General features: G+C 43.6%; 1 protein-coding gene across 2 annotated transcripts; it reads left to right on the top strand.

Moving 5' to 3' along the window:
- Window positions 1-43,187: 43,187 nt before the first annotated feature.
- C1D (C1D nuclear receptor corepressor) lies at window positions 43,188-69,836 on the top strand. Of its 2 annotated transcripts, none has more exons than XM_063441417.1 (5): window positions 43,188-43,282; window positions 50,646-50,786; window positions 57,771-57,837; window positions 57,931-57,986; window positions 69,643-69,836. In XM_063441417.1, the coding sequence occupies exons 2-5, from the start codon at window positions 50,652-50,654 to the stop codon at window positions 69,814-69,816; spliced, it is 432 nt and encodes a 143-aa protein (XP_063297487.1). In that variant the 5' UTR covers window positions 43,188-43,282; window positions 50,646-50,651; the 3' UTR covers window positions 69,817-69,836. The 2 variants fall into 2 exon arrangements, with proteins under 2 accessions (XP_063297487.1, XP_063297488.1); XM_063441418.1 differs by lacking the exon at window positions 43,188-43,282 and adding an exon at window positions 43,292-43,437.
- The last annotated feature ends 2,253 nt before the right edge of the window (window positions 69,837-72,089 follow it).

The following is a 72,089-nucleotide window of genomic DNA, read 5'->3' as shown; positions in this document are numbered from 1 at the left end:
TCTCACGCCTCTGCCTCTCAGCTACCGTTGAACGATGAGCTTCCCGGCCAATGCACCAAATGATACCGGAGAAACTGACGGAAGCCAAGCACAGAGAGATGGACACAGGTTTCTTCAGGAAGGAAGAGATTCTTTATTGGATCACCGATCGGGACTCAGAGGGACTAGCGTCACCAAAATACAGCAAAGTCTGAGTACTGAATACATAGAGTACATTCCTTATATAGCACTGTAGCTCCTCCCACAATTAACTACACCCACACATACCCTTAACCTATTTAATGAATAGAGTCTAAACTCATCCATCCGGTCTAACCACGTGGCTCATCTGATACAAAGGAGAGGGACGCGTAATTCCAGTTCTTACATTCCTGCACCTGGTCAGTACAGTGATGACAGTATCTTAGCTACGTGTTATTAACTAACTGATACTACAAACACATATACATACATATGCCTTGTGGCAATCTTAGCCTGCTAAACTTGTATTTTACTGGAATTACATCACAGATCAGGCTATCACATGTCAGCAGACTGCTTGTTTTTCCTGAGTCTAACAGCATGCAGATTTACAGCTTCTGGCTTGAATACAGTAAGATTTTTACTATATTTATGGGGGCCCAGGGGGGCTAGATGGTCGTGTTAACACTATAGGGTCAGGAATAAATGTAGTTGCACTGGTGACTATAGTGTCCCTTTAAGTGTCAGGCTAATTTTCATGAAATAGTTTGCAAAATGGAGTTTACGTTGTTCGTTATCGTAACCGCTACGAAATTCTAGAACAGCAGAAAGGTATTATCACAGTCGGTTTTGTAGTATTTCCTGAGCTTTTAATCTATTTTTTTCAATACAATTTTTGACAAACGGGTTAAACTTCCCCCTCTGGTGGGAAGTAGTAATATTACATCCCAAGTAGATGTAAACATTTGGATTTCTAACAATGACATATGGATGCAAAGTAGTAGCATCTATCACTACTTATAACAACCATCTCTTGAAATCTAAAGTATATAATAAAATACAAATTCATTAACCCCTTAAGGACACATGACATGTGTGACATGTCATTATTCCATTTTATTCCAGAAGTTTGGTCCTTAAGGGGTTAAAAAGGCATTCCAATAGAATGTTGCAGCCTTGGAAAGGTCCTGTAAGCCAGGGTTGGTGATGGGGTGTGGAGAGGGACAGTTGAGGTCTCTAGCAAAGTGAAAGGACAGAAATAGATTGTATTTGCTGCTAAGAGATTAAAATAAATCTGAAGTACATTTGTGTCGAGCGTTGTAGTTAAAAACCAGGATTAAACCCTAAAGTCTACATGAAGTCACTTCGGACTTTCAGACCTTTTGCGATTTTGCTTAAATAAGTAGCTTGTGCATTAACTATTGTTGCTGAGCAAATTTATACAGGATCAATCACCAGAGTGAAAATCACCAGGAATTTCAAGTCAAATAAAAATTTAAGACTAAAGAATTTTAGTATGTATTTCCAATTTCAACTAGTTTGGACTTAAGTTTGAAAATCTCTTTGAAATCACTCTAAATTCTGACAATTCTGACATTCGGGAATAGCCTTGACAAACTATTTTTCTACAAATCAGTGGTGAAATATATAAGTTTACTGACTTTCTCCTCGTGTATTTATCTGATGTAAGGGTAATATAAAAGTAGGTGTATTTTGTTTTTCTTCTTATGTAGAGTTACAACCTCGAAGAAAAGTGGATTTTAATTGTATTTTACCACAGGGTTGCTGTGGGGAGGAGAAGGGAGGAGTGAGGAGATTGGGGGTTAAAGGGGAGGTGATTTGGGATCGAAGCCCCGGACCCTCTACAGGTGTCAGGAGTATATAAGTTTTTTTGTGTGCTTTTTTTTATTATTAATTTGGAGTATATAAGTGTTGTTTTTGTAATTATTTTTATTATTATTATTAATTTTACTTTACACAGCTGCTTCTACACGGCTTGAGAGAGCAGCTCTCAGCATGCTGGGACAGGAGAGGGTGGGGATATGAAACTCACAGAATGCTGAAATCGCCAATCTCAGTCTGCGAAGAGGAAAATTACGCTCCTCTATTGTGGTCTGCAAGGCCGCACTACACCGAGTTCATCTTTTTTTAGTAAGGGTCTACATCTCAGATTAGTATAATCCATCATTAACAGTACATCACTTTCATTGTTAACTTTATGTATTTAAAGTTCTTGCCTATTATTTTTTCTGCATAATTTTGAGGTTATTTTATTGTGTACTTTCTTCATTGATCTATCTTTCCCTTGTTTTAATCTTAAGCTTCTTCCCGGAATAGCTGACTTTCTGTAGAATTAATTTTTATTCTTTCAAAGCGGCTCTGTCACCCCAAACTTGTTTCTGAATCCGTTCTTTTCTGATTTTTTTTACTAGAGACTACTTTGTTTTATTTATTTTTTTCCCCCCTATTGACAAAACTTGACAAAGGTGCAAGTTCCAATTCCTTTGTCAAGTCCGATTTTCACAGAATACTTACCTCCCCATTGCGTTCCTTGACTGCAGTCTTGCATTGCTCGCTTTTGAAGTATGTATGGAACTGCACTCACTCCCATCAGTCAGAGCCAGGGTGCTTACTGTAACCAAACACCAGATTCCCAGATTAGTAGAATAGAATGAAAGAGGTCTAGGCCCTCCTTGGTTCAAGACAGGAACTTTATTAGAACCACAGCAACGTTTCGACCAAAAGGTCTTTGTCAAGGCTTGACAAAGACCTTTTGGTTGAAACGTTGCTGTGGTTCTAATAAAGTGCCTGTCTTGAACCAAGGAGTTCCTGGACCTCTTTCATTCTATGTTGCATTGCTCCCTTATCCTTCAAGAGTCATGAAGAGTGCATGTGCAGGAATTGAATAACAGGGCAGAGAAATGAAGGCTCCTGAACATGGAAGCAAATAAGAAAAAGATCCGGCACCACAATCAATGCAAAAAATAGAGGTAAACATGAGTGACAGGATTACAAATAATACATTGGGAGGGCATTGAGTACACAGAGTGTTGGGGTGGAGGATCACAAAAACTAGGGAAAGCCCATAACAGAGCTGATTTCAATTGCTTGAGATGTTAGTTATTTAAGAAGAATAGTGACACCTACTGGTTAAAATGTAATTATTCACATCAACTTGTTGCAAAAAAGTTTGTTTTTAACACAGTTTTCCCACATAGTCAATCAAATCCAGGAGTCCTACACTTTTAATGAAATTCCCCATGTGTTATCATTTATATACTTTAAGATTTTGTTCAATTCACTTTCTGCCTCATGAAATGAAAACAATATCATTTATAAGTCTTATAGAACAAGCGATTTGTACTTTAGCTATGATCATCTCAAACATAGGATTTTTTTCTAAATATCCAGAAATTCTCCTTTGTGGGTGACATAATTTTGCAATGGTATAACCTCAAAGTTGGGGTTCTGGCGCCCAGCACCTTTGCCTCCCAGCTTCCTTCCTTCATTGCAGTATCTGGAAGGTTTAGCACTGGTGAGAGGCTCTCAGCCTATCATTGGGAACCCGCTGAAATATATAGTACTTTATTTTAAACTGTCTCTGTCACTTCTGAGATATAACCTTTATGAAATACTTATATTGACTGTGCTGGAATGTCATTAGAATTCTAAGAAATCCAAAGATTGGAAATACTTTGTCTTATGGACAAGCTGTCACGGTAATATACCCCAACACGCAAGAATAGTCCAGATAGTCTAGAGGCAAGAAAACAAGATACGTCTTACCGGAACTTAGAATGGCCGGACTTGACGAGGACAAGAAAAGACAGAGTCCAGAACGAGCCGAGGTCAAGGGGACAGAGAGACAGTGTAAACTAGAACAAGCCAAGTACTGGTACACAGGAGAGCAAACCGGCGAACAAGACAAGCAAGGATAAAGAGAAAACGGAGTCAGGAACAAAGCCAAGGTGTAGCACCAAAAAACCACAACTGAACGATACAAGCACTAAAGGGAACCAGAAACCACGATAGGGCAGGGAGCTAAGGGAAAGGTGAGTATAAATACCTATTAGATTGATTTGATTGGCCCTTGTCATATCCACGCCCCCAATACATGAGAGTATGGGGAATGTGGAATGACATGGGCCAATGGGAGACCTTTTTTTATTTTTTTGCTTCCCTTTAAATGCGCGCCCGCTATGCGCGGCGTGCTCCCAGTACCAGGCACGTCACGTGGCTGCTTCTCGTGGTCCGTGCATGCCTCCCCTTCAGAAGCAGGACAGAGTGCGGCGGAGAAGGAGGACCTCGCCCGGCCCCTGGAGAGGGTAAGTACCGCTACAGTACCCCGCCCTGAAGACATGCCCACCGGGCGGGGAGGGCCTGGCCTGCCAGGAAAACGAGAATGGAAGGAGCGCAAAAGGTGAGGAGCGTGAACAGGGTCAGCGGAGATCCAACTGCGTTCCTCCGGCCCATATCCCTTCCAATGCACCAGGTACTGGAGGCGACCCCGGAGAAAACCAGAGTCAAGTACGGCAGCCACTTCAAATTCCTCATGATCCTCCACAGAAACAGGAGGAGGAAGAGGAACATATCGGGTATAACGGTTACACAGGAGTGGTTTCAACAAGCAAGTGTGAAAGACGTTAGGAATACGCAGGTTATTGGGAAGATCCAAGGCATAAGAGACAGGATTAACTTTATGCAAGACACGAAAAGGACCGATAAAACACGGAGCCAGCTTCATAGAAGGCACACAAAGGCGGATGTTACGAGTAGAAAGCCAAACCTTATCCCCCACAACATAGGAAGGAGCAGCTCTACGATGTTTGTCAGCCTGAACCTTCTGACGAGCAGCAAAATCCACCAAAGAACGCTGAACCTGCTCCCAGGTAGTACGCAAACCGACCAAATGCTCATCCAAAACTGGCATGCCCCGCAAGGTGAATGCAGATGGAAGAACCACAGGATGTCGGCCATAAACAACGTAGAAAGGGCTAATACCGGAAGATTCATGAGTAGCGTTATTACGAGCAAACTCAGCCCAAGGAAGCAGGTCAGCCCAATTGTTCTGATGGTGGGATACGAAACAGCGAAGATACTGCTCTAGTGATTGGTTGGCACGTTCAGCAGCTCCATTGGACTGGGGTTGGTAAGCTGAGGAAAACGAGAGGGTAATACCCATCTAGAAATAAATTGGCTACCCCTATCGGATACAATAGACTCAGGTATACCGTGTAACCTAAACACCTCCCCAGCATAGAGGCGAGTTCCTTAGATGAGGGTAATTTCACAAGAGAGACAAAATGAGCCATCTTACAAAATCTATCCACGATCATCAGGATGACTGTTTTACCATTCGAAGGGGGCAACTCAACAATAAAATCCATGGACAGATTAGACCAAGGCTTCTCAGGTATGGGTAACGGATGCAACAACCCACAAGGAACACTATGTGATGACTTCATACTGGCACAAGTAACACATGCCCGTATGTAATCGGTGACGTCCTTGCGCAAGGAGGCGCAGAAATATCTAGACACTGCTGTAAAGGTTTTAGCAATACCAGGGTGACCAGCGGTTCTGGTGTCATGATAGAGTGACATGATTTCCTGCCTTTCAGGAACATCGACAAACAATTTATCAGCAGGTTTCTCTCTAGGTGCAATATTTGGTTTAGCTTGTATGACTTGCAAGATGGACGAAGAAATAGAAAGGACAGTAGTAGCGATGATCCTGTCCGGGGGAATGACAGGGGTATAATCAAGCTCTTGTTTGTCGGTAGTTTCAAACTGTCTGTACAGAGCGTCCGCTTTAGTATTACAATCAACCGGTCTGTAGGTGATGATATAATTGAAACGAGACAAAAACAGAGACCACCTGGCCTGTCTAGAAGACAATCTCTTGGCTTCACTAAGGTAGGAAAGATTTTTATGATCTGTAAGTATGAGGATAGTATCCTTAGTGCCTTCCAAAATATGCCTCCATTCCTTAAGTGCTAAAATAATGGCAAGGAGTTCCCGATTGCCTATGTCATAATTCTTTTCGGCTTTAGACATCTGCTTGGAAAAGAAACCACACGGATGTAAAGGCCTTTCTGAAGATTCTCTTTGAGACAATATAGCACCCACCCCAATATCAGAAGCATCAACTTCAAGAATAAAAGGCAAAGAAGGGGCAGGATGCTGTAAAATAGGGGCAGAAGCGAATGTAGCTTTAAGGAATTCAAAGGCCTCAAGCACTTCCGGTGTCCAGACATGAGTATTACCATCCTTTTTAGTCATTCGGGTTATAGGTGCTACAATGGCAGAAAACCCTTTAATAAAGCGCCTATAATAATTCGAAAAACCAAGAAAACGCTGAATGGCTTTTAAACCCTGAGGTAGAGGCCATTCCATGATAGCAGAAAGTTTCTTGGGATCCATATGAAAACCCTTAGCAGAGATTATATAACCCAAGAATTGGACTTCTGATTGATCAAATGAACATTTTTCGAGTTTACAATATAGACCGTTAACAAGAAGAGTCCTCAAAACTAATTTAACATGCATGTGATGAGTATGTAAATCAGGTGAATATATTAATATGTCGTCCAAGTACACGATTACAAATGTGTGTATGTACTCACATAGGACATCATTAATAAATTCTTGAAATACTGCTGGGACGTTACAAAGACCAAAGGGCATCACAGTATATTCGTAATGACCACTCCTGGTATTGAATGCGGTCTTCCATTCATGATCCTTTTTGATACGTATGAGATTGTAAGCACCCCTAAGGTCCAGTTTAGTAAACACAGTGGCATGTTTAAGTCTGTCAAATAATTCCGTGATTAAGGGTATAGGGTACGCATTTTTTACGGTGATTTTATTAAGGCCCCTATAGTCGATACAAGGTCTTAAATCGCCATCTTTCTTGGATACAAAGAAGAAACCAGCCCCTGCCGGAGAAGAGGATCTTCTTATAAATCCCTTTTGCAACGATTCTTTAATATATTCCTCCATAACAAGATTTTCTTGAGGAGACAAAGGATACACTCTCCCTTTGGGAGGTTTAGCACCAGGTAGCAGATTAATAGCACAGTCGTAGGGTCTATGAGGTGGCAACTCTTCAGCCTCCCTTTTATCGAAAACAGACTTAAGAGACATGTACTGAGGAGGTATAACAGTAGACATAGGAGGAATATTAGTAGAATTCAAAGGGGTGATTTTAACAATACAAGACTCTTGGCAAGCATCACTCCAAGATACTATTTGTCCTGACTCCCAGTCAATAGTGGGATTATGAGAACGCAACCAAGGATACCCTAACACGAGGTGAGAGGAAGGAGAAGTAATGATCTGAAACCGAATGGTTTCTGAGTGTAACAACCCTGTAGACATATGCAATGGTTCAGTTTCATGTGTGATAACTAGGGAGCATAATGGTCTATCATCTATGACCTCAACGGCCAAGGGTGTCTTCTTCTCTCTAGTGGGTATGTTATTTTCCCTAACAAAGCCGGAATCTATAAAGTTTTCGGCCGCACCGGAATCAACCAAGGCTAGTATATTCCCTGCTATGCAGTTTTTTTCAAGATGCAGGGAAACAGGGAGAAGCAATTTATTAAGAGGCAAATGTGAGGACTCTGATGTCACACCCAAGGCCTGTCCCCTATACGGTCTTAGGTGCGATAGTTTTCCGGACGCACGGGACATTCTTGTCTCATATGGCCCTTCCTACCACAATAAAGGCAAAGTCCCTCCTTTCTACTATATAGTTTTTCAGCATCAGTAAGTTTAGCAACCTCTAACTGCATGGGTTCTTCCTCTGATCCTTTAGATCCCTCAGGAGTTTCAGCTCTAGGTGTATTAAAGGAAACAAAGCGTCTATTTCTAGACTTGGTATATAGCCTGTCACGAATCCTGTTATCTATATCGATGAGATAGTCAATAAGGTCCTCTAAGGGTAAAGGAAGATCCATAGCTGCTACCTCATCCAATATAGTTTCAGATAGACCTTCCATTAACGCAGTAGTAAGCCCATTGTTAGTCCAATCTACCTGTGAAGCAAGGGTACGGAACTGAATAGCATAATCAGCTACAGACTTAGATCCTTGGTTAATTCTCATTAACGCCCTGGCGGCATTCTTTGACCTTTTAGTTGTGTCAAAGGTTCTACGAAAAGCTGTAAGGAAGCTATTGAAATCATGTACCATAGGTCCATTAGCCTCCCAAATAGGATTTGCCCAATCAAGTGCTTTATCAGTAAGCTGGTGCATAAGAAAACCCACCTTAGATCTATCAGTGGGAAATGAACTTGGATACATCTCAAAGTGGAATTCCACTTGATTAAGGAATCCCCTGCAGGTCTTAGCATCCCCTCCATACCTAGGTGGAGGGGTTAGATGTGCTGAAGCATTAGGCATATTAGCTGTGTCTGGTACAGGGGTTACAGGAGGCGCTGGTACAGGTACCGGAGCTGTTCTGGATAAAAGTGTCTGGATGGCTTGAGCCATCTGATCCATACGGTGATCCTGTTCTGCAAATCTAGCCTCATGAGTGGCCATCTGTTGTCCTAAACCTGCGGGGTCCATGGCCCTATCGTAATGTCACGGTAATATACCCCAACACGCAAGAATAGTCCAGATAGCCTAGAGGCAAGAAAACAAGATACGTCTTACCGGACCTTAGAATGGCCGGACTTGACGAGGATAAGAAAAGACAGAGTCCAGAACGAGCCGAGGTCAAGGGGACAGAGAGACAGCGTAAACTTGAGCAAGCCAAGGACTGGTACACAGGAGAGCAAACCGGCGAACAAGACAAGCAAGGATAAAGAGAAAACGGAGTCAGGAACAAAGCCAAGGTGTAGCACCAAAAAACCACAACTGAACAATACAAGCACTAAAGGGAACTGAACCAGAAACCACGATAGGGCAGGGAGCTAAGGGAAAGGTGAGTATAAATACCTATCAGATTGATTTGATTGGCCCTTGTCATATCCACGCCCCCAATACGTGAGAGTATGGGGAATGTGGAATGACATGGGCCAATGGGAGACCTTTTTATTTTTTTGCTCCCGCTGTACCTTTAAATGTGCGCCTGCTATGTGTGGCGCGCTCCCAGTACCAGGCGCGTCACGTGGCTGCTTCTCGCGGTCCGTGCACGCCTCCCCTTCAGAAGCAGGACGGTGTGCGGCGGAGAAGGAGGACTTCGCCCGGCCCCTGGAGAGGGTAAGTACCGCTACACAAGCCTAAAGTTGACCAAAGGCAGAGCTTTGCTGTCAACTTATATCAAGTCCCAGAAGCTATCTCCAGTGATGGCTGTGGGAATCAGGAATCGTCTCATTTATTGCAAACCTTGATCTACGAAGGCTCCAAAAGTCTTGCTGTATCCTCCATAAACTTCAATGTTGTATATGCAAAGACCCCAAAAGTGTTTGATCCACATTAAGCAGACATACAGATAACATTTGAATCTGATTATCAGATTTACAAGACATCAAGGTAATAGGGCTGGAATGTTACTGTATTCTGTTGCATGTCAGCTTAGAATAAAATAGTTATTTTGTTTATTTTCAAGTTCTCTGAGTGAATTTCTTCATGTTGAGAAAATAGTTTTAAATTTTTGTGTTTTTTTTCTCATATATATATTTGCACATTATATTCACGCAATGCATTACAAGGCTTTTTATTTCCAGACCGGCCCCGGACCAGGATTGTACAAAAAATGGTTAATTGTGCAGAATAATATACAACAGATATTTGAGATCTGTGTTACAAAAATATTGACTAAATGAGTGTAAGAATGTCTTTCTTTACAGCAAAAGAAGCTGAGTTATTTGTATTAAGTCAGTACAGAGTGCTCTGCAAGGAAATGTTTGAGATAAATATTCACAACCATAATATGCCTGTAGATTGTCCAGGGAATGGAACATATTTTATTAACAGCTTGGCAATTTACACACACAGACACCTGTTAGAACTGGCAAAATAAAACCAAACAAAACATAAGGGCATATGGGGCTAGTCCCATTAAAGTCCTCACGAAACGTTTCATTAAACAAATAGTGTAATCCTATGTACCTTCACAAGCAGCCATAAATAGCATTGTGTGTTTTCTATTGTAGTTTGGTATCACTACTTTAAAAAATTCCAGGGACAGCTCCATAGTTCTAAAGATACAATAATAGGTTAACATTCAGGCAAAACAGGCAGTTACTTTGGGCTGACATTTTTTGGGCTTCCATTCTTTTTTTTTTTGCAACAAAAAAAGAGTATTTTGAGAACGGACAAAGAAAAAGAGAGAAAGAACTTGCTGACATTTCGGTTCTGGACTGCCCTTGAGTGGGATCAGTCTTATATGCAAATGCTATAGGTTCACTCTGTAATGGCACAAGTGAGCAAAACCATTTTGAGACCTGAGCAGGAACTAACCCATCAGTTCCCAAACCTTGTGCCATGGCGCCCACAAAGGGGTGCCGCAGAATATTTCCCCGGTGCTATGATTATAGCACCGGGAAAACATTACTGCTCAACAGGGACCCGGTCATGAGAGACAGAATAACCATTCTCATGACCTGTTTTTCTCTGGCCAATCTCATTTCATCTGAGCAGAATGGAACAGGACGTTACAGTTCGGTAGTTGTACGCGAACGGACCATTCACGGAATTGTCAGTTTGCTTCTATTGACATTCCCTTTTCCATTCGTACGTTTTTCTTTTCCGCGAACACATTTCGTGGGCTTTTTACACCATTTTAGCCCCGGTTCTCGCGAGACCCTCGGTGGCCATCTTGTTGTTGTTGGTCGTGGATTTTACTCCCATCACGAAGAGGCTCTCAATATTTTTGAGTTTTGCAGTCCAGCTGTGCTGTGCATATAGTCAGGGACCTGGTCAGGTTGGTGTAATACCCCTGGGGAGTGGGACTGCTAGTCAGGTATACCCTAGTATTCTGACAAGGGGTGAGCCCCCATTTGGGTAATTCCCAGAGTGCTGCTGAACGGAATCTGTATTTGCAGTTCCGATTTTCCTGGGTGAGCCCCAGTGATCATAACAAGATTCTGCTTATAACCACACGCCATTAGTCTGTGAGGGAGTGCAGGCCCACGGCCTGTTTACGTCCCTCCCGACGTAAACCTGTGCCTGTTAGAAGCAGTATTCGTACCCATATAAGCATCATGGAAGACACCCAGAACCCCATGGATCTCCAGGCTATGATTAACGCGGCGGTGGCCGCATCTCTGGAAAAAGCTATGGCCAAAGTATTCCCAATGGCCTCTGACCCTGTCAAGCCTGCCCCAAAATGCTACCAAGCCAGAGACGACTCAGATGAGTCGGATGACTCCTCCAGAGAGAGAGCATGCCTGGCAAAACACCATTGGAAGGGTAAGGCTCCAGGAAGGTCCCTGGTAAGGGTAAAACACCCCTCAAGCGCAATAAGCGCCCAACAATGACCACCCCTCCTCCTATTCCAGATGATTCCTCAGACGAGGAAAGAGAAGTGCCTCACTCCATCTCCGTTGTGGATGAGTGGCGGGCAGACAATTGGGGCTCCAACGCCTACGTCGGGGAGACCTTTCTGGGTGAGCCCCAGAGTAAGGAGGATGGAGACGTCCACTGAGCAGGACCAGGAGGTTTTCCTGGACACTATGGGCAGAGGATGTTTGACCCCAGGAATATCAGGCATCCCCGCTCACCAGAACACCTTCTTAAGTTTATGCACTTTTAGATTTGGAAGCCCCTGGACAAAAGCGTCCGCAAGAAGATGAGGGCTGAATGCCCTAGACCATCGTTGCCTGATAAAGTGTCATTTACGCCTGAGATTGACCAGCTCATGCTGGCATTTTTGACACGTGAAAGGGGCTTCCGGGGTGCACAGGATAAACTCCTGGACACGATGGGGCCTCCGGCCTGTGTTATGTACCTGGCGGATGACACATACGCCCGTGCAGTCTCTTTCAATGCGGATATGGTGCATGAGTTGGCGCATGGCATCAGAGAGTGGACCCAAAGAGGGTTTTGTTTAATAGGCAATACTAATGCGGCCATCTCGGCTGAGATGCGCCTTGCAGCATTCTACCGCATTGACCCCAAACTGGTGGATCTTGGGGCGAAAGAACTAGGCCCACAGGCACAGGCAAAATTTTTGGAGAGGCCTTTATGAAGGAACTAAACAAACACGTAAACGTGTTCACCTCTCTAAGTAAGGCTGTACCTCCATGCACAGGGTCTTTAGAGGAAACCCCACCAGGGGTGTTTTTTCCAGGGCTGGTCGACAAAGGGGTTATGCCACCAGCTGATTTTGGCCATCGGGCACCCGTACTGGACACCCACAACCATTGTACCCAGAAGTGGGTGCACGGCAACAATACCCCTACTACTGGGGAGCAGAAAGAGGTCGCGGAGGACGCGGATGTGCCCGCACAAGATTCCCCACAGGTAAGAGATCATCTTTTACATGTACCTTCTTTAACCGTAATCGCAGGCCGTATTTCTTTTTTTTTCCAGAATTGGGAAAAACTGTGCACAGATGCATGGGTGTTGCAGACCGTCAAAGGTTATCACATCGAACTGCAGACATACCCTACACAAAACAAGCCCAGTCGTCCCCTATGCATCTCAGCCACAGAATCTCATAGAATTGGAGCTCTGCGAATTACGCACAAAGGACACAATCCAGCCCGCGTTCGGACGAGAGGGTTTCTTCAGCAACATGTTCCTCGTTCACAAGAAAACTGGCAAATTCAGACCAGTGATCAATCTAAGGGATCTAAAAGTACACATTATATACTGTCACTTCAAGATGGAGGGAATTCCATCTCATCCGGGACCTCCTACAAGAAGGGGACTGGTTTACACGTTTGGACCTCAAAGACGCATGCCTGTCAATCCCAATTCACGAAGACAGTCGTCCTTTCCTTCGGTTCCTATGGCACGGCATCCTGTGGCAGTTCACTTGCCTCCCTTTTGGTCTCAGCTGTGCACCGTGGTGTTTTACCAAAATGCTAAAACCAGTAGTGGCCCATCTCAGAGCATGAGGGATCCGATGCATTATATACTTGGATGACATCCTCCTGTTCTGCAGGACGAACAACCTCCTATTACAACATACCGGATATACGGTAGACTTGTTGGAATCTCTGGGATTCATAGTCAACAGGGCCAAGTCTGCACTGATTCCCACTCAGACTATTCAATTCCTGGGCTTCGAAATAGAATCTCGGTCTGTAAAGAATGCTGGTATTGCAGATACCCGTTCGTCTGTTTCCTCCCGAACTGCTAGAGGCCGAGTGATTATAGCTCACAGTTCAGGTGTTGATTTGAACATTCTCCAGACGAAGTGATGATGCGAGCAAGTCAGGTAGGGGAAGGCCCTCACTATCTTCAAATGGTACATAGGCCGCTATGTCTTCCACCCGCTCAAAGTAGGGCTTGAGCATGTTCACATGAAAGGCTCTCTGTATCCTTTCATCTGAACATTTTCCTACAATGTAGGTAGTATCGCTTATCCGCTCCACTACCTGGAAAGGTACCTGCCAGGCGGCTTGAAGCTTGTCTTTCTTAGACGGCTTCAGCACCAATACATTCTGTCCTATTTCTAGATCCTATCACTGGCGCCCCTATCGCACCACCTCTGCTGTCTGCCTGCAGATTCTCCCGGACGGAGTCAGTGAGTGTCTGCAAGCGGTCCCTTAACTTCAGAAGATAGGGTACAATAGGTACTCCTCCGTCTCCTGTGTTACCCTCCCAGTGCTCCCGTATGAGGTCTAGGGTCCCCGACTTTTCTCCCATAAAGGAGTTTGAAGGGGGAGAACCCAGTGAACGCCTGGGGCACTTCACGGTAGGCAAACAGGAGATGGGAAAGAAATCTTTCCCAGTGCCGACAGGAGGCTTTGAACGTCTTAAGCATCTGCTTGAGCGTGCCGTTAAAACATTCACAGAGTCCATTCGTCTGGGGTTGGAAGGGAGAGCTGAACAGGGATTTCACTCCTCAACTCTGCCATAATTGTTGAGTCACCATTGCGGTAAATTGAGTCCCCTGATCAGACAAAATCTGCAAGCATGCAATGATCGAGCCATCTTTGGCAGCCAACTGGACTTCATACTGGAGTCAGACGCCAGCAGGTGGGGATGGGGAGCTACCGATGGGGGCGCATCCACGGGAGGCGCATGGATAACCCAGGAGCTCAAGATGCACATCAACTGCTTGGAATTATTGGCCGTATCCTTCGCCATCCGCATTCTGGCAAAGGGGCAATCCAACTGATGTATTCTGCTCCGGATGGACAATGTCTCTGCTGTACGTTACATCAACCACCTGGAAGGTACTCGCTCCCGGAGACTGACAGGTCTAACTAAGGAAATCTTTGATTACTACCTCTCTCGCAACATCATGATCAAGGCAGAATCGAACCTTACAGTGAACTGGTACTCCCGCCATTGGAGAGATGACAGTGACTGGCAATTAAACTCTCAGATATTTGCAATCCTGCACGACCGGATGGGTCCACTCCTGTTGGACCTGTTTGCCTCACACAACAACCATCAGCTACCAGAGTTTTACAGCTGGCTCCCAGACCCAGAATGCACGGCAATGGACGCCTTCCTCCAACAGTGGCCGAGACAAGGGGCTTACGCCCTTTGCCCATTCGCAATGATCCACCAAATTCGGAAATAAAGGTGACAGTTCTCTTCTTGACGCCATTATGGCTGAGCCAACCCTGGTTCCCAGATCTACTCGACATGTCTTGCGAAGACCCAATCCTCTTGCTGGAAGACCTGACGCTACTCTGGGAACCAGTAGGGAACCCTCATCCTATGCTCCTGGATGGACGCCTGTCCTTAGTAGCCTGGACTCTTTCAGGGGTGCATGGTGTACCAGCGACTTATCATCGGCTACTAGAGACCTGTTACGGGACTCATGGGCCCCTGGAACAAGGAAAAGTTACCTATTGGCCTGGCGATCTTGGACCTGTTGGTGCGTGGGATGGGACCTTGAACCCTTTACAGCACCTATTGCGCGATCATGTACTTCCTGTCTTCACTCTTCAGGAAGGTAAGTCATACCACACCATCAACGTCATCAGGTATACTATATCGGCAGCCCACGTACCTTTTTCAAGGGAGGGCAGTTGGTAAAGACCCCCTGATCTGTCGACTGCTACGAGTAGGGATGCACCGAAATTAAAATTCTGGGCCGAAACTGAAAATTCAGGATGCCCTTGGCCGAAAACCGAAACTGAAAATGACTGTTTTCCCCAAATGATTTTAAAATAGTTTTTTCACTAATATTTGTCTTTTTAATTGTCAGCAACTTACAGTGAATTTCATATTTTAGGCCATAATTACTAAACTTGAAAAAACAAAAAAAAACAAAAACAATTTTCAGTTTGGCTAATTTGGACTAAAATAAGAAAATCAGTTTAATTTCACTTTCACTTCCTCACAATTGATAGCTAAGTAATAACCCTGAATTTATTACTAGGTCACAGAGGTAGCTTTTGTAAAATTGCAACTCCCATGATGCTCTGTGAGCCTAAAGGGTGAGAAAGTATGATAGGAGTTGTAGTACTCCAGCACCTTTCCATTATCATTATGCCCACACATGTATTTTCTAGTCCTGCTTTCTCTTTGTGACAGGAAAAAGGATACAGGTTAAAAATGAGACTACAGGAGAGGCAGTGAGCTTAACAGTGGGTGAAAGGTTTACATTTATTCATAGTGAAATTAAAAAATATTTCCCAATTGAAAACAGGAACGCCGTTGGTTCACACTTACCTGACTCCTGTGGCGTATTCCGGTCTCACTCCAAGCACAGTCTTGGTCCCGGCAGGCGCTCCTCGTGCTCCTCCCTTCCAGCACCAGTCGGGTATGAAATCATTAGAGACACAGGCTGCTGCAAGTCAGAACCTTTTAAGACCCCTAAGTCCCTGACCATTGGAAAGGTGGGTGTGACATGCTCCCCTGCAGCCATTCCTAGAGTGCCTTAGGCTATTTAAACCTTTTTTGGACATTTCTCAGTGCCCTGTCATGGTTTCCATTGTGGTTATCCGAGAGCGCATTTATAGTATTGTTTCTTGTGTATTTTGACTTTGGCTTGTTACTTGACTATTCCGACTTCTGTATCCCTTGAAATTTGGCTTGTTATTTGACTATTCTGACTCCTTTATTCCTTGACCTTTGGCTTACCTACCGTTTACATACACTCTGTATTCCTGACCTTGGTTTGTCCTGTACTTTTCTATTTATACGTTAAATATGGCCGTTCTAAGATCTAGTAATATGCATTAGGGTTTCTTTATTTTTACTTAAGTTCTGCGTGTTGGGCTTTGTTACGGAGCTCCTGAACTCCGACCCGTTACCTCCACCCAGAACGCTCCATTGGGGAGGAAGCCTGGACCGCTTCAACTGACATACAATACTTTATTTTACTTGGGACTAGCCCATATGTTGTGACAAACTCAATAAAATACATATCAGAAAACATACAGGAACTTACAATATCTTTCCTGTTTGCAGCTACCTTGCTATTCAGGTAGTGCATATAGCTGTTGCTAGATACTTGCAACCAAAAAGTGGTGCAGTACAGGCACAACAGCCAAATCCACCTAGTTGATTGCAAGCATTAGCAAGACAGGAGAGCACACTAACATTTAACCCCAAACAACCACATTACACACACACCCTGCACCCACAAAGGACACAGGCTGACTTAAATATAGGAATCAACCAGAGACCTAATTGAATTGTCCATACCGTCACAGGCATATTAGTGTATCCTGACATTGCTAGCTGCACCATGTGATACCTATTTAGAGTTGATAAGAATAAATGGTAAAAAGTAACTGAGTACTGGATATACTTGGGTAATCTAGTCACTGAGTTCTGAGTGCACACCGGTGATCAGTAACAGTGCAAAATAGTCTAATAGCAATGTTACTGGCTGAATGCGCGGTGCACAAAAAACTCTGCATAGAATAGCAATTAACAATTAACTTTTATTGATAAAAATAATACATTAATAACTGAGTGCTGGATGTACTAAGGTTATCAGCATCAGTGAGAGATAGTCTGATAGCAGTATACTAGCTGGGTGCGTGGTGCACCAAAAATATATATCAGCATATATAGATGAGGTGAAAGATGTATGAGTATCAAATTCTTATCACCGCATATCTAAGACAGCACAGTGTCGCAGTCATAACACATGTGAATATCCGTGACTGTAAAAAAGGCTGTGTAATGGTATAATGCTAGGTATTTGTTCCGCTATTGATATAACACAATGCAAGTGGAACAAAAAAAATCTCTACATATAGTTTTAAAGTAAATGTAAAACTCAGAGGACCTGTTCAAAAGTTTTCAGAGTGCCTCTGGTACATATTAGTTGCAACAAAACAATGTTGCAATTTGTACTTTAGTAATATTAGCTGATAATACAGATAAATTGTGGAGCCTTGGTAGCTCAGAATAGATCACTAAATCTGTTAGAAACAGAGGGAGACGGCTAAAAGAGAAGCTAGATAACGGTAGTGAGTATATGAATAATACAGCTGCCGGTCAAAAGATCGTGACCGCCAGTCTAATGAAATAAAAAGAAGGGAATCTAGCCCTATAAGTCTGCTCCAGTACTAACAGAAATACTGCTCGGGACTCATGAAGGAGTGTGGTAATGCCGGTCAGAAGACCACACTAAAAGTTGTTACTACGAATCTCTGATGGCCCCTGACGCGCGCGTTTCGCCCACAACTCATCAGAGGGGTCCGATGTGTGGTGAGTATTTAAAGGGCATGGATCCTGCTGATAGGAGGGTTTGAAAAACCCGCTGTTTCAGATTGACCTATCACAGATACAGGTAGTAAATGACGTAAAGTATGGTTGGAATGGAAAGGGTCATTAACCCTATAAGGTGTTGTTAACAAGAATGTAAAGTCAAAGTTTGTTGTAGTTTACACAATGTCTCTTATATTAAGAGCAATAGGGATCAGAGCAGACTGGAATAATAAAGGGTCTTAATATTTCACTCAGACAGGTTTATAAGGATATTTTTATCAGTCCGGAATTCGAAACAGGATCGTAATTCTGCTGTGAATTTATGAAGCATTTAGCTTGATGTAGAGAACGCTCCACACGAGTCTCATATGTTTGTGTTATGATATATTCTAATACAAAAAAAGAGAAAAGAAAGATGATGAAAGAGACCCGGTCACATTGTGTACGAGGATTACAGTTAGTGTCGACAGATTGCTCCATCGGAGCTGATCTCCAAAACGTTAAATTTCAAACGCTGAGATTCTGCATACACTTTCTATCCACAAAGGGAAAATATTACCCAAAAGGAAGACCACGATAAAGGAGAGATTTTGGAGAACTTATAACTTAATATAGAGCAGCTCAACACAGATGATATGTGCTAGAATATGTTGAGAAGCACAGGTGAAATGAAAAAAGAGAAGTAACAGAACTAATAGTGTATAATTCGGATTAGCCTATCACAGTTGCCGGTAATGAATGATGTAATCAAATCATATCTGTATAGTTGTTAACCCAATCGGGTCTTGGTAACGGTATGTGAGAACGGTAGTTAGTTAAGTTCAAAGTGGTGTCACCTCCAATAAGGGCCTTTAGAATCCAAATAAACTAGAAGAATAAAATGATTGTAACTTTGATGTTCAACTGAATATTAACAGCCAGTCAGTTATTCAGATTGCAGAAATGGCGTGATGATACTGAAACGGTTCTGTAAAACCGTAACTTTGTATAAAGGAAGTTCTATAACAGTGACAAAGACACAGGATAAGATGTATACTTCTGTTGAGATGGGGGAAGAACAATGATCGATATGATTAAATGTGAAAGTAAATGGAAGTAAGATGGATTACTCGATCGAAACCCATATAAAAAGAGAAAAAGAAAGAAAATACATTACGTCTTAGATTACAGCATATACTCTCTAACTACTTAGGACCCAAGATAAATTATGGTACCAGAAATCTTGAAGTGTCATATAGAAAAATATCACAAGTGTGGCAAGTAATTGAACTTTAGAGTACCCCAGCGGGAATAGAATTACATGTAAGGGTACGGTGTGGTATAGTCAATGAACCGCATAGAGCCTGCTCACAAAATAAATGTATATCTATTAGGATGGTAAATTGGCAAATCCACTCGAGCATAAATTTAAGGGTTTTGACGAATAGGGTCTGGAATAAATAGATGCCGAAAAATTCTAAAATATAGATTTAGCATATGGAAGTGAAACTGAACGAGTGATGACTTGACCGTTTAGGCTCTTGGTCAACGAGGGGGTTAGAAGAATGTAATTTACTTGAAGACGGAAGGCCGGGAAACTCGCTAAAGCAAAAATCTAATGTAAGGGGGGTCTATATGAATAAGGTAGGAAGTAAAATAGTAGGGTTGGTATATAAAGAAGGCACTAAGGAAATGATAAATTACCCATTCAAGCTCTTGGTCATCATGGGGGTAGAGATGTGTAATTTGCTTAGAGATGGAGGGATATAACACTAGGAACCATCACTATACCTGACCCCACACTGGGGGAAGTCTCAGATGTTGAGAGTAAGGTAAGCCGGTAAGCCCTTCAAAAGTGTAAACAGAGTACAACTACCCTACAAGATGAGAATCTTAGAGATTGATGTTAGAGGAGGGCAAGATGGTCTGCCGATGATCAGAGGGTAAAGATAGGATGTAAGCACTGCAGGTGAACCTGCATCTCTCACTGATGCTGATAACCTTAGTACATTCAGCACTCAGTTATTGATTTATTATTTTTATCAATAAAAGTTAATTTTTAATTGCTATTCTATACAGACTTTTTTGTGCACCGCGCATTCAGCCAGTAACATTGCTATTAGACTATTTTGCACTGTTACTGATCACCGGTGTACACTCAGAACTCAGTGACTAGATTACCCAAGTATATTCAATACTCAGTTACTTTTTACCATTTATTCTTATCAATAAAAGTAAATTTTTAATGAATTCTCCTAAGGGCACTCTAAGTTTCTCTCTTTGTCTGTCACTACTTTGGTAGTTTATTGTGGGTTAACCCCACTTATGAGTGTTTCCCTTTAGCTTCCATCTTTCCTCTTTTTTTTTCTTCTATTTAGAGTTAATTCATTTGTAACATTTCTTTTTTTTTTTCAAAATTCTTTATTTTTGTAGTGCAGGTGGTTACAGAATATAAACTTGCGCCACAACAGCGTGTATCAATACGGGAACATAAATATGTCAAACAGTGGCCTTGAGAAACATGCACATTTTTAAAGAATCATTATTTTTCACTTTTGAACGTCATATCATATGAACAGTTGTACATAAGTAAGAAATACGGGGTTAGTTATGATAAAAACAATGACAACAATGGCAAGGTACGACATCGTGTTATTTGCGGACAATTCTGACATTTCAGTTTTGATATCATGTGCTATACTGTCACTTGAGGGCCGAGATTTTTATTTCGGGTCGTGAGTCCAACCTCTTTGTTCAGGCTGTCCGACTACGCATCCCAATGGGGGGTCCCGGTAGGGACGTGAGATCCCCAGCTGGGTAGCGGGCCACACAGTCGGCCTATCTACTATTGCGAGTTGTGGTATAGCTTATGAGTCGGTGATGTCAGGGGTTTTGGTGGTGGTCGTTTGTAGGGGGATTCGCTGGTGTAGGGGTTGCCTTCGTAGTAATATTTGTTGGTTGCGGTTGCGTCGGCAGAGCCAGGCAGTTGGGTATGGTGCAGTAGTCGAGGGGTAGTTGGGTAGGTGGGCGGTGGGAGGGTTGCCTGACGGATGAGGGGAGTGGTGCTGCCTCCTTGGGTCCCATCCAGGACCCCAAGTAGGGTAGGAGGGGAGGGGGGTCTAGTTGGTAGGTGTTGCGTCAGTGGTGGTGGCATAGTTGCATGAGATCATGGCAGGTTACCATGGAAGAGAGCTGTGTCCTTCTAGCCATGGGTCCCAGACTTTGTGAAATGATTTTGGGGTGTCATGTATTTGTGCTGTGAGCTTGTCCATGTCAATGTTGTCAGTTATTTTAGTGTGTATTTGGGGATGGGTGGGTATATGTTGCGTGGACCAGACTTCAGCGATTGCTCTCCGAGTGGCTAGGGCCACTCTTGCAATGAGTTTGTTTTCGTTACGGGTGAAGGTGTCCAAGGGTTTAGAGAGTAGGAGGGCCCATGGGTCTAGAGGTACAGGTTTGGTGAGTATTCTTGATAGGAGTGTTGTGATTGTTTTCCAGAGGGGGGAGAGTTTGGGGCATGTCCACCAGCAGTGGAGGAAGGTGCCGGTATCGCCGCACAGTTTCCAGCAGAGGTTAGTAGGGATTTGTTTCATTGCTTTTAAGCGGCAAGGGGTGAGGTACCATCTGAAAAGCATCTTGTAAGCCTGCTCTTTGTGAGTTACGCAGGTGGAGATAGATTTAATGGATGACCAAACATCCGTCCAGTCAGTTGAGTCGTCCGGGGGCCCTAAGTCAGTCTCCCATGCTGTGATGTATGGGAGGGCTACCTGAGTGTGGTGTGTAGTTAGTGTCGTGTATAGGGCTGATATTTGGCTTTTCCTAGCTGGTGAGCGGAGGGTGTCTCTTTCGAACTCAGTCAGGGTCGAGGTGGCTGCTATCTGGACTGTGTCTGTTGTGGCGAAGCTTCGGAGTTGGAGGTATCTAAAACAGTCGAATGTGGTTAAGGTTTCGGGGTCGGGGATTTCTGCGTATTGCAGGGTTTGCCATTGGGGTAAAGGTGGCCAAGTCTGACTATGTCCCTGTCTTCGAAATTAGTGTAGTGTTGCGGTGTGAGACCGGGCGGTAACATTTTGTTGCGGAGGATTGGGGTGAGGGGGGATAGGCCTGTGGATAAGTCGAATTTGTCGCTGAGGTGGTCCCAGAGGTCCAGGGAGTAGGTGATCGTTGGAGATGTGGGGGGTGGTAAAGGTCTATGCTGTTTCTGGAGCCACATGTATTGGGAGGGGTGGTCTTTGCCAAAAATGGAGTGTTCTAAGTCCACCCACCTTTTGTGTGCGGGGGGAAGATGCCAATGTTGGATTTGCGTCAGGTGGGCTGCATGTAGATAGTGTGTGAGGTTGGGAAGGCCTAGTCCTCCATACGGTGTTGGTACATACAAGGTGGCTCTGCGGACTCGGGGTTTCTTCCCGTTCCAAATTAATCTGTCTATAGCTGTTTGTAGGAGCTTAAGGTCGTTTTTTTACAGGGGATAGGTAATGCCTGGAAGGCGTAAAGGAACTTAGGTAGGAGATTAATTTTAATCGAGGCTATTCTCCCGAGCCAGGAGATAGCCATCGGTTTCCAGCGTTCAAGATCTGAGAATGCTTTCCGGAATAGGAGGGGGTAATTGGCTGAGTAGAGGGCGGTGGTGTCACTGGTGATTTGGACGCCTAGGTATGTGATTTTCGTTGGGCAGATGCGGAAAGGGAATTTATGTTTTAGAGTGTGGATGGTGGAGTCAGTGAGGTGGAGCGGCATGAGGTCTGATTTTGTGGCGTTTAGTTGGTATCCTGAGATTGCTGAGTAGTCTTGGAGGGTGGATAGGAGGGCAGTCAGGGTTGGGATGGGGTTGGTTAGGGTGAGAAGGATGTCGTCAGCGTATGCGGCAACTGTGAATGTTTCGTCTCTGATGTGGAGTCCTGTGATGTGTGGGTTGGTTCGTATGGTCTCTAGGAGGGGTTCGAGGGATATGGCGAATAAGAGGGGGGAGAGGGGACAGCCCTGACGGGTGCCATTCAAAATAGGAAAGTAGGGAGGGGTAATGTTGGGGATCAGGAGTTGTGCGGCCGGTGTGTGATACATTGCTTGTAGGAAGTGTGTGAGTTCTTGTGGGAATCCAAACTTGTGAAGCACTGCAAAGAGGTAAGGCCAGAGAAGGCGATCGAATGCCTTCTCGGCGTGTCGAGAGAGTATTGTTGTCGGGAGGTGTTTGTGGTTAGCGTACCAGATTAGGTCTATTGTTCTTCTCATGTTGTCTTGTGCTTGTCTTTGTGGAATAAAGCCTACCTGGTCCGGTTTAATGAGTTTTGGTAAAAGGGGGTTGAGTCTCGTCGTCATAACTTTGGTCAGGAGTTTTAAGTCAACGTTTAGGAGTGAGATGGGGCGGTAATGGCCTGGTTCGTCGTGGGCTTTACCGGGCTTGGGCAGGAGGGTGATGTTGGCTTGAGTCATGTCTGGGGGTAGTGGGTCGCCTTTGAGCATCGCGTTAAAGACTAAGGTTTTGATTGCTGCCAATAGTTCTTCTGGGGAGATGTCTGCCGAGATTAGCGTTCTGGCTGCGTCCGTGAGGGAGGGGAGGGAAAGCTTCCCGAGGAAGGCGTCAGTTAGGGTTTGGGTTAGGTCAGTACAGGGGTCAGGGGTATGGTTGTAGATTTGTAACATTTCTTAAGGATACCTTTTTCTGTCTCAGAGATTTTACATTTCAACTAAAAACGTCAAGGTGAAATTATAGCATAGGACTCACATAAGAGGTTTGTCTTTATGCACTACCACCCTTTACAAAAGTGTATTCGTAATGCTACAGTGTCCCTTTGCACTAAAATGATTGTCCTAGGCCCCACGACTAGTAAAGGGGTAAATGACCCTTTAAACACTTACCTGACTCCATCGCAAAGGTCCCTCGCAGGGTCACACTGCTCCTCCTCCAATGTCGGCTTTCCCCATAGGAAAGCATTGAATCAATGCTTTCCGATGGGGGATTTCAACACACTGGATGTGCTCATGCAAAGCGTGAGGACCTACAGCGTTGTTGCACGAGTCAAACTCTGTGGATTTTCGGGAAGTGCCTCTTCTGGCTCTCTGATAGACAGCCACTAGAGGCAGTCCCAACCCTTTAATATAAACATTGTAGTTTCTCTGAAAGAATGTGGTTTAGCAAGAGTGTGCAGGAATCATTTTTTTGGTTTAAGATAATATGTATTCAGCATGTATTTCTTAACAAATAAATGTTTGGACTATCTTGATTCTAAATTCATATTCTGGATCTTATGGTAACCAGAGATGGTTAAGTATCCAAACACATCCTGTTTTTTTATGTAACTGATATGTGGATATACCCCTGTGGTTTAACATGGCTTCTTTATCTAACCCTAAATCTCCAAAGTGTATCTGAAGCTTTCTAAACTCTGTAATGAGAACGTACAACAATGTCTGGATTATATTTTCCTGCTTTAGACACGTTTGACCTGAATCATCTGGACTGCTTTTGTGTTGGGACTTTGAATTCTTTTGTAAAATGAACAGGTTATGGAGAAGATTTTTATTTAATTTACGGTAACAAGAATAATAATTTCAAGATGAAAACAGGGTCAGTTAAAGTATTACACTTTCATGTAAAACATCTCGACATGAAGAAAAATATATACCACAACTTTTTTTTTTTGTTCCGGCTTTTTATCATAGCCCTTAAAAATAAAAAAGATCTTACCTTGCTATTGTATGTGTTGGTGTATGTTTTAAAGGGCAAAAAATATACATTGATACATTGTAGCATATTTGACTTTGCTTTTATAGAACATAAGAAGGAGGTGGTGATATCATAGTCTTACGCCAGTCAGGGCCGCCATCAGGGCATGACAACCGTGACAATTGTCACGGGCCCGGCGGCCCTGGGGGGCCCGGCCGCCCGGGCCCCACGTGTATCAGCGGAACTGCCGCCGATGCATCTGCACCGGGCCCCACACGCTGATGGGGCCCATCAGGTGGCCCAAGCATTCAGGGCCACCTGATGGGCCCTATTATCTTCAGGGGCCCGGTCAGCGCTGTAATAGCGCGACCGGGCCCCTTTAAAAAAAAAAAAATGCAGCCGGAAGCAAGTGCTGCTGGGAGGTAGTGACGTCCGGTCATTTCCTCCCAGTTTACTCCGCGCGGGAAGGAGGAGAGAGAGGCCGCGAGGAGAGGCAGCCGACTCACATCATCCCCAGCCACCCTCCTGTGACGAAATGGTAAGGAAGAGAGGAGGGTGGCTGAAAATGAGGTGTGTGTATGTCAGTGTGTGTGTATGCCAGTGTGTGTGTATGCCAGTGTGTGTGTATGCCAGTGTGTGTGTATGCCAGTGTGTGTGTATGTCAGTGTGTGTGTGTCAGTGTGTGTATGCCAGTGTGTGTGTATGCCAGTGTGTGTGTATGCCAGTGTGTGTGTATGCCAGTGTGTGTGTATGCCAGTGTGTGTGTGTGTGTGTATGCCAGTGTGTGTATGTATGCCAGTGTGTGTATGCCAGTGTGTGTATGTATGCCAGTGTGTGTATGTATGCCAGTGTGTGTGTATGCCAGTGTATGTGTATGCCAGTGTATGCCACTGTGTGTATGCATGTGTGTATGTCTGTTTCAGTATTTGTATCTGTTAGAGTGTGTGTGCATTCCTGTGGGCGGGATTTGGAGGCGGGCCCTGTGGGCGGGCTTGAAGGGGGGCCCAGACCTTGAGCTGTGTTAGGGGCCCCAAAATTTCTGATGGCGGCCCTGACGCCAGTATTGCACTTTTCTCTAATTCTCCTACACCAGGCCTGCCCAATAGGTAGATCTCCAGATGTGGTAGAACTACAACTCCCATGATGCCTTGCATTCCTTTTAGAATGCCTTTAGAATGACAAAGCATCATGGGAGTTGTAGTATTACAACATCTGGAGGTCTCCCTATTGGGAAGCCCTGTCGTAGACACTGGACATCACTAATGGTGAATAGGTGACTTAGCGTCTGATTAACCTGCCTTCAAAGTCATGAAATTCTAAAGTACGTAGCGTATGCAAAATAAAATGATAATTATAAAATGAAATGCATAGAATTTAGTCATATTACAGATCCAATGTATCTTGCTGTATTGTACAGACATATTAAATAAACAAATAATAGGTTGATTTATCCACTGATAAATATCTTCCAACATATCACGTGGCCAAAGAGGGGCACATTTTGGAACATGGCTGCAGTAGAAAACATGTTTTATACCAACATCTGGTGCCCTACCTACACAAACGCATCAATAAATCAGTAAGTTAACAGAAAAGTAAAACAGCATCTATCACAAAAGTGAAAGTACCTCTTTAATATAAGGCACTCAGCCTAATCACTACATTAAGGTTAAAATGTAAGCAATTATGACACGATATTTACATTTCGTACCCTTTATGTGTGCAATAGCATTTTGTGCGATAATAAGAGTACATATATAGCAGGAAAAAATTACCAGTGACTATATCTAGTACTGTACATACTATAACAATACACAAAATACCAAAAACAAAACAAAACAAAACAAATAAGAAAAAAGTTCCTCCCAAGACTGGTATAAAGTTTGCCACAGGAATATGCATACGTCCAGATTGAATTCTTCATGCACAGAAGGTTTGCATATTACCTATTTCTCCTGTGCTTGAACCAGATGTTAGAAAACTATTTTATTGACAGAATCCCCAAAACACACCTTAATTTAATTTAATGCTCTAAGTAAACTTTATTATTTTCTTATTGCAATGTATGGTATTAAGAATATACATTGAATCTGTGTGTAACAGAACTGTGAATAAAGGAACAATGCATTATCACATTGTTATTTTATTGTGCTTGTTAAATTTAATGAAGTTAACTCTGTTAAGTAATAAAAATAGAATAACGTGGCTAACCGCATATTTACACTATCTGGCACCCGGATCAAAGCCAGCATTTACAAAAGAAAAATATATTGTTTTTTTTATTTTTTATAAGATGTTTAAATCTTAACTCCATATATGTCAGGAGTGACTGAAATGCAATGCAGACCCCTGCAGCACAAGATTTACTTTTAGTATGGTTATAAAGTTTATTGCAAGCCTTTATCTTGACCAGCCTTCAAAATGCCTTGCAATATAAAGTAGCTAAAAAAAGACAATAAAAATAGTGAAAAGTTTTTTTTTCCAATTTTTTTTATGGATTCTTAAAAACCAAAAGAGGTTGCTTTAAATTGATTTCCATTGATTTTAGTCTCAAATTACTTTTGAGGTATTTTTTTCTCTTTATTTGAATGTTTAATTGTAGGGCTTGTCACTTTTCTAGTGTTGTCTGGTTACTTGGTGGCCTTTTGAAAATAACAAGAATTGATTAAATCTCTAAAAAGTTTAATGTTGAACAAAGTTTCCCTGGCTTTGACAGAGATTTTGGCTTATAGAGCTGGGAAGTTGCAAAACTGTACAGTTTTTCTGAATTTGTAAAAATATTTTATTAGATATGTGTTTCTCACTTTTTTTTTGTAAGTATGTTTTACTTTTTTTTTTTTGACTGGCCATTTTACTGATTAACTGTATTAGTAAATGGTTTTGCTAGTGTAGTTTGATGTATATTTTATCTCGTTTTTTCATTGTATTTGCTTGGTTTTATAAAAATGTTATGTACTGAGCACTGAATGTTGCATTTTTATGTAACAAGCTAATTTGGTTATGGCAAGTACAATTTCAATATATTTTGTATAATGTACAATATTTTTGGTTGAAATATCTAGTAAAAATCAAAGCAGCAAATCACTAAAGGTTTTGAAAGGTCCCTAAAAAATATTGGTGAAATGGAAAATTCCAACTCAAAATATAACATCACATAATGATTAATTGAGCAGGTTATTGACAAGGTCTAATGAGATCAATAAGTAATGCATGTTATGTTACTGTAACCATAATATCCATGCCATAACAGGGTTTTTAACCAGATTCCTTTTATATACTTCACCATAGATAGCCCCTATGAGTATACTGTAACCATGACCAGGGCCAGATTAAGAGCCCAGTGGGCCTGGTGCTGACAATTATGATGGGGCCTAATTACAGAATCTTATCGACCAAAAACACTAAAACAGTCCTACCTCCCAAGCGTCATGTACCTGATGGAGATGGTGCATCAAAGGATGCAGCTATAAGAATACACATACTCTATGCTAATACACATATTCCATAGTCTTCCAGTGTCTCAGTGTCCTCATTTCTCCCCGTGTACCCATGTCTCAGTGTTTCCCTTGTCACTAGGATACAAGGGGACACTGAGACATGTGGACACTGTGAGACACCAGGGGACACAGACACTTGGGGGCACTTGTGGATACAGACATGGGGACACTGGGAGACATGGGGACACTGAGACACTAGGGACACTGGCTGGGCGGCATGGGGACACTGAGACACTTGGGGACACTGTGAGACATGGGGGTACTTGTGGACCCGGACACTGGGAGACATGGGGACACTGAGACACTTGGGGACACTGTGAGACATGGGGGTACTTGTGGACCCAGACAGTGGGAGACATGGGGACACTGTGAGACATGGGGACACTGAAACATTTGGGGGCACTTGGGGACATGGGGACACTGGGAGAAAGATATTTGGGGGCACTGGGAGACATGGGGACACATACACTGGGAGACTTGGGGACACTGGGTGCCGTGGAGACACTGAGACACTAGGGACATTGGCTGGGAGACATGGGGACACTGGGAGACATGGGGACACTGAGACACTAGGGACACTGAGACACTAGGGACACTGGGAGAGATGGGGACACTGATACACTAGCTGGAGACATGTGGACACTGGGAGACAGATATTTGGGGACACTGGGATACATGGGGACAATGAGGCTCTAGGGACACTGAGAGACATGGGGATACTGGGACACTGGGAGACTAGGGGACACTGGGAGACTAGGGGACACTGGGAGCCGTGGGGACACAGACACTAGGGACATTGGCTGGGAGACATGGGGACACATGGAGACACTGTGTCCCTAGTGCCTCACAGTGTAGCCTAGTGCCTCAGTGTCCCCTAGTGTCTGTGTCCCCGTGTTTCCCTGCTGCCTTTCCCCCCCATCCTTCACTTCCCTGAGCTGTTGTCTGTCTGCAGACTGGGAGCTGCTGTCTGAACTCTCTGTGCTGTGCAGCTGCTCCCCCAGCAGATCAGTGAGTAGAGAGAGGCAGGGAGGGATATGCTGTAACTTCCTATCCCTGCCTCTCTCCACACACAGTGATCCATACTGGCTGGTGCTGGTATTGCAGAGTAATCTCCATTTATACTGAGAAAAATATCTGCATTTGTATTGCTGGTATTACTGCAATACCGGCACAGCCAGGCAACCCCAAATACCGGCTGTGCTGGTAAAATACCAGTCAGGTGACAAGCCCAAGAGTAGTGTGTTTAAAAAAAGTTATTTTATTTTATTTTTTTTTTTAAATGGGCCTGGGCCTGGAGCTGCAGCTCCATCAGCCCCTATGTTAATCCGGCCCTGACCATGACTGCTAATAACTCCGTAGTATATAACCACATTGTCCCCTCCCACCAATAAATAACACAACGCAATGTTAGTGGGTAAGGGCAACGGCCACAGCTTTATTTTCCAATAACCAGCAAAACAACCACCATTGTCAGCTGCTGGTTTTACCCAACAGACAAATAACATAACTTTAGAACCAGAGCCTCTTCAGCCTGTCATTCATGATCCACCAAATCAGGCGGCGACCCATCCTCATGGATAAGAAAGGAACCCTCCCAGGGTGGGCGAACCTGAAGATAGGACAGAACCAAGGAAACCGGACACCAAACACCAGCAGTAGCATCAATTTTAATAGCTTGACCAGACCCCAACTGATCAGTTTTAGACTTCCTAATCCACAATTCCACTGAGCTTTTGTCACTAGTAATATCTGAGAGAAACATTGCTGAGGCACTGCTGGCTCTAGGGGCAACTTACTCACCAATACGCAAGGCCGCATAAAAACATAGGGAAAAGGCCACTCGAAAGAGAAGAACATCAAAGGTGGAAAAACAAACTGATGGAAGAACCAGAGAATCCGCAATAGAATCGCAACATCAAATGCCGTATCAGATCTAAGACTGGGGGAGACCCTGATGACAGCCGATTTACCACATGGACAACGCTCATATTGTCCGTCCAAAAGAGAACCTGCGTGTTCGTGAAAACAGAACCCCATAGCTCCACTGCCACAATAATGGGTAACAATTCCAAGAAGGTTAGGTTGCGGAGAAAGTATTTTGACTCGAAGGCTTTCGACTCGCACACCAGTGACCCTGGAAATATGCACTGAAACCGATAGATCCTGAAGCGTCGGTGAACAGTTCCAAGGTAGAGTTTGATACCGATTCGGTATGCCAATAGGTATGACCATTATTTCCAGACAAAAATTCGCTCCACACACCCAAATTCGCCTTTAACCATCGCGCTATGTGAATGAAATGTAAGGGGAGCCGAATACCGCCGGCTAAATACCTTACCCATAGGCATGACACAACATGCAAAATGTAAGTGTCCTAGGAGAGATTGCAATTGCCTAAGCTGAAACTTCCAGGATCCCCCAACAAAATCCACCATGGACGACAATACCCACAATGTATCCTCCGGAAGATGAAACTCACCGAATCAATTTCAATTCCCAAAAAGAAGATAACCATGCTAGGGCCTTCTGTTTTATCTTCCGCGATGTGAACACCTAAAATCGAACATAACTGCCCAAAAGAGTCATAGCAAGGATAGGCAGGCAGGAAAATATGCCGGTCCGACGAACTAGAAGCCGTCAAGGTAGTGAAGGAGCAGAAAGCTACCCGACATGCGCGCCACGATTTATTCTAGAAAGGAACTAAACAACTCAAAATAATAACATGAAATAGAACAACCCATTGGGAGACACATGTCAAAAAATAAGTTACCTTGAAACTGGCAACCCAGAAGATGAAAACAGTCCGGATGAACAGGTAACAAAAGGAACGCAGATTGGATATCGGATTTCGCTAGCAGGGCCCCTTGCCCTGCATCACGAGCCAACTCCAATGCCCTATCAAACGATGCATATAGAACCCCACAATCATCTTTTGATATGCCATCATTAACCAACGAACCAACGGGGAAGGAAAGGTGGTGAATTAACCTATAAGCGCCCGGTTCTTTCTTAGGCACCAACCCAGAGGGGATACCCGCAAGTTGTCAAATGGCGGGTGGGAAAAGGGGCCAGCCATACGCTCTAAGCTCACTTCCTTCCTCAACCAATCCGCTAAGATAGCCTCCTTTCCTTGAACTGACGATAAATTCGGAGCAAACAACGCCTCCAAAAGACGCTTGAAATTAGATAATAAAACCTCTTCTGTGAAACCTTCCCAAAGAATTTCCACCTCTCAACGTTTAGGATACCGTACGAGCCACAGACGGAGCCTTTCCGCCTTCACCGGGGTTCTTATTCCGAGTAACGTCATCTGTGGACGCCGATCTAGGTAAAGGTTTTCCCCGCTTAAAACAACACACCGCCGGGTGGGCTCCTCCACAATTGGAGCATTCATGTTTGAAATGGCAGCTACTGTACCATCTGCAATGGCTCTCGTTGAAGCAAATGCCTTTTTTGTGACTCGCCGACCCTCCGACAGGAGCGCCAGCGGGTGCTGGAAATGTCGCCGGGCGTCATCAATAAAAGCCATAAGTTGCTGTCTTGTATACTGAAATCCAGATTAGGCCGAACCGCCATTTTTTGTCTAAATTGTTGATCATATTTGAACCAACATTGACCCCCATAGATTTTGTAAGCCCCACATTAAGTCCAAGTATGCAAACAGGGACCTGCTCTGGAAACTTACTTGATAGTATACTTGCAAAAGTAACAAAATCTTGGAGCCATTTTTTGAAGGTCCAAGGAAGCTGCTTACCCTTTTCCCCTTCCAATGGATCATCACAACGCGGTCTGTCCACTGTTTCCTTATCAAGAGGTACGAGAGATAAGAGGTCTACAAACTCACCCATCAAAATTTTGTCCTTAACCTCTGTAGGCATGTGGAGACCCAATGGGGACACTTCAAAAACTGGGCCAGGTGAGAGGGCAGTAACGGTAGCCTCCGCACCCATAGAAATAGAGCTGTCTCCTTGAGCAGCAAGAGAATCGCTGCTACCTGTATGTGCTGCGCTAGGAGTTAGTTTATCTAAGGCTGCCCTAAGCAGACCTATGACTTCGCCTTGCTGGGCATGAGACCCTGACGGTAACTGCGTAGATTGCCAAGCGCGAGCGCAATTTTACTCACTGGTCTGAAGCAGCAAGTCCGGTCCGTCCACTCTCTGAATTAACGAATTGACAGAAACACTCTGCTCTCCCAGCCGACTTTCACTTCGGCAGGTTCCGTCAACTGAATCCTGATGTCTATGAGAATCAGACTGTCGTCTGCACTGAAGTGATCACCGGAATTCGCCATGCGAACATTTTCCAACTCCCGAATGCCATCCATTTGTCTGCGTTCGGCACTTTCACGCTCCCGAACACCGTCCCTTCGCATGCGTTGTCAAACTCCCGAACACCATGCGTACGTGATTGTTCGGTACTCACCGCCTTCCGAACACTTTCCAACCTTCTCTGTTTGCAGACTTCCGACTCTCGAAGACTGGCCATTCGGTTCAATTCGGGACTTTCATCCAAGACCAGGGCCTGTAAAGTCAGTGAAGGCTCCCGAACGGACGTCATGTACACGCCCCATTGAGACTGCCGAACGTCAGTTCATCGATTAGAGCGTGCAACCACACGCACCTCCGTCATTTCCTGCAGATCCGGAAGAGAGGAGCACAGGCTGCGAGAAATCACAGACCATCCAACGCCATCTTGCCGACTCGAGTCTCCAATATTGAGGAGAAGGCCCAAACCTGGATCCCCGACGCCTGGAACTTCTTCTCGACCTCCTTGCCGAACCGGAATTGGACATTTCATGCGGCGAACCAGCAGCGCTCGGTCCTGGACTCGTAGAAGCCTCAGGTACATTCCCGGGATGCCTCACAGGACTAGGAGACAGCCTGGATGGAGGCCTGGAGTGACGGGCCCGTCTCCCAGACCGAGGGAAAGCCACATCTGTCACCAGTGCCATGGGCTGAGGATCAGGAACGACACCCTGCAACAAGGAGGCGTAGGAGTCCGCTCCATGGGTCCTATGGAAGGACTGCAACAGGGTAAGTAAGGTTTCCCTAGTCAAGTCAGCTTTTCCAGCCATTACTAAGTTAATGTAATAGCAGATATTAAATAATAATTAATGATAATTATTGTAATTTGCTCATTTCTGACAGGAAATCTATACAGAAAAAGCACCGCCAGGATCCCTCGGCTGTGCTCCAGTGGACTGGTGAGTTCTCCCAGAATTGCCGGTGTTCTATCAAAAAACCCTACCCCGTGAAAATTCCCTACCCTCGTCACTTCCGGGGACGCGGACGCACCGGAAGTGACGTCCATCCAATGGAGGAAGAGGTGTGCCGCATCGCGCAGGCGCACAACCTCCAGGTAGGGGATTTTCACGATGCCACTGCGCATGCGCACGGGGCCTCACCAGAGGATACAGGGTAGGGGAAAATAACGGCACAGTGCGCACGCGTGGCACAGTACTCCCGTCGGAGGTACAGCGCGCGTGCGCACTAGTGGCCAGGGAGCACTTTATGTTCATCCCATCTCCCTACCCCACACCGCGCGCGCGCGCAGTATAGGGGTAGGGAAATTTCACAGGACAAATGGCCATCAAATTTCCCTACCCCTATACTGCGCATGCGCGGACTCACACCATCGGATTAAAGCCTCTCCCTGCTCCCAACACGAGGGGAAGGTGCCGTATATTGGGACGGTGGGGGTTTCTGTGAAATATATTGGGGGGGTGTCTTTCAATACAGTATATGGGTATATGGGGGGTCTTTCAATACAGTATATGGGGGGTCTTTCAATACAGTATATGGGTATATGGGGGGGTTTCTGCGCAGTATATTGGGGGCTGCGCAGTATATTGGGGGTCTGCGCAGTATATTGGGGGTCTGCGCAGTATATTGGGGGTCTGCGCAGTATATTGGGGGGTTCTGTACATTATATTGGGGGGATTTCTGCGCAGTATATTGTGGGGGGTCTGCGCTGTATATGGGGGGTCTGCGCAGTATATGGGGGGGCTGTCTGTGCAGCATTTGGGGGGCTGCCTGCGCTGTATATGGGGGCTGCCTGCGCTGTATATTGGGGGTCTGCGCTGTATATGGGGGGCTGTCTGCGCAGTATATGGGGGTCTGCGCAGTATATTGTGGGGGTCTGCGCAGTATATGGGGGTCTGTCTGCGCAGTATATGGGGGTCTGCGCAGTATATTGTGGGGGGTCTGCGCTGTATATGGGGGGTCCGCGCAGTATATGGGGGGGCTGTCTGTGCAGTATATGGGGGTCTGCGCAGTATATTGTGGGGGGTCTGCGCTGTATATGGGGGGTCTGCACAGTATATTGGGGGTTTGCTTAGTATATAGGGGGCTGCGCAGTATATTGGGGGGTCTGTGAAGTATATTGGGGTGGCCTATGTGTTAGATGTGGGGGGCAGTGTGTTAGATGGAGGGGCTGTTCGTTACATGTGGGGGGGCAGTGTATTATATTTGGGGGCTGTGCGTTAGATGTGTACAACCCTAGTTTCAATACTGCACAGTCCCCCCGATACTGCACAGACCCCCCCAATACTGCACAGACCCCCCCGATACTGCACAGTCCCCCCCGATACTGCACAGACCCCCCCAATACAGCACAGTCCCCCCAATACAGCGCAGCCCCCCCATTATACTGCGCAGCCCCCCCATTATACTGTGCAGACCTCCCCATTATACTGCGCAGCCTCCCCCAATACTGCGCAGCCCCCCATTATACTGTGCAGACCTCCCCATTATACTGCGCAGCCTCCCCCAATACTGCGCAGCCCCCCATTATACTGCACAGAAACCCCCACCGTCCCAATATACTTCACCCTCCCCTTTGATGGCTGAGAGTGTTGGGAGCGGGGAGAGGCTTTAATCCGACGATCAGAGTCCGCACATGCGCAGTATAGGGGTAGGTAGATTTCACAGAACAAATGGCCATCAAAATTCCCTACCCCTATACTGCGCATGCGCAGTGTGTGAAGTGCTCCCTGCCCACTAGTACGCACGCGCGCTGTACCCCTACACCATGAAAATTCCCTACCTATTTTGGTGTGCGCTTGCGCGGTGGCGCACCCCCCCGTCCTAACGTCACTTCCGGTGCGGCCGCATCACTGGAAGTGACGAGGGTAGGAAATTTTCATGGGCTAGGGTTTTTTGATAGAACACCGGCACCTCGTTCCTGTCACACACATTGTAGCAATTCTGTTACCATGCCAACTACTCTAGGGGTTGGCCTTTACAAAGATAACAAATGTGCCTGGAATCCTTTTACAGTTTTTTTGTTTTCTCTCCAGAAAAAAATGTTTTTTGGTTCATCTCATTTTTTTTTTTTTTTTTTACAGGATGTACATTTATGATCACACATTAATATTACTCAGTGTTTTTGCTGTGAATATATAAATCATGTCAAATTTTATTGTTTGGTTTGTCACTTTGCCTCCATCCTGTTCTAGAATGTCCAATTGCCAGGGAGAAACATTGACATTTAAGTTCATTTTACGGTGGTTGCCAGCGATTGTTAAATATTGTTGATGTGGTTAGTTTGCTAGCTTTAACCATATCCGACAAAGATTAAAAGATGCCTGTAATAGAAGGAAGCTTTCTTCTCTGGAGCATGAATTTGGCAGGTTTGATGTGGTATGACCTTTCTCTAACTTCTGGAAAAGACAATAAATCAGTTTTTAGTTTATTTTGTATTACCATATTAGAAAACATGACTAAAGTAAAAGCATTGTAGACCTAAAAAAAACAAACCCCGAATTAAACTGCTCTTTACGATTCTCTCACTTTTCTTTTTCAAACTGAGCAAATTGCGTTTAAAAAAAAAAAAAAAAATATTAAAGGTAATTTAAAATATATGCCCAGGAATTATTATTATTGATTTAATATCATAGCACCAACACATTCCACTGTGTTGTACAACAGATGGATTACAGAAAAATAATAAAAGGAAAAAATACAAAATGAACAGAGAAACCTGCCAGTGAGCTTACAATCTAGCATTTACAATAGTTTTATAAAAAGTGCTTAGGTAGATAAATTATGAGCTTGCAATCTAAAGGTAATAATGGAGAGTTAACATAAGTGTCACGAGCGTGGGCTATAGGCCCAGCCGAGACAGTGGGGAGAGTGTGGAAGTGACAGGGTTAATGACACCAGACCCTTGGTTACCTGTTGCTAGTCCCAGCAACCACTCAATTAACCCTTGCAATCCCTTCTACACTAACCCCCTAGTACACACTTTACTGCCACCACCAAGACGTTTAAATCCGGGCGTCTTAGGTTACCCCACACACAGGAGAATTATAGAATCACAGTTCTACTTTTACAGATCAAACACATATAATTAACCCTTTTTGGTAACGTGTTTACCTGAGCTTTTCTTTGTAGCGTGAAGTTCATAGAGAACAGAGACACAAGCTGTTTAAGTAAACATTTAATCTGACAAAAAAGATTCACAATGCTAAGTACAAAATACAGAAATAAATGGCATACAGATAACACATTGCAAAACAGTACATAAAATAAAATAGGAGAAAACACAAGAAATTCCTTACATATATTTACCCCATATAGAATTCTTGTGGGAGTCTTAGATGGTATAGGTCTCCTAGAAGTTACTGACAAAAGAAAAATGAATAACTGGGGGGGGGGGGGGGGGGGGGGGAATAAGAGGGGGATGGTCCGGCAGTTTATTGCCCACTTTATGCAATTCCTTGTGTCCAGCTCTGGTGATGGCTATCTAGATGGTTTATGGTCTAGGCCTGGTGCAACATCAAAGACCACAATAAATGTCATCCCAAGGTTTACAAAAAAAACAACTCTTAACATATCTCAACAGACATCAAACACCAACTCATGCTTTTGGCATGACAATAAGAAATCAAACTTGATAAAGTTATATTTTGCTACATATTCAAATTGTTATTCTTAAAATATTTAATGAATGCGAAGTCTGTCACTGGCTGAATCAATTTGTCATCACTTTCATCATACCGTAGATGTGACAAACGCAATTTTCCTTGTTTACCACAAGCTCCTAAAGGAGTGTTGAAGCTGGCCTCCTGCCCACCGACTATGGTCCAGGTCTGAAACCCCGTTCGGGAGTTATCCTGCCCAGCCGCCTCTAGCAGCTTTCCCTGGGTGCCCCTGGTTCGCACTTTCCTTTAATTCGAATGGAATCGAACGCTAGCTCCCAGGCAGCCGTTCGCATGAACCAAATCCATGAATGGTCCTCAGCGGTATTTAGCTGCAATACGCTATGGAACTAATTTCGGCATGAAGACTTTGTGGGTCCCCGGTCACCTTAGCGGTACTTAGCCGCAAATGTTATGAAACTCTTTTTGGCATGAGGTGACCGTGCGGTTCCCGGACAACTTGGTCCAGGGTTTTGAACCACTTTGCAACCCGCCAGAACGCTTTTTGGAGGGAACAAGGGAAACAAACACTACCTGAGAGCCAGACGGAGCACCCCGTATTGCGGGCGTTGGAGCTCCCAAAAGTTGACCGGCAAAAGTATGTAGATGGCAGTGGGAAGGGTTGTATAACTGCAGGCTGCTGCGCAATGGCCATCTTGAGTAACAAGAATACGCCAATAGGGACCGGGATAGCCCCCGCCGGGCCAGAAGGGGGAGACAGGGCTGTGCTTTCCAGTCCCGGGCGGCAGATCGGCTGCCTCCCCCACTCCGAGTACGTCCGCAGGTCGCAAAAGTTGTGCCCACCTAGATGGGTCTGAAGCAGCCCACATACTCTACAAAGTGCCCCTGAATGGAAATGCGTAGGATAGTGCCAAAAAATGCTTGCTAATGTCCAGGATTAGGCTTTATAGAAGTTAACTCAAGGAGCTCCAGTATCATGCGACTATCTGGGTTAGCTATCAGGCTCCGCCCCGAGGATCTGACCTTATTTATGATGGCGCAAGCGGTCTTATTATCTGAAAAGCAATTTACTGCTTTGCCCTACCACAGGTACCCTGAGGCCTTAGTTGCGATCACGATTGGGTAAACTTCTAAAATTCTGAGGGAGTATGCAATGAGCATAGACAAATGGTTTCTACTGGCCTTGGGTCACGGAACCAGAAGTCGCCAAAGATAGCTGCAAAACCTAAATAGGCAGCAGCATCTGTCCAAATTACAGGGGAATACTCTGAAAGGGGAGGGATAAACATAGCCTTCACTTTCCAATGGAACAGGAATTTGAGCCACATGGTAAGATCGGCTTTGGTGTGAAGTCTAGTGACATGGTACTACTGTCAGTAGGTAGGTCGGGAAGAAGGCACAGCAGTCGGGAAATAAAAGCACAGTCCTGAGAAATGACCCACATTGCAAAGTTCAACGTGCCCAGTAAAGACGGTACATCTGCCCTAGTGCACGTGCCTTTTGCAAGAAAGGATTCCACAGTCTCCCTGATACGCTGTACCTTCTCAACTGGTAAACTTGATTGTAATGTGACTGTGTCTAGTAGTATTCCCAGGAAAACCAGGTTAGTGGAAGGACCTGTGAAAGCAGAATCCTAGGGATGAAAAAAGTGCCATAGTCTTGTAAATGCTAAGAGGAGTGGTATGAGGGTCTTCTATATTGAGAAAGTCATCCAAATAATGTATAACAGTAGGACATTCCCAATTATTAAGGAGGAGCTAACATAGGGTGTAAGTAAACATATCAAATGATTTGGGGCTGCTTTTTGCTCCGAATGTCAGATGTGAGGAAAAGTAGTTTTGATCTCTCCACTTTAGACTGTGCACATGCCACAGGAATAGGTGTATTCATAATAGCTTGAAGGCATTGGAAATATCAGTTTTTCTCAACCAAGCTCAAACACCAGCCTTCAAGATAGCATGAATGGAGTTACCACTGTGGCATAATGCAAGGAAAATTCCTCAAAGGGAGTCAACGAGTGAAGACTTAGAGTTAGGCATGTGCATGGGGAAAATTTTCGGTTCGGTTCGGCATTCCGAAATTCGGAAATTTTCGCAATTCGGGACTTCAGCAATTCGGCACTTCAGCAATTCGGCACTTCAACACTTCGGCACTTCAGCACTTCGGAACTTCTATTGCAGCCGCTTAGTAGATAACTCCCTAATTCCCACGGTATTAGGGAGTTATCTACCAAAAGGCTGAAAGACCTAAATTGGTCTTTCAGACAAATTTACTAATACTAAGTAAAAATTACTTAGTATTAGTAAATTTTGCCCCTACTCGCTATACCGCGAGTAGGGGCATGTCTAGTAAATAGTGAGCAGCCTGTGGCCCTGAGCGGTGGGTGGGGGCCCTAAATACTAATAAAGGGGGGGACCTAATGTCCTCCCCCCTGAGAGACGGGTGGGGGCCCTAAATACCAAAAGGGGGGGACCTATTGTCCTCCCCTCCCCGGCCCCCACCCCTAGTCACCCCCTCCCCCCCCCCCAAAAAAATGATCCCCCTACCTACCCCCCTCACCCTAAAAATAATGAGGGGGGACCTTTAACTAAGAACCTGTAAAAAAAAAATAATAATAACTTACCATTCAATGTTTTCTTTCTTCTAAAATCTTATTTTTTCAGCCCCCAAAAAAGCCAAATAAAAAACCATAATAACCGACGCAATTAAAAAAAAAAAATAATAATCCTTCTTCACCCATGGAGGGCTCCACGCAGACTGAGCTCTGCAGGGCAGGGGAAAGCTTATAAAGCCTTTCCCCGCCCTGCAATTAGGCTCAGAGCACTCTGATTGGTGGGTTTAAGCCATCCAATCAGAGTGCTCTGACAGGTAAATGAAGAGACTGACAGGTAAGGGTTGCTGCCTTGTTGTTATTTAGCGCTTACTCTCTTTCTCTTTAGGCAATACTGTGCTTCAGAACTTCAGCACTTCAGCACTTCGGCACTTCAGCACTTCGGAAATTCGGTAATTTCAGAACTTTGGGACCTCGCCAATTCAGACATTCGGAAGTACCCGAATGTCCGAATTGCCCGAAATTCGTCCGAATTCATATTCGGACCGAAACAAATTGCACATGTCTACTTGGAGTAGACAATGAACATGGAGCAGGTAAATCGATAATGAGTCGTCTTTTATTGATTAATTTTCCTGTGGCTACACACTCTTGAATACCTGAGGGAAGTGCATTGAGACCAGTGTGGAAACCTTCCGTGAAACCTTGGACAAGAAAGAGACGGGATGGGTGTGCCTGGAGGTAATATGCAAGGTTTCAATACTAACTTCGGTTAGTCATTGTTTTGGGTACAGTCTGTTAGGGCACATAGATTTGGTATGTGCCCTGTAACAAATGGAGCAGAAATGCAGCAATCTGCATGAGCTAAATCTGCAACTGCCAGAATTGAAGTTGTTGCAGATTTGAGCTTTGCTACACAATGGGCCTCCGTGTTCAGCAGTGGAAGAACTAGAGGAAGCAAGGCTAGTGGTAGGTAAACTAGGATCCACTGGGCATAGGTTGGTGGAATGGGAGATGGAACCGCATATGGCACAAGACAGTGGTTTGAGACCAGCAAAGTGACGACAGAACAACTCTGTGTCCAGCTGACTCCAATCGGTGTGAGTGTTAAATTGTGCTATGGACGCTGCAGTCTTGGCCAAAAAGTCGACAAATGTAAATCCACCGTACTTGTGCCCCAGGTCCACCAACTTATGAAAGTAGAGATCCAATTCTTCCCTACGGTGAGGTGAAGTGGAGCAAATTACTTCTTGGTAAAGTCCAAATGTGAAGAGAAATTCAGGAATAGTGAGTTATCTGTTAAGTCTGTGATCTCTGACTTTTAAAGGGACACTATAGTCACCAGAACAACTACAGCTTATTGAATTTGTTTTGGTGAGTAGAATCATTACCTTCAGGCTTTTTGCTGTAAACACTGTCTTTTCAGAGAAAATGCAGTGTTTACATTACAGCCTAGTGATAACTTCACTGGCCACTCCTCCGATAGCTGTTAGAGATCCTTCCTGGGTCATGGCTGCCTAAAATGCATCCAAACATTCAGTGTCTCCTCCCTCTGCATGCAGACACTGAACTTTCCTCATAGAGATTCATTGATTCAATTCCTCTCTATGAGGAGATGCTGATTGGCCAGGGCTGTGTTTGAATCATGCTGGCTCTGCCCCATATCTGGATCTTTGTCAGTCTCAGTCAATCCTATGGGGAAGCACTGCGATTGGTTCAGGCTACCACTTCTGATTATGTCAGGAGACTGCTTGTTTTTTTTTTTTTTTTTTTTGTGAACAGCAGACAGAGTTACAGCTTCTGGCTTGAATACAGTACGACTTTGCTATATTTATGGAGGCATGAGGGGCCCAGGGGGGCTAGATGGTGGTTTTAACACTATAGGGTCAGGAATACATGTTTGTGTTCCTGACCCTATAGTGATACTTTAAAACAACATATAGATCACCATAGCAGTAAGCCATGTTTTCGATGACCTCCTGGGAGGCAATTAGCAAAGAAATTAAGTTTCCATCCTACAACCAGGATGTTTTTCAATATGGTCAGGAGCAATAAGTGAGCAGGATTGATAACGTGAGTTGCTGTGCTAGGTATAGGGCTTGAAGAGATAATGTTTCCATGAGAGGGAGCCCCGTGGGTGAGCTCGGCATCCGTAATTAGGGAGTTTCCAGCTTCACCAGTCGGACATTAATGGTGTTAATAGAGGTGAGGATAGTGGACATCATATTCCTAATTCCTGATGGATTGTCAGTGTTTCCAGCTTGTGAGCTAGCACCCAGCTGTGGTATACCGAAACTCGTTAGTAATAGTTGGCAAAGTTCAACTTTGCGGGCTATGGCTGGGAATGGAATCCCCAAGCGCCGTAATTCAGCTGCGAGCCTAGCGATGGTAGGGAACAAGGGCTAGCTGACTCCAGATTTTCTGCAGGGGTGCTAGGTCTGGCCTGGAGGACTGGTGGCAGTACTAGGCAGTGAGAGTTCCTCATCTTGTTCCGGAACATGAGACATGCTAAGAACACAAATTAATGTATAGTGAATTCATGTGAATAAGAGTGTCGCCCAGTTGCACCAGGAAAACAGTTGAAACCAAAAAAAGGGATTAGAAAAAAAAAAAGCAGCAACTTTTATTTAATACAGACAATAAAATCTATATAAAAACAAACTTCCAGTCCGTTACTTTACGCGCTTCGCCTGGGTTTGGGCTTCTTCAGAAGAAACTGGATTCCTCCTCATCATATATACCCTTTGGTGGGGATTATACCACCACAAGCTAACATCATCAGAGCAAGTTATTGCTCTGGAAATTGTAAGTAGGATACCTGCTTTTCTCATGACCTATTTTCCTTGATATACCGTTCCATTGGATTTTTATTCTCTTTTACCCCTCATATACGGCTGTTGAGAATTGGACTCCAAACACAGCCATTATCCACATATCCTTAAACGGGGATTACACAGTCCAGGCGCTATACACCAGAGCTCTCAGTAGCTCTGCAAAGTGTGAGTTAGTCTTTTAGCTGGTTTTATAAACACACTTGTGTTTAAATAATTTATATGGCATACTGCACTATTATTCTGTTCTGTTTTTATCTCCTTTGAGGGTCATATACACCGTTACACTATTGGACTGCCTATATGTATGTATATACCATTATTTTAGCAACTTCACTTTGAACATCTTTTGGCGCGGTCCACCATCCTGTTTTTCTTCTATTTTGGGTCACCATAAGTAAGTATTGGGAAGTCCTGCTGGTTCACTGCTGCCTCCTACTTGGTTACTCTAGTGAGCGCCTAAATTCTTGTTTTAAAACCTGAGAGACCTGGCACCCAAACCAATTCATTGAGCTGAAGTGGTCTGGGTGACTATAGTGGTCCTTTAAATCCACATCTCAGTATGCAATACATCCATAGGTTCCTGTATATATTTATAGCTCTGTATGCCTAGGGGAATATTCCCTAAGCATTGCGCAGGTAAAATAATTCATTCTCCGTCACATACCTCTTCCACCATGATCGCTTCAAATCACTAAACTGGGTCGTAATGGTTTGCGTAAACCTTTAAGTGCGATTTATTATATTTTAAATAAAGTCTTCATATTTATTAAAAAGATGCAAATACGCACATTCACCTGCAAACATTGGAGACCCAGGGAGATTACAATAATAACATTTAGATTAACTTCAAGCACACATTGAGTTTCTAGTATAGAGACTGTATTGGAAAACAAAAATTATCAAGGGAAGAAGAAAAAGAAAAAAAAAAGCAGCAAAATAAAACCCATTAAAAGGGATATCCAGTAATATGTATTGTCTTACTGCTTCCCCACGCTGCAATGGGAGGGCGCGTGCACATCCAGGGGCGCGCGCATGACCTCAGCGCATCCCATGACCCCGCGCCCTCTGCTTCCGGGTCAGCACATTCGTTCCCACGGCAATTCTGATCACTTCCGGAGCCGAGCCGGCTGTTGAAAGACGTGTGTCCCTCCCAGCACGCTAAGGTACCGGTTACACACGGTTACAGCTCTTACCGTCACACTGTGACAGATCTCTTTCTGGGGTCCCTTGCTGTATTTATGTGGAGGGCCCGGCGGCCATTGCTGTGGGGAAGCCACGCCTCCTGCGCCAGCCATTTCCCTTCTCACCCCTAGTTACAGTGAGTGCCAGTCCGGGGAGGGGGTTTAAGTAACATGAATGACCATTTAATATGTCTGTATAATCACAGTTACACAGGAGCTAGGGGCTGTGATAAGCATTGTTATTATGTATCCAGGAATTGTGGAAACTCTAAATTATCAACATTCTCCAACTCTTGGAATCATAAAAAGACTTGAGTATAAAAGGTCTGAGAACCATGTTTAGCTGTAGATTAGCTCTGTGATTTTCCCACTTTACAGCGATACAGAGTTTGGGACTTTGTAAATGCCAGTAATAATAATAATAATTTGAATGTGACTGGTATAAAGAGTTAAAAGGGCAATCTAAATACTATATTGACCACAGTTTGCTGTAGTGTTTTTTTTTTTTTTTTTATCGGTGTGCCTGTCTCTGTTCCCCATGTGAGAGGAAAATTGTCATGTCATTATATATTGCAAAAGCTTGAAGAAACACTGTAGTGTTTATGGTAACATCCTACCTGGGGTCACCGCATCACCCGCCAGACACCCCTGCACTGCGATAAGCGCGTTGGTGTTCGGCTAACAAACTCTGCCAGGGAGCCAGCCCTACACAGCACTAATAGAAGCTTCTTGAAAGTGCATTTGGCTCAACTGGAGGTGGTGGTGGGTGCTCGGAGGACCCAGGTAAGTTGTAAAGGGCCAAGGCACACCTGGCAACATAACTGCTGCAGCAGACTGAGCAAAACAGGACTGTGCTCATGTTCTGAGAGTGCTCAGCGGACTGTTTGACACAGCGGTTTAACAAAATTTTCTAGGAGGGTACCAGGGCACTACTTGCAACATAACCACTACAGCAGGGATGTGTAACATTAATACTATGAGCACCATAATGGCTACAGTAAAAGTGGTTATATGTTGCAGTGGATATTTCAGTGTAGTCTGTTTTTTGTAAAACTGTTTTTGAGTGGTTTAGTAAAAACCAAGGTTCTTCCAGGACCCAGAGTCGGGCTCCTCTGTTTTTGCAAAGAGGATACATAAAGGTGTCTGGGTGCAGTCTCTGTTTTTAGTATAACCGTTTTAAAGTTTTTCCAAAAACCTTGGCTCTTCTTGCACCCAACTTCCAGTACCCCTCATGTTGCATTAAAGGAACACTATAGTCACCTAAATTACTTTAGCTAAATAAAGCAGTTTTAGTGTATAGCTCATTCCCCTGCAATGTCACTGCTCAATTCACTGACATTTAGGAGTTAAATCACTTTGTTTCTGTTTATGCAGCCCTAGCCACACCTCCACTGGCAATGATTGACAGAGCCTGCATGAAAAAATAAAAACTGGTTTCACTTTCAAACATGTATTTTACTTTAAAGAATTGTATCTCAATCTCTAAATTTAACTTTAATCACACACAGGAGGCTCTTGCAGGGACTAGGAAGCTATTAACATAGCAGGGGATAAGAAAATCTTAATTAAACAGAACTTGCAATACAGAAAGCCTAAATAGGGCTCTCTTTAGAGGAAGTGTTTATGGAAGGCTGTGCAAGTCACATGCAGGGAGGTGTGACTAGGGTTCATAAACAAAGGGATTTAACTCCTAAATGGCAGAGGATTGAGCAGTGAGGCTGCAGGGGCATGTTCTATACACCAAAACTGCTTCATTAATCTAAAGTTGTTCAGGTGACTATAGTGTCCCTTTAATGTAGACACTCTGGGGTTTATGTAACAATGTGTTCTGAAAAGTGGTCTAAAGATGAGAAACAAGTGTAGTCTACATTGGAACGTGCCTGCTGGCTTCACTGGTTTCCATAGTGAATGACCCATACTTAGTACTGTAAACCACTTTTCAGAATGCAACACTTTTTTATAACCCCATTTATGTCTGCTTTATCTGTGCAGTGACAGGTTGTGAGCTCTGATTACAGCGTAGCCCACCTATTGCAACCTATCTTTGCATCAAACATTAACGGGTTTGTGCAGATAGTGTGCACAGAATCTCAGCAGCAAGAGAGAACGTTTTTGAGGGGCAGAGCCTGACCTGCAAGCAGCCAGGACGCATGTTGCAAGGACTTCCGTCTATCTTGTCCATATTTAGAGAATATCCTCCGATCTGACACACCACAGTGCATTACTCATGTCAAGGGGTGCCCTACTGAACCAAAAGAGCCCTTACTCATGACTCTAACTAACCCAGAGTCTAAGGTAAATCGCTGCGGCCTGCTGGTGACGGAGTTGTGGAGAGGCAGATGCTTTCCTCGCTCCCATACCTGATGAATTGTCCTGCGGAACTGCTACCCCCTCCTCCTTTTGACCGATGGGGATATCTCGGTCCCCACTGGACTTTTTCACATTGCTACGGAGGTGTCTGAAACCCGCTCCAAGCTTGTATCTGGACGCAATCTCACTCTTCAAGATGGCGGATTCACTTCTTTCTGACCCATGAGGCCTGAACCTGCACTAAAGAGCATAGCGTGACTACATCCTATAGTGGCTGGATGCAATATTCCAACGCTTTTGAGCTCCACTCCCAGAGCGTGCGACAGCCACTCCGCTCATGTCGCAGGAAGAGGACCAGAGTGATGAGCCACAGGGAAGCCCGCACCGAGCAAAATTATCGCCTGCCTACCTGGGCTGGGTGCTGCATGAAGCTTGGCCTTGCCACATCGTCCATGTGTGCGGAAAGCTATCCACCGAGAATGGCAACTGCCCGATGACTCCTGCTGGCCCCTGAGGGGAAAGACTTTATCTCAATGAGCCCCTGATTCCGTGGATCGACGATGTCTCCTCTTGTACGGGCCTGGGGCTGGAGATGTGTTTCAACCTAGAACCGTTATGCTGCTTTCCCCAAGGACTTTCCTGAATATACCCAAAGCTTATTAACACTGGGAGTCGGTTGATTTTAGCTCAAGGTCTACTACATAAGTTTTAAGTCCTTCTTGATTGTAACGGATGCCATCTTTCTTTCTTGTGTTATTATGCGATTTTGATTTATTATATTTTGTGTAAAGCATATATGTAGTGGCTTAATCATTTCCAGTGGTCTATGTACTCTCTTGTATCTATGGCACGTTTATCACATTCTTATCTACTACTCTTCCAGTCTAGATAATCTCTGTCTCACAGTATAGCTTCTATCAAGTGTTTAGACATATGTAATACAGGGTGATGGTGAAGCGCTATATTTAACTTTAAGATGTGGAAACACGAGATAATTCAGAAGAAGTGTGAATGTACCTGAATAAGATTGTTTCTTGAAACCTTAACCTTGATATAATTTCCTTAAAAGTATAAACACAAAAAACATATCATAGCGTAAAACTGTAAAATATGCAATGCAATATCTATATGAGAAAATTCCCACTCACACTCTGAAGAGCCAAAAGATTTTAGCTCAGTTCTTGCGCATGCAGGGTCCGTAAAGGCGACCCTCACCCTTCTTGGGAACCTTTATCCTTCTTATTATCAATCTAGGATACAGAGCATATATAGTGCAGTACCTTTAATATATTTATAAAATCGATAAAATATTAGATGAGGTACTCACAAACCCAGAGCCTTCGGAATAGGCTCAATGGAACAGCTTGTGTGGTTCAGGACCACACACCTTCTTTCTTGTAGCAGGAAAAATTTTGCCAAATAGTATTTAGGTAAAAAAATATATTTATTACACTATCACTTTAAAACAGTATCTATACAAATATTCACTATATAGGCAAAAAATAAAAGAGTCCAATAATTGAAGTTTCCAGGACGCGTTTCGCCAAATAGGCTTCCTCAGCTGGATCAAAAAGTCTTTGTGAAGATCCTTGGACTGGTTCCTGCTTTATATACCTTTCTTGTAGTTCAAATAATGCAGCAAAAATGCAAAAGAGGCTTGACACGCAGGGCATCGCCGTTGCCATGACGATAGCCCGCGAAATTAAAGAGCCCATAGAGCAATTATTTGAACTACAAGAAAGGTATATAAAGCAGGAACCAGTCCAAGGATCTTCACAAAGACTTTTTGATCCAGCTGAGGAAGCCTATTTGGCGAAACGCGTCCTGGAAACTTCAATTATTGGACTCTTTTATTTTTTGCCTATATAGTGAATATTTGTATAGATACTGTTTTAAAGTGATAGTGTAATAAATATATTTTTTTACCTAAATACTATTTGGCAAAATTTTTCCTGCTACAAGAAAGAAGGTGTGTGGTCCTGAACCACACAAGCTGTTCCATTGAGCCTATTCCGAAGGCTCTGGGTTTGTGAGTACCTCATCTAATATTTTATCGATTTTATAAATATATTAAAGGTACTGCACTATATATGCTCTGTATCCTAGATTGATAATAAGAAGGATAAAGGTTCCCAAGAAGGGTGAGGGTCGCCTTTACGGACCCTGCATGCGCAAGAACTGAGCTAAAATCTTTTGGCTCTTCAGAGTGTGAGTGGGAATTTTCTCATATAGATATTGCATTGCATATTTTACAGTTTTACGCTATATGTTTTTTGTGTTTATACTTTTAAGGAAATTATATCAAGGTTAAGGTTTCAAGAAACAATCTTATTCAGGTACATTCACACTTCTTCTGAATTATCTCGTGTTTCCACATCTTAAAGTTAAATATAGCGCTTCACCATCACCCTGTATTTCATTCCTTAGTTTTTAAGATAAGATTTTGGTGCTTTAGCAGCTTCTCGTGTTAAATTTTAACCATTTGGTATATTTTGGCTTCACATATTAGCGCTGGTACACCCACCCATTGTTTAGACATATGTGTTTAGCCTGTGCACATTATCACAAAAAATGAGATGCATTCTGTCATACCATTTTAACATATTGTATATTCTATATAACGCACTTCTTCTTTAACATGTTCTGTTAGAATTTGTCATATGTTATGAGCGGACATCTAAAAAAAAAAAGATACATCAAATACAGGGTGCGCTAAGTAGGACAATGAACGATAATAAACAAAAATCAGCAATAATATAAAGAGTCTCTTAAAGTACAGTGAAGACCTGGAGTGTATATTCTTCAGTCATTGCTTTGAATCCTCAGTAGTAAATATGAAATACAAAAGCAGAAATAGAGACCAATAGTGCAAAACCGTTTTAGGAAAGCTGGATCACGAACAACATAGAAGTAGAGAAGTGCCAACTCACAATTTAAAGAGCTATGCCCAGCTCTAGGTAAAACAGCATACTGTGCTATTTAATACTCCCCACATGTAGGATATAACTGGACACTTGGTGGTGTATCCTCAAGACTTCTTAAAGGGCCCATAGTGTTTACCGTATAAAAAACAGCAGTAAAAGGTAAAATGAAACGTACTTATAGTGTTCAGAGCAGCCATACTGCTCTATGAACCAGGCGTAGGTGGAATAATCCCCACCAGGGATTTCTTTTATTCACACACACAGGAGGCTACTGCGAGGTCTGGAAGACTAATAACAGAGCAGGAGATAAGAAATTCTAAATTAAACAGAATGTACAATAAAGGACATTTAAACAATAGATATCTCTTTACAGGAAGTGTTTAGGAAGACTTTGTTAAGCTAAAGTTGTCTTGGTGCCTATAGTATCTCTTTAATTATATAGTGTCATAGAAATCTGATCTTTTATTAAGTGCCTTTAAAATATAGTACTCCTCATCTCATTTAAGCATTGCAAAAATAAATCATCTGCACCCATATGGCACTTAGAAGTTACAGAATTTGGATGACCCACTGATATTTAAATGAATTAAGCGAAAAAAGAATGCACAATTCTAGTATTTATTATCCATATTGACACTCTATTTCTATGTACAAAGTTGGTTAACTGTCTAACTGGGAATGATGGGAGAGGTGGAAATCAGTGAGTGATGCCCACTTCCGAGTTGTGTTTAGCTTTTTTTTTTTTTTTTTATGTTTTTTTTTTTTTTTTTTTATTCCTGACATAAGTTTCCTGGCAACATCAAAATACAGTTTGCGTCCTTTTCTTTGGGATTGTACCAAGTGGATCTGTGCCCTTTTCTAAGGTTGTTATTACAACAGATTAAAAGTATACACAACCCAATGTGTACGTGCTTGGGATTTCTCAATTCCTTCCAGTTGCATCCTGTTATAGTATCTCAACAGTATTTCTTATAGGACACTCCCTTACCTAACACAATCATTTTAAAGGATTAAGAACAGGATTACCCTGAGGACATTTTAGGTTTTGTGTGTGAGGTCTGCTTTTTGGCACTGTCTGTTGGTGTGAACGTGCCGTAAGAGTGTTGATATTGGCATTTGGGATTTTGGTGCAGACTGTTTTTGTTTTAGTGTAACCTGGTAAAATTGAATATATATATATATATATATATATATATATATATATATATATATATATTAATGAAAAATTCATATTTTCAGCTATTATAAGCCTTTTCTGACAATTGTGTGCATGCATGAGTGTGTATGTATATATAAATAAACAAACACAACCTGCCCAATATCATTTAGGTCCCCCTAGTGCTGCCAAAACAGCTCTAATGCATCTAGGCATGGACTTGAAATGGCATCTATACATTTCAATGGCGGTTTTGGTAGCAAATGTATAGATTTGAAGAAAAATCTATTTAAAAATAGTTTTTTTTTTCCCCCATCTCACTCCCAATTGTTCAGCAGAAACTGATGTCACTCAGTTTAGACGCTGGAACACTGGCAACAAAGCCGGCTTGTCGTGTTATTGAGGAGGCAAAGCAAATCAACAAAGAGAGAAGTATAACACCCACCTCAGTAAAATGGTCGTGGTGGAGGGCAGTGTGAGTCATGACTGTATCCCATTAATATTTAAACGCTTTTCAGGAGTCACAACAACCCAACCCCTCTGTGCTGCTTGAGCTAATCAGGAAGCATTAGTGGGTGGCTGAGAGTAAATGTTTTCAGGTTGTCACAGGGCTCATTGCTGGTATGGCTTGTGCCTTAATCCAGTAGGGGCTGTGGGTGGCTAGGGACCTTTTAAAAATGGTTTAACACTTTTTGGAGGGACAACACTAGAAGACTCCAGGCTCTGAAACCAATTCAATGAGATGAAATGGTTATACTGCCTACAGATGCCCTTTAATCACTAAAAATAACTATTCTAATAATAAATATAGCACCTTACAAAACTTGATTCGGTTGTATCTTCAAGACACTTGTAAGACATTTCAGATATTTGTTTGTGATCGATAACATTGTCTTTGCTTCAAGTAGATCACCTTATTGAACTTTTTGTTAATGTATTTCTTTTATATTCTCAGAATAAAATGGAAGATGAGGCCGCAGAAGAATACCCCACAGAAATCCACGAGTATCTTTCAGCTTTTGAAAAGTCTGTAGACTCGGTAGAAGATATGTTGAAGAAGATGATGTCTGTTTCTAGGGCAGAACTTCTTCAAAAGGTATTATATACATGACTATTAATAGATGCTGGGAAAAAAAAAAACCCAAGTCCATCCAGTTCAGCCTTTCATACATCTACATCATTGCTAGCTGATCCAACATAGTTTGAAGCAATTTCCAGTTTTGCTGCAAATTGGGGAGAAAAAATCCTTGGCAGTCAGATTTCTTCTTGAATCTCCAAGATGTTACTCCACATGTTAACTATTATATTTATTACCTGTTATGTGCTATAGCGTCGCTGGACGTCCTCACGCTGTGTGAGGACCTCCAGCGTCGCTCAATTCCCCATTTTCCCCATTTTCAATGCTTTCCTATGGGGAGCTCTAATGCTCATGCGCTGCATTGCCGCGCATGCGCATTAGGTCTCCCCAGCCGCCGGGCGGGATCAGTCTCGCCCACTGGCCGACGTAAGCAGCGACGTGGGACATGTCGATGCCTCTGGTAAGTGACTGCAGGGGTTTCAAATGTAGGGCTTTACCATGTTTGCACATTGAAATTTGACAGATTGGTTTGCTGTTGCCTTTGAGACCGTATAGCAGCCCAGGAATGAAAATTAACCCCATCATGGCATGCCATTTGTAAAAGTAGACGACCCACGGTATTCAAAATAGGGTATGTCCAGTCTTTTGTAGTAGCCACTTAGTCACAAACGCTGGCCAAAGTTAGCGTTTTTATTCGTGCGCGTGTGTGTGTGTGTGTGTGTGTGTGTATATATGTATGTATATATGTATATATGTGTATATATATATAATATTTGTGTTCGGGGCATTCTCATATGATATGGAATACTCTGGTGAAGAGAAATACAATAAAAGGAAATAGTCGGTTGAGGTGTGCCGAAACCGATGTATGCTGTAGGCCGGTAAATAAAGTGGGCAAAAAGAGAGAAAGCAAAGTAACCATTTATTCAGCAAACATAAGTACATATTACATATTAAGTAGACATCTTAATGAAAGCCCTCCTAATCTCTTGGACTGGGTGCGGGATGCAGGTGGCATAAGTTGAGGACTTCCAGCGACCCAGTGTCTTAATAACGTGAGCTGGTATGTCTTGGCTAGAGGCCGTGGAGGCCGCTCCGATTCTGAAGGAGTGCCCCGAGTAGTTACTTGGATTTAAACCAAGTCTGGTGATAAGCATCCGGACGTAAAGCATGAATTTTGCCGTGGTGAGAATTGCATTGTGTATCATTAGTAGGGGTTTTGAGGGGTGTGTCCAGTGCTTTCACCGGGCACCAATTATTCCCTGTGGGGTAGTAGGTTATGTGAACCGGTTTCCCCCATCTGACTTGTCTTAGTCTTAGGTAGGGTCAGGACGTAGTAGTCTGTGTGTTTCGTGAGGTACGACGTGAGGAGGCACCCTTGGCTTTGGTGTTGGCCACTAATGGTGAATTCTCGTGGTCTAAGAGACCCATAAAAAGCTAGATACATAGCGGTTTTTATAACCGCGTTTGTATTGGGTTCAAATGGTGCCTGGTCGAGTAGGTTGGATAAGGATTTGAACATTCCAATGTCAATAGCCAATCTCTTGAGTGTTGCTGGGCCGTCTGCTTTTGCTATGCCCTTCAGTAGTGTTCGTATGGGGTAAGAGGTTAAGAACCCTTTGTGGTTAGGGAAGGAGCAATACATGTGGTGTTGTATCCCCGTGAGGTAAAGCTTATTAGTGTTATGTGAGAATTTAAGTTTGAGGTGGCAAAAAGATGCAAAAGCTATCAGTGAAGAAACCTCAAACCAGTTGGCTAGGTGATGGTCAGACATGAATCGTTTGAAAAGCTCTGTGATATGCATGTTGAGTGCTGGTAAATAAAGCTAATTTAGTGAGAGCGTGGCTGTGCTGAAGTAGTTCATCTACTCCATAATAAGGTCTTGGAAAGTTGGAGCTGGGGTTGCCACACAAGCTGCCGAGGGTAGGGACAGTCCGAAAGCCTGAAATTGAAAGCGAGATAGCTGGTCAGCTGCCGTATTGTATATGCCGGGAACATGAGAGCATACAATGTGGAAGTGATGGGTAGCTGCCAGCCATGTCAGTTTCCTAAGGAAGTTCATAATTGCCAAGGAGGAAGAGCGACCCTTGTTGATAATGTGGCATATTGCTAGGTTGTCAGAGAAGCAGCGTACGGACTGCCCTTCCCATAACCTACACCAAGTGACAGCTGCAGCAACTATCGGGTATACCTCAAAGAGGGCTGAGTTAGTGTGAAACCCCTCAATGCCCTGTGTTTCCTTGGACTACTCTTGGCCCCAAAAGTGAGTTTTGTGAAAAAGTAGTAGGCGTCTTGCCACTTAACGCCATGCAGGTGCCACAAAGAGGGGTGTATAGGTAACAATTTAAAAGCATTGACAATATCCGTCTTGCTAAGCCAGGCCCTCCAACCCTGCTGATCTGATAGCTGCAATAGCGTGGTCAATAGTGGAGTGTTGTAGGGAAAATTCTTCAGATGGAATCAATGAGTTTAGGCTGGGGATGGCTGAAGAGTGGGGTGCGGATAGGTCAATGATGAGTCTTAGTTTCTCAGAATTTTTGCTGGAAACCAGCCCGATAGGGTTAGTTCTCCAGCTGGAAAAGAGGGGGTTACAAAAAGGCCCGATGACAAATCCCTGGTCCACTTCCAGTTGTAGCAAGGTAGTGATTGCAGTAGGGTTATTAGTGGCTGACTGCAAATTGTGACACTCTAACATCCCTGTTGGCATGTAAATGTAGTCAATGGAGTATATTCGAAGCTTGGGCTTGTCACCAGTGGGGTACCTCAGGGATCTGTACTTGGACCCATTCTCTTTAATATTTTTATTAGTGATATTGCAGAAGGTCTTGATGGTAAGGTGTGTCTTTTTGCGGATGATACAAAGATATGTAACAGGGTTGATGTTCCAGGAGGGATAAGCCAAATGGAAAATGATTTAGGTAGACTAGAAAAATGGTCAGAGTTGTGGCAACTGACATTTAATGTGGATAAGTGCAAGATAATGCATCTTGGACGTAAAAACCCAAGGGCAGAGTACAGAATATTTGATAGAGTCCTAACCTCAACATCTGAGGAAAGGGATTTAGGGGTGATTATTTCTGATGACTTAAAGGTAGGCAGACAATGTAATAGAGCAGCAGGAAATGCTAGCAGAATGCTTGGTTGTATAGGGAGAGGTATTAGCAGTAGAAAGAGGGAAGTGCTCATGCCATTGTACAGAACACTGGTGAGACCTCACTTGGAGTACTGTACACAGTACTGGAGACCCTATCTTCAGAAGGATATTGATACCTTAGAGAGAGTTCAAAGAAGGGCTACTAAACTGGTTCATGGATTGCAGGATAAAACTTACCAGGAAAGGTTAAAGGATCTTAACATGTATAGCATGGAGGAAAGACGAGACAGGGGGGATATGATAGAAACATTTAAATACATAAAGGGAATCAACACAGTAAAGGAGGAGACTATATTTAAAAGAAGAAAAACTACCACAACAAGAGGACATAGTCTTAAATTAGAGGGACAAAGGTTTAAAAATAATATCAGGAAGTATTACTTTACTGAGAGGGTAGTGGATGCATGGAATAGCCTTCCAGCTGAAGTGGTAGAGGTTAACACAGTAAAGGAGTTTAAGCATGCGTGGGATAGGCATAAGGCTATCCTAACTATAAGATAAGGCCAGGGACTAATGAAAGTATTTAGAAAACTGGGCAGACTAGATGGGCCGAATGGTTCTTATCTGCCGTCACATTCTATGTTTCTATGTTTCTATGTTTAAATAAGCCCTGTGTGAAAACCCTGGGTGAGACCTGTGCATAAAAATTCCACCAGGTTTTTGGAGGGGTGAGTGGACAGCATATGTTCAAGTACAAGAACGTTCACTGGAGACAAATAAGGTTTCTGGAACATTTTATTTGGGCACATAGATTTCGCATGTGCCCGGAAACAATGTGAGCATACGTGTAATAAGTGGCAGGCGCTGTAACCGCAGGAGCTCTCATTGAAATTATTGCAAATTTGTGATTTGCCTATGTACACTACTGGACGACCCAGTTTGTCTCTGGTGTGTTTCTCAGCCTTAGGGGGATGTTGTAAGGATGAGCCGGGAGCGCTGTCCGGACAGAGAGGGCACAAATAAGCTGTGTGAGCGGGTGACGTACATATGGCACAAGCTGGTGTCCTAAGCCCCGCAAAGTGTCTGAGGAACAGCTCGTTGTCCAGCTGGCTCCAATCCATCTGGATGCCATACTGGGGCAATGTGGCTGACACTTTTGATGAAAAGGACTTGTGATAGTCGTAAAAAGTATAGCCGCCATACTTATTACCCAGGTCCAGCAGCTTATGCATATATAGGTCCAGTTCCTCTCTCCTATGGGGATGAACCGTGCACAGAATATCCCTAAAGATACCGAAAGCTAGAACAAAATCAGGAATGGTCAGTTTCTTACTGAGTCTGGGGTCTCTGGCTTTTAAAACAACAGAGATGTCCCCGTAGTCATAAGAAAGGGTTTCCACGACGTCCTGGGAGGCAATGAGCAGTGAGACCAAGTTAACATCCTTGCCTTCCAGGATGTCCTTCTTAAGATTAGCCGGAACCATGTGGGCAGGATTAATAACGTGGGCGGCTGCCTTGTTGGGTATGGAATTACCCGTTATTGCTGTGGGTATGACCGGGATCACTTCTGTGAGAGGCCCAGGAGGCTCTACGGGGGAGCTGCGGGCTTCCAGCCTTTCCAGCCTGTCGTTGACCTTCCCCATAGAAGAAATTAGGGAGGCAACCGGCGGGGGCGGGGGGGGGGGGGGCGGGGGGGGGGGGGGGGTGTGTGTCGCCCTTTCCCCTTTCTATATAATTGTTAGACGACTAACTATGATTTGGCCCGAGGGGCGTATAGTACCTCGAAGTGGAGGATGGGAGTTGGCCTCGCGGACCGCTAGGTTAAGGGGCAGGGGAAATAACTAAAGACGGCCGTGTAGAGAAAAGACGTGAACCAAAACCTACCTGCAGAAAAAGAGCCCTGGTTCCTGTATAAGAGAATAAGAGGTCTCTTAAGTAGGGGGTTTAGCCTAGATGACCCGTCCAGGGGTATTCGGGGTTCCTGGGGGTATGAAATCTAGATAAGGTACTTTGTAGGACATACTACTTTCAGTTATACAAGCTTATGTGTAAGTGCTTAGGGGCAGAGAGTACTGTCCCCCCTTTAGACATTGTACACAGTTATCCCGTACATTAATATCAGCAGAGGTTAATTAATCTTAGAATTTAACATCTAAAAGCAGTTTAGTGTAATGATCTCTAACCAACCTTAAGTAATGTATATATTATTATTATTATAACTGTAATGCATGTAGTACAACATAATGTGTTTAACCAGAGTTTATGCAGTAATTTATACAGAACAACACCCTATTTAACCCAAATTGTAAGCAAGTATTGTGTATCTAACTTCATACTTTGACCGACAAATCAGCCCACCTCCCTGTGTAATATCGGCGGGAACAGGGACTCCTTACGGTACAGGAGTCTGTGAGGCCTGTTCCCGCCCGTACTGTGTAGTTACCCATACCCCTTTCACATAAGTGTAGCTGGCGGGAACAGGGACTCCTAATGTTGATGGAGTCTTTGCCCCTGTCCCCGTCCGAGCTGTGCTGCCCGGTGAGTAAACATTCCCCCGTGGTTTACTGCCCCTCATCGAGCTGGAGGGGGGGGGGGGGGGGGTAGTGGTGAAGGTTGTATGGGACGGTTGTGGAGCCGGTCGGCCGTGGACCAACGTGTTGCATACTCACGGTGTGACGTCAGGAAAGCGCCGCGTCTCACCGGAAGTGACGTGACGCAACAGAAAACCGGAAGCAAAAGATGCCGGCGAGTATCCCAGCTGTTCGTCTAGACCAACGGAGGTAAGTGAGGGAAAGGGGGGAGTCCCTTAAGTAGGTCTATAGCCCCTCCCACAACTTCAGGCCATGTCTTCATATATATATATATATATATATATATATATATTTTTTTTTTTTTTATTTCCTGTATATGTATAATATTTTATAAATATATATATATATATATATATATATATATATATATATATATATATATAGAAATCATATATATGCATTATAAGTGTATTTTGAGATATGTGTATATATCTCATCGTACACTTATAAAGAAATTATATATGTATAATATATTATAAATGCTTTAATTATTTTATAATATATTATACATATATAATATATGTATAACATATTTATTTATTTTTTTACTTCTTAGCAGCCAGGGGGAGCTGCCTGACAGCTCAGACAGTCCCCCTGCTGGCAGCTCCTAGAGTCCTATTGCGGAGATGTGATCATGGTAAACACATGGCCCTTGAGTGCCGGTGTGACCGGAGCTACTGCAGGGGGACTCTACACGTGTGTATATTTACTCTAAGTTAATTTTATATTATTATATGTATATATGAATAAAAAAAATACACTTAGTATGACGTTATATATAATATATATATATATATATATCACTTGAGCCTGCTAAAATGATTTGTGTGAAGAGTGTGTCCTTTTTTGATTTTGCAAAAAGTGCAGATTTCAGTAGAAATTTACACTTTTATAATTTAAACTGGTTGCAACACCACCTCACCCTCGCCCAGCTTTCAAGCAGAAAGGTTTGTGGAGCTAAACTCAAGAGGCAGCAATTGCCCATAGCACCTGCCTTGTTAAGACTTCTCATTGTGCTCCATTCGGAAGTCTGAGATTGGACAGCCACCGAAAGTGTGGGCAGGGTTGCAAAGGCCGCAGACAAGAAAACTGCAGGTTTTGCAAGCTGTTTTTAGATATAACCCCAATGAAAAAACACATAATTAAATGTAAGTTTGGAATATATCTACTAAGCCATAGTTTTGTATTTGGGCAGTGTGGTGTCCTTTTAACGTAGTACAGTGCTCAGGGACTCCAGCTCTTAAAACAACTTCTCTGAGATGAGATTATTTTCAGGGAAGAGAGCCTCTTTACATTTTGCATTTCCTTTCATTGCAGATTGATCCACTCGAACAAGCAAAATTAGATTTGGTCTCGGCATACACTTTAAATTCTCTATTCTGGGGTAAGTGGCATATTTGAGTGCAACTTGTTACATCCACTTTACTCTTTCAGATGCAATAGACCTTAACTGTTTTATTTTCCCTTTTCTCTTCAGTATATTTGAGTAGTCAAGGTGTTAATCCCAAAGACCATCCTGTTAAAGAGGAACTGGTAAGGAGCTTTTTATATTCTTTATGCAGCGCTCATTCTTTATTTTGCAGTAAAAAAAAGCATTTTATTTTTATATTTTTCATCATGGATCTAATATCAACAATTAGCTGAAGAGAAAGTCCACTATATTCATTTAATAAAATGTTAACTGCAATATACAGGTGACGCTTCCAGCAAAACTATCAAGTGTGAATTATGCCCTTTTGCATTATGCTGCATGATATAAATTCCAGCCATGCATGCATGCACAAAATCTCAAAAATCCTGATCATTCCAGTTAGAGCAACTGAGACTTTGTGCAGACTGATCAACTTTCCTTCCCTCCATTGCTTTATTCAAACTCAATGGTAGGCTGCAATACGACCCAATCTTCCACAATACTTCTTGTATTTGCATAACGTTTCTCCAGAATTCTATTGCACGTCATGGCTGCTGGAAATTATACAATATTATAGTTTTGTCATATCTGATAAATTAGTCCATGTTTTTTTCTTACAAATATCTTTTGATTGAAGTTTGATGAATTTTGCAGCTTAAAACTTCATGCACGACAAATTCAACGGCAGTTTCTGGAATTTCTGTATAGTACGGTATCATATTATTATTATAGAAACCATAACTTTTGGGCCCTGTCAAACTTGCAATAAGATGTATCTAACTGACTCTTCCATTGTGAGGGGTTTTCAATTTAGATTGGAGAAATAGCTACTCCAGCGGATGTTGAGAATTGCACAGCTGTAACGGGTAATATTTAGGTGCTCTACTGTGTGAAACAATGTATATCTTAGAAAAGTTAGAATTAAAATGTTCAGCACCCAGAACCACTGTTCATATTTTTTTACAAATTGTTATGAGAAAACATAACAAAATAATTAGAACACTAAGGTATTACACATGATAACCGCAATGGACAAGTGATTAGGATATATGCCAGCAAACTACCGTTAATTAAAATAAAATAAAATAAAAAAATAAACACAAATCACTGAAAATTTTGAACAACAAATTGGTTAAAGGGACACTGTAGGCACCCAGACCACTTCTGCCCATTGGAGTGGTCTGGGTGCCAACTCCCATTACTCTTAACCCTGCAAGTGTAATTATTGCAGTTTTTTATAAACTGCAATAATTACATTGCAGGGTTAACTCCACTTCTAGTGGCTGTATACTAGACAGCCACTAGAGGGCACTTCCTTGATTATAGCACAGAAAACCTGTGCTAGAGCGTCGCTGGACGTCCTCGCGCTGTGTGAGGACCTCCAGCGTCGCTCAATTCCCCATAGGAAAGCTTTGAAAAGCATTTTCAATGCTTTCCTGTGGGTAGCTCTCATGCGCATGCGCGGCATTGCCGCGCATGCGCATTAGGTCTCCCTGGCCGGTGGGCGGGATCAGTCTCGCCAACCGGCCGACGTAATGCAGAGGAGAAGCGGCGGAGGAAGAAGCCGCGTCGTAGGACACTGCCGCGCATTAGGTTTCCTCAGCCGGCGGGCGGGATCAGTCTCACCCACCGGCTGATGTAATCACTGGGAGGAGCATCGACGGGGTCTCAGGTAAGTGACCTGAAGAGGTTTCACCCCTTCAGCTACCGGGGGATTTGGGGGTGGGAGGGAGAGGGCAATAGCTGTAAACCAGTACTCCAGCCACCGTTCAACACTGGTTTGATTGTAATGTCCAATGTAAAGATATAATAGAAATAAAGTGTATTTTGCTTATCTGCAAACATAGCAGCATTTTAGGAGGTGGGGAAGTCCTGCTTGCTATATATGAGTATAATCCAACAGAGTTCGGTACAAATCAGCATAATAAAAGCTTTTATTAGATCATGGCACAAATGAACAATGTTTCGGACCAACAATGATACTGTTGTCATGGCCATTGTGGGACCGAAACATTGTTCATTTGTGCTATGATCTGGTGTTTCATACGCAGAAGTGCTTTAGGGGTTATCTGTGTCCCCTCTTGAAGAGACGTTGGCACATTTACATTTACAGTGACAAGGTTTATGCACCATTTCAGAGCAGAAAAGCACTACTAATGAATCCAGCATCATATTGCTTCTAAATAAGAAGCATTCTTTTGTCCAGGATATCAGCAGTAGGTATCTACCAGTGGGTGGAGTGGAGCTGCGGTGAGGAACCATCTTGCTGCAGGATTAGTGGTACTTAACCCTTTTTTCCATCTGGAAAGGTGGGCTTAATAATGTAAACTGTATATACAACACTCCACCATTGTACATAAATGTATTTATATAGAACGCTGGATTGTTCCTTTAAAGTAGAGTGGATGTCACGTGCCTTCTCCGAAATAATCCCACAGTCAAAATGCATATAGTCTTCAGGATGTCCGGCAGGGAGCCATTATTCAGAATGTTGTATTTACTTCAGATCTGCTGTGTGCTACCACAGTTGAAATACATTCATGTAGAATAAGTATGCCCATTTTGAGCGCGGTAGTAAATTATCAAAGTACGCTGAAGTTGCAAGTATCAAATTTTCATCCTATTACAGTGATTGTATTAACCTATGGATTTATCACACTTGGTATGAACTATGTGAAATCTAGGTGGGGAAGCACATAAAATTAGTTCCTTGTTAATACAGAATACAAGAACATCTTGTGTGTATCCAAAGTTAAGGGCAATATACTTTTGTCTCATATTGGAGTTCATCTGATGTCTCTTGGCTGTGTAACATATATTACAGCAAAAGGGAACATTTTATTTTAAAAGGCTGGGTGCAGTACTATGGATAATTTGTCAATAAGACTGTTACTTCCATAAGCATGTATCATCACTCATGAGAGGGTGTGGGCAGCCTTAAATGCGACTTCATAAATAAATTGACACTTTCCCTTTGATTCAGCACTGTTCTATTAAAGTGATCTTTGTGTAAATGCTAATCTGTATCCATTTTCTGTTTAACCCCATTAATATGATGACGGCTGATTTACTAGCAAAGAGCAAAAAGTATTCCATTTACAAGCATGCTTTTACACACACGCATACATGCACCCATTCACGCTAACACCCCTCATCCAATTCCTTCATTAATTCATTTTCTCAACGGTAAAGAATTTCGTTCTGCAACAAAGCTTAAAAGCTTTTTTGGCAACAGCAGCATGTGTACTGTCCAGTAATCCTCTATAAGTGACATATTTACAACTTCTAATAAATCTCTCAGGTTTGTCTTTGTGCTGCATTAAGCTGAATGAACAGTTTGAATATATATGGTCTGTATTTCAAGATTTCTGCCAGCAGTGAACATCAAAGTATATCATTGATTTAAAGAATGAAATATTATAAATTAGAATGAACTGATTCCATTTTGACATGTCACAAAGGAATAATAATGGTTCTCAAAAATGGAATTGTAGATAATATAAAAAAAAAAAAATCATCTCTGGAAATGCCAAGCCAAGCAAAATATAGAATTACTGTATTTCATACAACTGCATAATATTTAAACTTTTTAGAATTTTAATTTCTCATAACTTGTGTTTACCCATAGTGGTATTGGGCTATATCAGAAGTGCAATCTATTAAAGAGAAAATATCTGATTAAAGGTGTACAGCTAATTCAGAAAATTAGATCAGCCTTTTTTAATTTCCTTTTTTCACAGTATGGGCTGCTTTTGCTTTTTTATATCTCATCTGTCTTTAACAACAAGTTTTATGGGGGTAGGGCCTTGTTAAGACCTGCAGTGGTTATAGTACTGCGGTCTTCTATTCCTTTCCCAACAGCTGAGAATAAGTGATTATAGCTGCAGCAGGGAGTAGAGGAATAGTGTAGATGAATGCAGCTTCCAAGACGATTCTCCCCAGCAAATAGATTATTCCCCAAACATGAGCCTAGACTTCATGAAGGGTGTAACAGGAATGATGTTTATTGAAAACACACTGGCTTTTATGAGAAATCCTCCTGCAAGAGGACCTCCCACAGCAAACTAAGACATTGACCAATCATCATACAGTTTTACAGTAATACACGCCTTCCCTCTGCTTGGGAGATATTGAGATAAGTTAAAGCGGCACTGTCATGCCGAACTTACCTTTCCTCAATCTCTTCCTCTTCTCCCCCTCTCTCGGGATCTGTTCTTCTTTTCTTCCTGTCTTCTTTAGTTTTCTTTAAAATCATAAGACAAAGTAGGGACTCTGTCTTATGGAGGATTCCTCCGCTTGACCAGCTCTGACCAGCGGAGGAGCAAAGTGTACTTCATTTCCGCTGGTCAGACCAATTTTCCCATGATCCCTAGCTTTCCTCCCAGTTCCCACAATGCTTCCTGTCAGTATTGCCGAAAGTCCTGTCACTTAGACAGAACGCCGGCAAAACTGCCGAATTGCATCCTAACAGAATGAGCACTGTTTCTCCATTGGTGTTAGGATGCAATTCGGTACTTTGTTCGGATCGGAATTTCATTCTGATGAATGAAACTCCGATCCTATTCATTGCTGTGGCTGCATCTTGCAGCCGCTTAGTAGATAACTCCCTAATTCCCACGGTATCAGGGAGCTATCTACTAAAAGGCTGAAAGACCTAAATTGGTCTTTCAGCCAAATTTACTAACACCAAGTAAAAATGACTTGGTATTAGTAAATAATATGCCCCTACTCGCTATACCGCGAGTAGGGGCATGTCTAGTAAGCAGTGAGCAGCCTGTGGCTGCTCACTGTAAAAAAAAAAAAAAAAAAAAAAATATTGCCCCCCACCCCTAAACGACGGGTGGGGGCTGTAAAGTAAAATAAGGGAGGGAGACCTATTGTCCCCCCCCCCCGGCCCCCACCCCTGGCCGGCGGGTGGGGGCCATAATGGTAATAAGAGGGGGGGGGACCTACTGTCCTCCCCCCCCCCCGGCCCCCACCCCTGGGGGTCGGGTGGAGGCCATAACAGTAGTAGGGGGGGGGGGGACCTACTGTCCTACCCCCCCGGCCCCCACCCCTGGGCGGCGGGTGGGGGCCATAATAGTAGTAGGGGGGGGACCTACTGGCCGGCGGGTGGGGGCCATAATGGTAATAAGAGGGGGGGGGGACCTACTGTCCTCCCCCCCCCGGCCCCCACCCCTGGGCGGCGGGTGGGGGCCATAATAGTAATAAGGGGGGGGGGGCTACTGTCCCCCCCCCCCGCCCCCACCCCTGGGCGGCGGGTGGGGGCACTAAGTAAATTCCCCCCCCCCCCCATCAAGGTGACTAGGGGTGCCCAAGCCCCTAGTCACCCACCCCCCACCCAAATAAAAAATGCCCCTACCTACCCCCCTCACCCTAAAAAATAGTGAGGGGGGAATAAAATTGCTAACCTGTAAAGTAAAATTAAACTTGCCATTCGACGTCTTCTTTTTTCTAAAATCTTCATTTTTCAGCCCCAAAAAAGGCCAAATAAAAAACCATCAAAAGCCGTCGAACTAAAAATAAAATAAAAAACCCGAGCGCAAAAAAAAAAAAAACCCGACGAAAAAGAAAAAACCCGAGCGCACATAAAAATAATCCATCTTCACCCATGGAGGGCTCCGCGCAGACTGAGCTCCGCAGGGCGGGGCAAGGCTTATAAAGTAGGTCCCCCCCCCCCCTTATTACTCTTATGGCCCCCACCCGCCGCCCAGGGGTGGGGGCCTGAGGGGAGGACAGTAGGTCCCCCCCTCATTCCCATTATGGCCCCCACCCGCCGTCCAGGGGTGGGGGCCGGCGGGGGAGGACAGTAGGCCCCCGTCCCCCCCCTTATTACCCTTTCTTTTTTCTTTTTTTTTACAGTGAGCAGCCACAGGCTGCTCACTGTTTAGTGGACATGCCCCTACTCGCGGTATAGCGAGTAGGGGCATTGGGGAGATTTTAATCTCCCTTGCCCTATTATGGGGGTCATATTGACCCCCATAGAGTGAGGGGGGACCTGGGGGGCTTATGAAGTGGTGGGGAGCTCTGCTCCCTGCCGCTTCTGTCTTTACATATTGCAAGGAGGGAGCTGCACGCCGGTAGCTCCCTCCTTGTAATAATCCGAACAAACAAACGAACACTGATACTCAGTGTTAGTTTGTTCGTCTGATTTTTTTCTATTCATTCATTCGTCTGTCTGATGAATAGGTGAAATTCCCGTTCGCATGTCCAGATGTTTCACTGGGCATGTGCGGGAATCTCACAGTCTGTGTAGTGTGGGTAGATGACGTGTCCCACAGGGACTTCACCTACCCACACAAAGATGGCGGCGCCCTGAATATAGATCGGGGCAGAAAATAAAAAATAGGTAATGTGGGGGGCATAGGGGCATTTGGGGGTGACTAGGGGGTCGATTGGATGTAGTTGAGGCGGGTGGGGGGTTAAAAAAAAAAACGGAATTCGGCATGACAGTGCCGCTTTAAGGAATAAATCAATTATCTCCAGGCAGAGGGCATACAATTTCCCCAAAAGTTGGAACACCCCTTTCCCCACAAGGTATCCCCACAAATTACATATCCCCTGATAGATCGGTTCAGGGGTTCTTAAAAAGTATGGAAGTCATGTTTTACCGACCACACACGAGGCTCCTGCCCAAAACAGTTCCACGTATTCAGCGTGTGCGGTTGGTCAATTAAGAAAAAGCTAAAAAACGAACAGGTTTTAACGAATGGATCCTCCTGGCTCATAGGAGCGATTGTTCCCCTTGTCTGTACGAACAAAACTACCTCTTCTGGCTGTTCGGTAAGTAAGAGAAGCCGGCGTTCGGTAGTTTTAGCGGTGGTTCGTGAGGTCGAGTGTCCGATTTTAGTTCCAGACACTCGACGACCAAGTCCCGCTGACTCCCCTCGTGCGAACAAGATGGCCGCCGTTTTCTTTTCCACGTGGCGTTCGGCTATACGAACAGCGGCCGCCCAGGGAGCACTTAATCGTCAGTTCTTTTGAACGTAATGAGCCAGGAGGGTGGTCGGTGTTCGGTAGTTTCAAACTACCGAACTAATATCCAATATCCATGCAGTGAATGGAGGAAACAAACTAATAAAGAAGAAAATGTCAAATAAAAGTAAATTTTCTTCACAATCCTGAACCTCATGGCGACTGGTTGTGTTATTATTTTATTATTTATATAGCGCCAACAAATCCGTAGCGCTGTACAATGGGTGGACTAACAGACACATAATTGAGATCAGACCACTGGACGTACATCAACAGAGGGGGTTGAGGGCCCTGCTCAATGAGCTTACATGCTAGAGGGAGTGGGGTATAGTGACACAAAGGGTTAAAGTAGGGGAATTAAATAGTTTGTTAGAGATGGGTTTATTGAGTGCTTGGTAGGTCATTTTTGACAGTTGCAGGAAAGGAGTCATGGGGTGGGGGATGAGAAGCCTGCTGACAGTTTAATTGATACGCTTTAATGAAGAAGTGAGTTTTCAAAGATTTTTTTTGAAGGAGTGGAGGCTGGGTGAAAGTCTAATTGAGGAGGGAAGGGAGTTCCACAGAATAGGTGCAGCCCTAGAGAAGTCTTGAAGGCGAGCGTCAGAGGTGGGGATCCGGGCAGAGGATAGGCGTAGGTCTTGGGATGAGCGCAGGGGTCTCGACGAGACATACTTTTGTATGAGGGAGGATAGGTATGTTGGAGCAGCATTATGTAGGGATTTGTAAGCAAGCGCCAGAATTTTGAATTGGGCCCTATATCTAACTGGAAGCCAATGCAGAGACTGACAGAGTGTGGAGGCGTGGGAGGTGCGACCGGACAGGAAAATAAGCCTCGCAGCCGCATTCATTATAGATTGCAGCGGTGCAAGCTGGGAACATGTAAGACCGGTGAGAAGGGGATTGCAGTAGTTGAGGCGAGAGAGAACAACAGCATGAACCAGTATCTTAGCCGCGTCTGGCGTTAGATATGGGCGGATGCGCGCTATGTTCTTGAGTTGGAAGCGACAGGATTTGACTATCGATTGGACATGGGGAGTAAAAGAGAGGTCAGAATTGAAAAGAACCCCTAGGCAGCGAGCCTGCGAGGTAGAGGTGATAGTAGCGCCGTTGACTTGGATGGAGACAACAGGAGTAGCATCACTTGAGGGAGGAAGAACTAGAAGTTCTATTTTGGACAGGTTGAGTTTAAAGAAGTGAGCAGCCATCCAGTTGGAAATAGCAGAGAGGCAGTCAGAAACACGAGTCAAGGTGGGCGGAGAGAGATCAGGGGAGGACAGGTAGATTTGCGTGTCATCTGCATATAAATGATATTGGAAACCAAAGGAGCTGATGAGTTTACCAAGGGAGGCAGTATATATATAGAGAACAATAGGGGGCCGAGGACAGAACCTTGGAGGACGCCGACAGAGAGGGGTTGGGGAGAAGAGGCAGAACCAGAGAAAGAAACACTGAAAGAGCGCTGGGAGAGGTAGGAGGAGCACCAGGAGAGAGCAGTATTCCGTAGACCAAAGTTATGAAGAATGTGAAGAAGCTGTTGATGATCAACAGTGTCAAATGCGGCAGAAAGATCAAGGAGGATTAGGATAGAGTACTGGCCGTGAGATTTAGCAGCAATTAAATAGTCAGATACTTTGGTCACAGCAGTTTCGACAGAGTGACCAGCGCGGAATCCAGACTGAAGGGGGTCAAGCAGAGAGTTGGATTCGAGAAAGTCTGTCAATCTGGCGTACACAACTCTCTCGAGGATCTTGGAGGCAAATGGCAGTAGCGAGATAGGGCGGTAGTTGGATGGGGAGTTGGGATCAAGGTTGGGCTTTTTCAGAATTGGGGTTACGGTTGCATGTTTGAAGGGTGAGGGAAATGTGCCAGAGGAAAGGGAGAGATTGAAAATGCTAGCGAGAGGAAGAGCAAGAGAGGGAGACAAAGTGCGGATGAGATGCGAGGGAGCAGGTTGTGGGGCGGGAGGACAGGAGCAGAGCAGAAACCTCTTGTGCTGTAGCAGGTACAAATGTGCATAGGATGGCAGGGGGAGTGGGGTTGGGTGATGTAATGATAGGGGTAGGAGAGAGATTAGAGATCTCTTTCCTGATTGTAGAGATCTTCTCAGTGTAAAGTTTGTGGCGGACAAGGTGGTGGAAGGAGGGGGAGTCACAGGGCGAAGAAGAGCATCAAAAGTGTGAAACATGTGTTTGGGTTGATGGGACAGTGTGCTTATGAGAGTTTTGAAGTAGTTTACTTTTGCAGAGGAAAGAGCCATGCTGTAGGAGCGGAGCATAAATTTATAGTGGACAAAGTCAGATGCAAAGTGAGACTTTCTCCAGCAGCGTTCAGCAGTTCTGGAACATTTTTGGAGGTAACAGGTCAGCTTAGTGTGTGCCAGGGTTGTAGTTGGGGGCGCTTGCTGCGTTTAACTGTAGGAGGTGCCATGATGTCAAGTTGAGAGGAGAGAGTGAGGTTGCAGAGTTAGGGCAGTTGAGATTTGAGATGGGTAAAAGGAGTGTTTGGAGTGTGGTGAAGTGCTGGAGATTGAGGGAGTTGAGGTTTCTGCGAGGTTGGAGAGTTGATGGTGGTGAAATTTTGGTATGGGGTATGCAGATGTTAAATGTTAGTAGATAGTGATCAGACAAAGGAAATGGAACAGTGGAGAGATCAGAGGTGGTACAGAGATTGGTGAAGATGAGGTCAAGAGTGTTTCCTGCAGTTTAACATGAGCTCTGGGCTCAACCACCAATTTAAGCTGAATTGCCCACCAACCTACGGAGACACACCTGAACCATGAACAGGTGGCGGGGGCTTTATTTGGACCGACCGTAGCTAACCTTTGCTGGTGCAGTTGCTCGGCGGAAGAGGCGGCTGCTCTCCTGTTCTGCGCATCACCTTGCCTAAGTATCTTAGTCTTGCAGCCCTGTTTACCTCCCCCCCCGGACCTGGCGTGGAGGTATCCCAGCCCCCATAAGCACACTATCTACTAACCAGCCACATCAATTGAAGCAGAGTCCCAGCGGTCGGGTGCTGACACTCAACCGTTAAACATGGCTGCGGCTACCGCTCAACAACCACACACGATAAAGCTCCCCCACGGTTTCCTATGGGGACAGGGCACAAAAGGAGGCAAAACAAGAGGCTGTGGCGAACACCAGCTCTGCACCGCACAGACTTTTGCGGTAGTAGTGCAATTCCACACACACACAGCGCTGCCAACAGGGACCTCAGACCAAAACACGACAGCCTCCTGGCAGCACCTGCCTGATAGTACAGCAGTGACAGACCATTGGAGTTCAGGCACCCTTCAAGGCCTGGAGCCTAAGGTATGGAGACAGAGGGTACGAGCGACCCACTCACAACAAGAAGCAGGACACGTGCCTACCTCTGACACCCAGCATGTAAGAGGAGTGTCAGTCGCACCCTACAGCATCATACTGCGGGACTGAATCCTGCACCGAACAGGCATCGGCTGAGGAGTGACCGGTGGGACCACAACGTGGTTCTATCTATGCCAAGCATATCTATCCTGCAAAGAACTGCTGGGATACTGACTACCCTTTTTATTGTTGGCATCCTACATCTTAATGTTCTATTATGCTTTTCTACTAATCTCTGATGATATAGCTCGGTGTCCTATGTTCTGAACTGTCCCATCCATAAAGAGGACCCTATGGGACGGTAAATTCATGTTGCTGACCAGATCGGCTTGTTTAGCTTGTCTCCCCAACTACTAGGCACACAATGCAACTGTTATGCTCCATTATTTTGCTTTGTTACTTCTTAGTACCTTCATTGCATTATGCTGTTCATGTCTTATTTTGTTAAAAAATATTTTTTAAAAATGTGCAGACTAGTTTCTTACATGCTGGATCAAACCTTCTATACTGCCTTCTTACGCGAGCATTATCCATGCATTCATGCACATCAAAAATAAAGCATTATAAAAAATAAAAAAAAGTTGTATGGACCATAATATATTTCAAATTAAATGAGCTCTTGCGTAAATGTCTAGCTAACAGTGGCAGTATACTGGTAAGGGTGTAAAACGTTTTATTGCTGTGCTACCTGTACATGAAATTAAGCAAATTGAGCAAGTTAAGCTAGGTTTCTGTATCTTCAGATAGTGGAAGAGTAAAAGACCATGGTATATCAATCAGAAATTACATCTACAAAACCTCTACACTTTTGATTTATCTGTACACGAAACCATAAAACTGTAAGTCCGAAGACATGATCTCTATAGGGCTGTAGATCATGTCTGTAGTTGTTAGGGCTGTAGAACTACAACTGTAGTTGTTAGGGCTGTAGAACAATTTCAAGAAGTTAAGGTCCTACTTGGACTGAAGAAAAAAAGTAAAATGTTTTCAACGGTTGCAGCTTCTTGAAACGCTTTTTGTTTGCCAACCAAACACTTTATCTAGGCATGTGCTAAATAGAAAATCCATTGCAAATAAAATGTATTGTTTGTCAATTTCAACTATTTTTGAGCGGGTAATACAGTAGGACAGTAGTTTGTCATCAAGATGCATTACATAGAAAGATTAATATTAAAGATACATTTTGCTTTCAATAAATATGGTATGACTGAGAGTGGTCTATTTTGTATATACTATGAGGCCACAACCACCACAATATGTTGCCCCACACATCTGGTTATGGCTTTGATGGTGTGACCATAGATGGATGGATGGATGTAATTGATCGTTTCCAATTGCCCACACTTAATGGACTGAAGCAGTTGCTTACTTTCTGAAATGTACATTGAGTTTGCAAATGGGATACAGTGAAATGTAAAACATTTTATATGTTGTATTCTAGGAAAGAATAAGAAGCTACATGAACAGAGTCAAAGAAATAACAGATCGCAAGAAAGCTGCCAGGCTTGATAAAGGAGCCGCACGAAGATTTATAAAGCATGCCCTGTCTGACCCTGCCGCTGACGAGGGTTCTCCTGCCAAAAAAGACTTCAAAGCCAAAACAAAGAAAATATAGACATAACTTAGAAGAAAAATGGGGGGGGGGGGGGGAGGGAGGGGGAGGAGAGGAGAATAAAATCATTTCAGAGTTTTTTTTATAATGTACCATGTTTTTGAAATCGTCAATCTATTTTGTTACTGTCCAATTAAAATGTTCTTTTAAAAAATAAATAAAAAAAATTTAGACTTTAGATTCAGTATTTTCTTCTAAGCAGCTTCTTGAGATTAAATGTTGACAAATCATCTTTAATATATCTCAAAACATCTCTCCAAATTGTAACATAACTAGTTTTACCAAGCATATGTTAAGTTCCATGTGCATTTTGATTGCATCTTTTTTTTTTTTTTTTTTTAATTATCATTTACAATTCTGTTTTTTACAACTATTTGTTTCTAGGTTCCTAAAAGGATTGTCATTATAATTTTGAATATCTTAATATAATATTAATGTTATGACACCTCCTTATTTTTGTAATTTATGCATATAGATATTTTGGAAGAAATCACTTGTCTATCCTTCCCACTTCTCCATTCTGTCAGCCATCTTTATGCAGTTTAGGTCAGACTGTCAATTGTCTCACTCAATGCTTGCTATTATGCAAATGTTTGAGGTTTAAAATCACCTGACTGTTAAAGGGACACTATATTCACCAGAACAACTACAGTTCCCTTCAGGCTTTTTTCATGCAAACACTGCCTTTTCAGATAAAAGGCAGTGTTTACATTGCCCCTAGGGACACCTCCAGGTGGCCACTCCTTAGATGGCCACTGGAGGTGCTTCCTGGGTCAGTGCTGCCGAAAAAGCAGCCCTGACGTTCAGCGTCCCCACGCTCTGCATGGAGACGCTGATTTTGAACCAATGCATCTCTATGAGGAGGTCCTGATCGGCCAAAATGGTATTTGGTCCTGCCCCCATGCTGATTTGAGCCAATCCAATGCTTTCCCTGGGGGAAAGCATTGGATTGGCTAAAAATCGGCCATTTTGATGTCACAAAGGGGGCAGAGCCAGCGCCGGCGAACCTGCGCGCACCTGGAAATAAGGTAACTTTTAAATGTTATTTTTATAGGGGTCAAAGGGGGGGCACGCCACCTAAATGGTGGGTTAAACACTATATTGTCACGAATACATGTTTGTGTTCCTGACCCTATAGTGATCCTTTAATATTGCAGGCAGAAAAAGCACACGATTTTCAAAAGTTGCAAAATAAAAACTGTTGCAAAATGGGTCATATAAGTGAGAGTATAATCCAAGATACATAGAGATGGCTTTTTGAAAGGGGGAGTGTGAAAGTTAGGCAAATAATGATTTTTTTTTAAAAGTGCTATATACATGAACTTAAGACATTTTATTTATTCCAGAAAAAGACTTCCTTATGAAATTTGTTCCCACAGTCCCTGAACTAACAGCACTGAGTGATCAGCTTTTAATTCACAGCCTGGCTCTATGCCTCCCTGCCTGTCCTTTCCTTCTAATGCAGGTTGTTTTGTTGTTCAGATCTCTCAGTGCTGTCTGTGGCTGATAAGGAAGCATACATTTGATAAGGAAGTCTATTTCTGGAGTGAAGAAGTATGGCTAAAGAGGCAGGCTTATGGTGCAGCATTATGCAAAACCTTTATTTTATGCAAAACCTATAAATATTTGAGCGCTCAAAAAAATACAGCAGATTAATAAGACCAAAATCAAATCCATTAAAGTAGAGTTCATACCAGGAGTGCCCGTTTACAGATATACATTTTAGTTATCCTATAAGAGACGAACTTTACCAAAGAGCACAAATAAATACATAGAGTAAACCACACAAGCTTCTTGTGGCCAGTTTATATATAAAAAAAAATAAAAAATTATTTACCAGAATAAGAGTTCACATTTATTTGCTTTCTAATTTATAAAAGTCTTGATAACAGAATGATAATTTGTTTCTCCTATTGTGTATTGAGGACTAAAATACAAAGTTAGTGTATTGGAAAAAGGAATAAAGGAGCAAGCACTGCACGTTTATCATAGAATGTGACGGCAGATAAGAACCATTCGGCCCATCCAGTCTGCCCAGTTTTCTAAATACTTTCATTAGTCCCTGGCCTTATCTTATAGTTAGGATACCCTTATGCCTATCCCACGCATGCTTAAACTCCTTCACTGTGTTTACCTTTACCACTTTAGCTGGAAGGCTATTCCATGCATCCACTACCCTCTCAGTAAAGTAATACTTCCTGATATTATTTTTAAACCTTTGCCCCTCTAATTTAAGACTATGTCCTCTTGCTGTGGTAGTTTTTATCTTTTAAATA

Source organism: Pelobates fuscus, chromosome 2 (genome assembly GCF_036172605.1).
Source record: "Pelobates fuscus isolate aPelFus1 chromosome 2, aPelFus1.pri, whole genome shotgun sequence".
NCBI classification, from domain to species: Eukaryota; Metazoa; Chordata; class Amphibia; order Anura; family Pelobatidae; genus Pelobates; species Pelobates fuscus.
The sequence above is the reverse complement of the archived record's forward strand: the minus strand, read 5'-3'. Positions and strand labels throughout refer to the sequence as shown.

Bases quoted from the DNA above. Each gene is read 5' to 3' on its own strand.
- C1D (XM_063441417.1), top strand. From the start codon at position 50,652: ATGGAAGATGAGGCCGCAGAAGAATACCCCACAGAAATCCACGAGTAT. The intron at 50,787-57,770 runs GTATTATATACA...CTTTCATTGCAG, and splicing joins GGGCAGAACTTCTTCAAAAG to ATTGATCCACTCGAACAAGC. The intron at 57,987-69,642 runs GTAAGGAGCTTT...GTTGTATTCTAG, and splicing joins ATCCTGTTAAAGAGGAACTG to GAAAGAATAAGAAGCTACAT.